Source organism: Rhinolophus sinicus, linkage group LG01, assembly GCF_036562045.2.
Source record: "Rhinolophus sinicus isolate RSC01 linkage group LG01, ASM3656204v1, whole genome shotgun sequence".
Lineage (NCBI taxonomy): Eukaryota > Metazoa > Chordata > Mammalia > Chiroptera > Rhinolophidae > Rhinolophus > Rhinolophus sinicus.
In genome coordinates this window covers 1,709,177-1,775,112 of record NC_133751.1, presented here as the reverse complement: position 1 = coordinate 1,775,112, position 65,936 = coordinate 1,709,177, and the positions used below count along the sequence as shown (strand labels likewise).

The 65,936-nt window shown below is 56.7% G+C and overlaps 2 protein-coding genes across 4 annotated transcripts; both read right to left on the bottom strand.

Moving 5' to 3' along the window:
* Positions 1 to 38,290: 38,290 nt before the first annotated feature.
* Positions 38,291 to 47,879, bottom strand: ICOSLG (inducible T cell costimulator ligand). 3 transcript variants are annotated; one of them, XM_019745771.2, is made up of 7 exons: positions 47,727 to 47,879; positions 45,694 to 45,743; positions 44,488 to 44,835; positions 43,520 to 43,819; positions 41,906 to 42,073; positions 41,033 to 41,067; positions 38,291 to 40,172 (listed from the first exon to the last, which is right to left on the bottom strand). In XM_019745771.2, exons 1-7 carry the CDS (start codon positions 47,738 to 47,740, stop codon positions 40,152 to 40,154), a joined length of 936 nt encoding a protein of 311 aa, XP_019601330.2. In that variant the 5' UTR covers positions 47,741 to 47,879; the 3' UTR covers positions 38,291 to 40,151. The 3 variants fall into 3 exon arrangements, with proteins under 3 accessions (XP_019601330.2, XP_019601331.2, XP_019601329.2); XM_019745770.2 differs by having other exon boundaries at positions 40,010 to 40,172; positions 41,033 to 41,070; XM_019745772.2 differs by lacking the exon at positions 41,033 to 41,067.
* Positions 47,880 to 52,079: 4,200 nt separating this feature from the next.
* Positions 52,080 to 63,854, bottom strand: DNMT3L (DNA methyltransferase 3 like). The gene is made up of 12 exons (XM_019745692.2): positions 63,692 to 63,854; positions 63,136 to 63,225; positions 62,824 to 62,868; positions 62,093 to 62,172; positions 61,900 to 62,012; positions 60,896 to 61,067; positions 58,755 to 58,842; positions 57,514 to 57,602; positions 55,927 to 56,002; positions 55,466 to 55,605; positions 55,074 to 55,135; positions 52,080 to 53,351 (listed from the first exon to the last, which is right to left on the bottom strand). Exons 1-12 carry the CDS (start codon positions 63,798 to 63,800, stop codon positions 53,183 to 53,185), a joined length of 1,233 nt encoding a protein of 410 aa, XP_019601251.2. The 5' UTR covers positions 63,801 to 63,854; the 3' UTR covers positions 52,080 to 53,182.
* Positions 63,855 to 65,936: the final 2,082 nt, after the last annotated feature.

Sequence of the window (65,936 nt, the reverse complement as noted above, 5' to 3'; positions counted from 1 at the left end):
GCGATGCCCTGAGAGTGTCACCCTGCTGACCACACTCCCCTCGCTGGGCACCAGGCTGGCGCTGACTCAAGCCAGGTTGTCCTCGTCCCGCACCCCCTGCCCGGCCCCACAAGCCCCTCCAGGTTTGGGATGAGCCTGCATGGGCCACGGGATGCGCGAGGAGCCTGCCCCGGACAGAAGTGGAGGGAGCGCCCAGAGCAGGGCGGCTGCGTGTGCCCTGGGCCACCTGTCGTCCCTCTCGGAGCTGAAGGCCACTGTCTCAGGAGGCGCTGGGACACGGGTGGCCGGTGGGGCCTGAGTTTCAGGATGTCTGAGGGGGCAGCTTTCAGCCTCAAGAACAGAGCGGAAGCTGGTCCCCTCCGTGGTGGCCCAGTGACAGGAGCAGCCAGGCAGCAGTTCCCCTTCCCTCTGCCCCACCCGCAGGCACCTCGGGCCACACCTGCAGGGGTGACGTGGTGGGAGCTCTCCTGGGGTCTGAGAGCAGCTCTGCTGCCGGAGCTGTGCTTCAGAGCCCTGGCAGCTTCCCAGCCTTCTGTTGTGAGAACTTCTGAACCAATATCACCTTTTAAAAAATTGTGGTAAAGTACACATCACACGAAATTCACCATCTTTTTTTTTTTTTTTTTTAAAGATTTTATTGGGGAAGGGGAATAGGACTTTATTGGGGAAGAGTGTGTATTTCCAGGGCTTTTTCTAAGTCAAGTTGTTGTCCTTTCAGTCTTAGTTGTGGAGGGCGCAGCTCAGCTCCAGGTCCAGTTGCCATTGTTAGTTGCAGGGGGCGCTGCCCACCTTCCCTTGCGGGACTCGAGGAATCGAACTGGCCACCTTGTGGTTGAGAGCCCACTGGTACATGTGGGATTCGAACCGGCAGCCTTCGGAGTTAGAAGCATGGAGCTCCAACTGCCTGAACGACCGGGCCGGCCCACGAAATCCACCATCTTAACCATGTTTTTGTGTATGGCTCAGTGCCATTAGGCGTATTCACACTATTGGACAACCGTCACCTCCATCATCTCCAGAACTTTCTATCTTCCCAAATGGAAACTGCTTCCCTCCACTCGCCCCCCCACCCCCCACCAATCCTACTTTCTGTCTGAATGTGAGGACTCTGGGGACCTCCTATAAGTGGAATCGCAGTATTTGTCCTTTTGTGACTAGCTTCTTTCAGCATGAGGTCCATCCGTGCTGCGGTGCGTGCCAGCTGCCCTTCTTTTTAAGGCTGAGTGATGTCCCCTTGCATGATGGACCAGAGTCGCTTGTCCACCTACCCACCGGTGGCCCCTCAGGCTGCTTCCACCTGGTAGCTCTTGTCACAGTGCTGTGTGAACGTGGCTGTGCAGACATCTCAGGACCCTGCTTTCACTTCTTTGGGTGTCTATTCAAAAATGGAATTGCTGGGTCATATGATACTTCTATTTTTAATATTTTGAGGAACCTCCATCCTGTTTTCCATGGCAGCTGCACCATTTTACATCCCCTCCAACACTGCGTGAGGGTTTTGATGCCCCCTCCTCACCACGCTTGTTTCTGCGCTTGTTTTGATGTAATAGCCATCCTAACTGGGGGTGTGTTTGGGAACTGGCAAGTGTATAAAAAGGTCAAGGCGTAAGAGAGAACGCCCACCCACACCCTCTCCCCCACGCCCACAGCATGTCCACTTTATCTCAGTGTCGACACGGATGATTTTTCATGTGCCATTTTGTAGGCGTTGGACACTAAATACTAGCAAACTTGTGTGGGGAGGACAGTGTGAGCACGGCGCCCTCAGCAGCCTCAGAACATTCCGTAGCATGCGAAGTGTTGCAGCGAGTTGCAGCCGTGACTGTTTGAAGCTCAGAGGGGCTCCTTCCAGCGGGAGCCAGGCCGCGGCCTCCCCCCGTGTGCCCATCGTGCCTCCTGCTTCCACGTAGCAGGGGATGACGTTTCAAAACCAGACCCAGGCAAGAGCGGAAGCTGCTGGTGCCGTGGTTTCTATCCTGCTCCATTGGCCTGGCCCGGAGACGGTGCAGAATGTATAGTAAATATATACAAGTAGGTGAAAGTGTGTATTGACTCCCCATGTCAGACGAACGTCACGGTATGAGGACGGTTAACCTCGTTCGTTGCACAGCCACGTCCCCCGTTACTTATACTGAAACTCTCGGTTTCTAAGAACATCACCTTATTACTCAGTGGTGCCCACAATCTCAGTGTGACTCTCAGGTCTTTTCGAGGCAGAGATTGTCCTGAGGTGCAGCCAGAAACCCACATTCAGAAGGTGCTAGCAAATCCTCTTCTCTGAGTGGGTGTGTTAACAGTTTGAAGAATATTTGAAATTTAACAGTTTCCTCAAAGTACCGAAAACAATGCTTTGCACATAGACTTTTTCCTTTCAAATCTTGGAAATATTTTGAGAATGTCTTTTAAGGTGCCATAGCTCACCCAGCCCCCACCCCCGATGAGGAGAGGGGCTCCCGAGGGCCCAGAGGCCCAGCACCTGCTCCACCTGCTCCTGTCACCAGCTCCCATGCAGGGTCACATGGTGACAGTGACCACTCGCCACTAGAGTCTCCGCCACCTCCCCAGGCCAGGGGGCTGTCCAGGTGCCTGCAGCCAGGCTCCAGCCAAAGGAGCAGTCGGTGGCCCCGTGGGTCACTGCCGGGCGGTCTGCATGGCGCATCTGGCCCGAGCAGGGCCTGAGCTTTCTTGTGTCCTGCTCTCCTGCCCACTGGGGCTGGCGCTCCACATCCCCGAGCTGCCGGTCCAGCGCCAGCCACCTGCATCTGGGGGCCCCATCTTCCGGTTTAGTGTCAGCAGAAACACGCCCATGGCTCCGGCTTTCTCCTCCCAAGCTGTATGCGTCCCTTTGGGGGCATCCCCACTGGTTGGGCAGCTGGGCCCGAAGGACAGGGGGGCTGGCAGGGCCATTCTTCACCCTGAGTGGTCACCACCCTCTGTCTGTGTGGCCCGGAGCAAGATGCCCACCTCTGTGGGCCTCGCTCACCCGTGAAATGGGGAGAGCAAGGAGCTCCTTGGTGGGGTGAGGGAGTGGGGGCAGGACAGGTGAGGGCTGCAGGTGAGGGGCACGGCGGTGTCCACGTGAGGACGTGGCCAGGCTATGCAGAGTGGACGCCGCAGAACAGGATGGGGTTTGCTCACGTGCAAATGACAGGAGTCCATCACCACTGCCCACGAGACGATGCCACTCTCCGCCCAGGGCTCGCCGACTGGGTCAAGATGGAATGAAGGGCACGGGTGGGAGGTGGACACCAGGGAGGGGCCGTCCTGGGCTGGAGTCTGTGTTGGGGTGGGAGCACAGCAAGGTCTTGAATGGGGGTGTTTTGATGGACAGAGCAGGGCTGGGAGGCAGCTCCAGGGCGTCAACAAAGGGGCACAGTAAAGGTGATGCCCCCAACGTAGAGGGCAATGCCCTGAGGCCAACAGGGAGAGCGTGGCCAGTTGGGGTCGTGTTGGGGCCCCTGCAAAGGGCACACACTGCACAGCGTCCCGTGTACGTCTCACAGTTGTGTTCTTGTCCTTGTGAATTGGGCCTGCCTGGGCTAGAGGTCACCATCGTGAGGGGAGGAAAAAGGTGGGGACACCTGGGCCCGCAGGACACCCCACTTTCTCTTGCGGCACCCACCGAGGGCCCATGAGAGCGGAGAGCTCTGGGGCTGGGGAGGGAGCGGGGCTCACCAGCACCCTGGGAGGGCCGTGGCCAGTGGGGCTCACTTAACACCTCCACAGGCTGCCCTGGTCCACCCTCACCTAGTACTTCCGGGCTCCGTGGAGAGCACATTACTCTGAGCTCCTTGCTGGCCCAGGCTGCCCACTACACAACGCCCACCTCTGGCAGGTGGGGGCAGTCCGCTGTCCCCGCCTCGGTCCCTGGACCACACCCACCGCCTTGAATATCACTGCGTAATTGAGGGCTGGGCAGCACAGAGGCAGGGAGATCAGTGGGAGGCCAGGTGATCTTCAGGTCCTTGGGTCCCAGCGCCAGAGCTGAAACCAGATGTCTAGGGGCCTTGGGAGCCCCTGCAGAGGGGGCACTGTGGCCTGGCCTTGCTTAGCCTGCCCTGGAGCGAGGTTTTCCTCCTTGTCTGTGGTCTGGGACTTTCCTGGTCAGGCTCCTTGCCACAGAGACAGCTCCCGGGGAAATCCCAGGTGAAAGTGGAGTCACCCAGGTCAGCCAGCAGCAAGGGAGACCCATCCTTATCAGAGGAGCTGGGGGAGGCGCGGCACCTCCTAGAGCCTGAGTCAGGTCTCACTCTGCCAGCCTCAAAGTGCCCGTGTCGCCAGGCCACAGCCACCCCGCCTTGACACCTGATCTCTCTGAGCTCAGCCACTCTGCCCTGTCCGAGTCCCTGTGCCCCAGGGCCTTTGCACTGGCTGTTCCCCCTGCCTGGAGGGCTCGTTCCCAGGACATGCTCAGCCCAGGGCCAAGGGGACCTGACTCAGGATGCACTTTACGGGCTTGTTGGATGCAGGTCGGTGATCAGTACAGACTTGTTCAGAGTTGCAGACAGAGCAGAGACCAAAGGGAAATATCCCAGATGAGAGACCTGTGTCTTGGAAGGCTGAAATTAGGGGCTGGGACCAGGGAGCCTTAAAGACCCCATGGGGAAGCTGAGGCCCTGGGGACACCGTGAGGATGCACCTTGCTTCTGGGGTCCCCAAGGCCCCCACACTGGCCAGAGCTCAGGACACCCTCCTGTTCTGTCATCTCCCTGTCACCCCAAACATCGCTGCTTCTAGTCCCCTTTTCTGTAGCGGCCCCTGGTTCCTGGGAGAGGGTCTCCAGTCTCGCTCACATGGCTGCACTGCTCTCCTATGCGAGGGGGTGCAGACTGGTGTGAAGACACCGTCCCGAGAAAGGCCTGGAGAGGCATAGCACATGCTGCAGTGTTTCGGTGCCCCCAGTCATGGGGGTGGGGGTCCCCTCACGTCCTCCAGGTACAGTGAGGCTATAGGACAAGCTGGTGACAGCCAGCATTAGGGCCGGGTTAGGACACGTGTCAGGCAGGTAAGGCCTGTGAGACTGTCAGGAGGAAGAAACCCCCATTCCAACGTGGGCTAAAAGGAGCCTGGTGGAACTTTCTGCAGACAGTGGAACTCGGCTGGGACTTTCCTGGGAAGCTCCCGGGACTTGCCCTGACTTTCGCTTCTCCACGTGGGAGCCAAACCCAGTGGCAGGCGGGGTGGGAGGAAGTGAGCTGTTCTTGCACAAACATACGGTGGCACCAAGCTGGGTGGAGGGCGGCGTCCCTGCCAATCAAAGCACTTGGCACAGAGAACAGCCCTATACGAGGGGCCCGCTTTGCAGCCCCAGGTCTAGCCACGAGCAGAGTGTCCTCAGTGGTGTCCGGGCAAGTTTGGGACCCAGCCCCTGGACTGTCGATCAGTGAGGTTAGAAGGTGGCATGTCTCTGGGCTGCAGTGCTCAGAACCCAGGCCTGGCAGCCTGAGATTCCCCGTCCTGGCCATGCCTCGGTTTCCCCGTTGGAACCTGCAGCCTCAGGTTGTCATGACAGGGTTGGGGTCAGGAAACTGGTTTTCCATCCACACCAGCCACTGTGGTCCCTGCCCTAGGTCCCCGGACCTTCCCCGCTGTGGGCTGTGCCTCTGCTGTCCTGCTCACCACAGCAGCAGGGCGCACACCGCGGAGGCAAATTACAGGCAGGTTGCGTGCTCTGGTCCCGTGGGTAAGCAGGTGCCACGCTCCTGGCAGAGGACGCCGGGCAGCCAGACCACACTGGCCTCCAGTCTCAGGCAGAGAAGGCGTTCCCTCCTTGTGTTGGTCCCGAATCCAGTGGGTAAACCAGCCCCGTGCCAGGCAGCCTTCCCACTGGGCCTGCAAAGGCACGCGTCATGATTAGGGCAACATGTGCTTGATTTCTAGAAAATACCGAACATGGGGAAGAATTTGGGCGGAACGATCGGGGACCCCGTGTGCTTGGAGGGTGGCTCCCATGAGCCTGCTCAGGGTCAAGCTGTCAGCAGTGTCCACCTGCCCAGCCCTGCCCCCATGCACCTCGGGCCCTTCGCACGCTGACTCTTGTGTCCTGGGACATGTACACACAGCTTTATTGGTTCTTCCGCGTCTGCATACACACAGCCTTGGCGACATGCTGCCGTCCACCCCCATCCTGCGTTGCGGTCGCCGGCTCAGCACAGAAGGGGCCGGGCTCACTCACTTGCCCGCCCACGGAACATGTGAACCTGATGGAGTTGTCACTGTGCCCTCGCTGTCCCTGGTGAGCGACCCGTGCCCAGGCTCCGCGCCAGGCCTGACAGGCAGGGGCTTGTCCTCTGCACGAGGACCCCACACTCCGCAGAGAGCTGTAGACCGGCCAGCCTGCTGCAGCCCCTGCCGCCCGTGGCCTTTAGAGACCGAACTCAAACATGAACCCCAGCCAGGGGCCTTCTTTTTTAATTTTTAAAATTTATTTTGAAAATGATTTAAAGTTTATATTTCAATTACAGTTGACATTCAATATTATATTAGTTTCGGGTGTCACATGCTGGTTAGACATTTATGTAACTTACGAAGTGACCCCCCCCAATAAGTCTGGTCCCCACCTGGCACCACACATAATTATTACCATGTTATTGATTATATTCCCTCTGCTGTGCCTTACATCCCCATGACTATTTTTAAAAATTAAAAAGGTTATTTCAATTACCATTGACGTACAATATTATATTAGTTCTAGGTGATTAGATATTTAATTACCTTAAGAAGTGATCCCTCCGATAAGCATGCCACCCACCGGGCCCCACACACAGGTGTTTCCACATTACTGACTGTCGTCCCTGTGCTGTGCTTTGTGTCCCTGGGACTACTGTGTACCTACATTTGTACCTCTTCCTCCCTTCACCTTTTTCTGCCACCCCTCCAGCCCCGCTCCCAGCTGGCAACCGTCAGAATGTTCTCTGTGTCTCTGAGCCTGTCTCTGTTTTGTTTGCTCCTTTACTCTGTTCTTTAGGTTCCACATATAAGTGAGATCACATGGTGTTTGTCTTTCTCTGTCTCACTCATTTCACTCAGCATAATGTTGTCTGGGTCCATCCATGTTGCTGCAAATGGCGAGATTTCATTCTTCTTTATGGCTGCGTAATGCTCCACCCTACCTGTGACCACCACTTCTTTGTCCATCCATCTGTCGATGGACACCCAGGCTGCTCCCATGTCTTCAGCCAGGTAACTTCTCAATTGTGTGATTCGAGAATTGAGACACCGGCTCCTGAGAGCAGGGTGTGCTCACGGTGCGGCTGTCACATGAGGTGAAGCGTCAGCCTCCGTTTGGGCTCCTTCCCAAATCAGACACGTAGGAGTCGGAGGGCGCCGCGGCTGTGCTCTCTCGGCGCACACTTGCCGACACAGGTGAAGTACGCGATGGATTTGTTGGCAAGAGGAGGTGCTCCTTCGTCTTGTCTGTATTTAGTATAAATGTTATTGAATAAATCTGGAATGAGATGCAGGTAGAAAATCAACCTCTTTTTAAAACCTAAACTCACGTTTTTATTGTGTGTTGTTTAAAAATAGCAAAATGCTGAAGTGGTCTGTGAGCCAGAAGAGCTGGGGTCTGGGGTCTGAATGACGGGGCGCTGGTGGGGCCGCGAGTGTGTGTGTGGGGGGGCTGCCCCCTGGGGACACACTGACGCCAGGCTCGGTGCCCGCGCTGGGGAGGCAGAGGGTTTGGCTGGGGCAGCACCGTCTGCGGGTCTGCATCCTGGCAGGTGCCTGGCGCTAAGTGAGGGTGGGTGGGCACGTGCCCTCCCATCCTGGTGCAGGGGCAGCAAGGAAGGGCATCTGCCCACAGGGGACTGGTGAGCCGCGTTTGCTGACATGACCCACCCGAGGGTCCAAAGGTCCATCCTAGGGTCAGAAGGTGCTCTCGGGGCAGCAGGGCCGGCCCTGGGGTGAGGATGGGGAGAGCTGGAACTTGGGTCGGGGCTGCCCTGTAGTCTGGGCACCCGAACCCTCAGCCACTACCACCACCTGCAGCCTGCCCCCACCCTCAACCAGGGACACAGCACAGACCGGGCCACGGAACCGCCAGCCACGACCTACACCTGTCCCCACCCACCGGGACCCTTGGCCTGCCCTGTTCCTTAGTCAAAGATCCCCCCAGCCCTCCCTGCCCTGTCCCCAGCTTGTGCTGCTAGAGTGACATCCCCAGGGACCAAAAATGAGTGTGGATTCCCGCTACTGTATTTCATAGGACTGGCACACATCTAATGTCATTTATCACAGTTGGTTCTGTTTTAATTCATTCGTCTTGTTAAAGACCGGGAGGGAACACAAACACGCTGGCAGTTGCTGGCCACAGACTGGGTGATTTTTAGATCATGGCCTGTGTTCTTCAGTACTTCCCAAGTTCCCCTCAAAGTGCATAGATGGAGATAGGACCAGAGAGAATGTCATTTGTTTTCGCAGCAGCCACTCACACCTGTATTTGTGACATAATCTTGCGGTACAAGCATTTCCTAACAGGGACACGGGCCTTGTGCCAGCACTCACAGCCTTCCCCCAGCACCGCCATGCCAGGTGTGAGGATGGCACGTGAGGTTTCCTGAGCCGTGATGGAAGGGCCAGGGGTTGGGCCCTGGGATCCTCTGTAGAACCTTATAAAGCAAGCGCCATTACACCCCACGTTACAGATGAGACAGACTGAGAGAAGGGAACCAGGGCCGGGTGCCAGCTTACACTCAGCCACCCTCCAGGCCCAGGCCCCCTACGGAGACTCGACCTTTGTTTTCATTTCCTACAAAAATGGGAACTTTTTAAGTGAGGAAGCTAAGGCTGGCAGATGTGACGGTGGGTGGGGGAGAGGAGGGAATTGGCTAACTGCGTTCCCAATTGGTTCGATGGGAGAAAGAAGAGTCTGGGACAGAGTCTCGGTGTGGTCAGAGGAGGACCCAAAGCCCCCCACGGCACCCCACCTCAGGCCCATGTGGTTGTGGGAGGGGACAGGCGGGGGGGGCCGCGTGTGGGGCCGTGCTCTCACGTGTTTTCATTACAGCCTACACACTTGCGCTTGGACAGACGGGCGGGTCCACGTCTGGTCAGAGAGGCTGTGTTTTGCAGGAACTCCTCATGGAGGAGTATGTGGACCCTGTCACGGGGCCCACAGATCAGAAGCACCCCAGGTGACAGGTGTGGGGAAGACGTGGGGACCCCAGGAACCAGCACTGCAGCCGAGGTGGTGCCTGGGGCCTGTCAGCCCACCCCCCTCCAAAGACAGGCCCAGTGCAGGCCAGCCCCTCCCTCCCCCTCCCCCCCCCCAGACGTTCCTGGGCACAGGGGCCGGCCTGAATGTCAGGGACGCAGGAGAAGGTGACCTGTGGCCCTCAGTACCCAGGTCAGGAGCAGGGCTGACCCATCACCCTTCCCCACCAGGTAGCATGCACTTGCCTGGGGACCTTTGAGACAAGAGAAAGGTCATGCTCACTTCCTCGCTGTGCCTGAATGTCCCCCTGAAATCCAGTCGCACTGGGCTGGGAGCGGAGTTTCCCTGGGCACTGGTGGGCGAGGAGAAAGTGAGCCCAGGAGGGGCTTGCCCTGAGGAAGCAGACCCCCCCTGCCCACCTGAAATATCCTGCAGGGACTTCCCAGGGCTCCCATGGCCTCTGGCAGAGACAAACCTACTTTCTCCGACTGTGTCCTCAAAGACCTTAGTTTGGGGGCGCTGTTTATGCAGCGAGTTGGGGCGGCTGGAAGGTCCTAGAGCTGCGTAGAGGTGGGGATGGCTGCACAACACTGCGAATGTACTTAGTGCCACTGAAATGCGCACTTGAAAATCGCTTAAGTGGTACATTTTATGTTATGTATATTTTACCACCATAAAAATAAATCGGTCAATGGAAAGAGGCCCCCATTTATTGCTCTGTCAACCTTGGGCACCTGTGCAGCATGGTTGGGGCCACCAGGTTGAAACCAAGGGACGCCCAGCGTGGGGCCGCCCAGGCTCACCCAGCTTGTTGGCAGAACTCAGTGCCTGGGTGCAGGACTGGGGGCCTCTTCCTGCTGCCTTTGGGCAGGGACTGTGCTCAGCTCCTACAGGCCACCCTCCGTCCTTACTTGGTGGCCCCTCTGTCTCCAGGTTAGCACCACACATCCAGTCCTGACTTTCCCTCCTGCTGCAGCCAGAGAAACTGTGCTCTCCAAAGCATGTGTGGTGAGGCCAGGCCACGGGTCATGTCACCAGTGGCAGGTCAGCTGGTGACAACCATGCCGCCAGGATCCACGGTCACGGGGGCGGCATCCTGGAGGTCTGTCCCATAAGCCCCCTTGCTGACCAAGTTGCTGAGGTTGTCTTGTCCCTTCAACCAGAGTCGTGTCCACTCCTGGGCATCTCAGAAGTGATTGCGCACAAGTCACCTGAGGTTCTGTCCAACACAGGGTCGGGGTCACACTCCGTGAGGCTGCTGTCCGAGGTCCACACTGTGGGCAGCTCATCCAGAGCTCACGCCCAGGCTAGCCCTCCTCCAGCAGGCACTGCCCACCGCGACCCTGGCCTGGGGCTCCCGGGTCCCCCCTCCTCTCCCAGGCTGTGCTTCATGCTGGGCCTGTCAGAATGAAGCCCCCTCCTCACTGCCGTGCTCAGTGCCGCGTATGTGCGTGCACGTGCGTGTGCCTCTGTGTGTGTGCTGTGGCCTGTATGGTCTCTCACAGACTGCCCTGGGTCCAGGGAGGGTGGCCTAGTGAGGAGGCCACAGCTGGCACTGCCCACTGGGCTCTTGCCACTGCACTGCCCAGACTGCCCTGCATCTGGGTCATTTGCTCCAGAATCAGAGTCCAGCACAGAAGCATCTGACAGCCATACTCAGGCTGGGCACACAGTGGACCTTTTCAGTGACCCCTTGAGCCATGTTTGCAGAATGCTAATAGATTAGTTCACAGCAAATATGCCCGTCCAATCGACTATACATCCCAGTTACACACTGCGTTTAGGGGTGGGCACCCCCAGGATGTGGACAGAAAGACCAAGGACCCTGGGTCCCTGATGGGGTCATGGGGCTCTGTGCCAGCATGGGTGTCCAGCTGGCTCCTGATGCACGAGGGAAAGTCCCCCCCCCCCCCATACTGGTCCAAGTCCCTGGTTCTCGGAGGTCCAGCGCAGCCTTACATGCATGGTCACCCACCTTCACGGGTTTGAGTGCAGCCTGCAGGGGATTTGGCCCCGGCCCTTCGGAGGAGGGATGGCTGGCCCTGCTGAGCCAAGTCACAGCCACTGAGCTAAATAGATCACTGTTTTTGTTTTAGCCAATAAGTTTGGGGGTGTTGGTTACAGAGCAATCAGTAAGCAGAACGCAGCCAAAAATCAGTCGTGAAGATGGAAGGTCAGGTTCCAGGGGCTGTGCCCCATCTCCTTGGCTCTGGTCTCTGCTTTTGTCCTCACGGAACTCATAGGTCCCTTGGGGCCTTGGACCTGCCGATGCTGGTCACGCCCCCTCGCACCCACCCTGCCTGAGCTGCAGCCTCCACTGCTCAGCTGGACCCGGCGGGCAGCTCCCCAGCCCATGTCGGTGACGTCACGTGTGAGTGTATTCACACCACGGAAATGGGCAAATGCAACAAAGCAGGGCTTTCCCCCAGGAGAGCTGGCTAGCTGCTCCCTGTGGTGCAGCCTGGCTCACAGAGACTGGTGCCGCTCCCTGGCCACCCCTGGTGACGCGGCTGGCCTGTCTCTGTCCCCCCTCCCCAGCCTGGGTGCACGGGGGTGAGTTGTGCTGGCCTCGGGGGCTGCCTCGTCTTGGGTGGAGTTTGGAGCTCCTGGCTCTGTGACCCAGGGTGGGATTTATGGAGTGACATGAAGACAGTCATGTGGGGGACCTGAGAGGTGGGGCAGCTGCCTGGAGAAATGGTGGCACGCATTGAAGCCAGTGGTGGCAGCGGTGCGGTGCCAAGCCTTCATGTCCCTGCTCTGTTATCATTTAGCCAACGGGAAGAGGCCCTGTGGTGATGTGACATCCCCAAGTGTGGGCGTGGGATCCCGTGAGGTCATAGGAGGGCAGTGGTAAGGCTGCTGCCCATGGACGTGATTAGCTAAAGTGCCCCGCTTCGTCATGTTGTCACCCCTCTCATGGTGAGGGGACAGGCCCAGCAGCAGCAGAGCCCATGTGGGACTCAGCAGCCAGCTCCAGAGCCGGAGGCTACGAAGGTGACGCTGACAGTGGTGAAGGTGACAGCAGGGCCTGGCTGGTGTTTGCATGTGCCTGCCTCTCCATTCAATGTGGCACTTGGGTTTCTTTACCAATGGTTGCAAGCTGCCTGTTATGACATGCGCAGGCCAGGCTGGCCTGGGGCGGTGGGACCTTGAGAGGAACAGGGACAGACCAAAGGGTCCAGGTCTGGGCCTCCCAGGAATGAGGGTGGGACCCCAGGCAAGGTGGCCATCAGAGTGGGGACGAGCGGGGTGACAAAGCCTGGGTGGGCCTCTGGGCCCGTGGGAAGGTCTCTCAGCATCCACGGGGTAGCATGCGAGTCCCGTGACTGAAGTCCCTACTGATTTTCTCTGACGTGATACCCAAACCGACTTTCTTCAAGATGGGCTGAGAAATGGGAAGTTTCAGAAGGTTGCCGAGACACGTTACTGTAGATTTACGTGTCTGGTTATTGGATTATGTAAGTTTTCCTTTGGAAAGAAGTGGTCTGATTTGGGGGTTCTTTAAGTCACCCAGCCAATTCCAGTGTCCTAATTTGAAACCACTGGCAGAGGCTTGACCCTTGCCACACTTCAAGGCGACAACTGGATTTCATGTCTCATCCTGTGATACGGTGATGCTGAAAATTCACATCGGCCACGGGGCACTCTTGCCAGAAATATTTCACTTGAATCTATCAAGCCCTTAGAGCAAACCTCCAGCTGCAGGAACAACTGGAAAACCAGTGACCGAGCAAACCAGACACTACACGTTCTACAGGACAGCTGGCCCACGTCCAGCTGGCCAGTGTCGTGGGGAAAGTGTGTGGCCAGGGGCTGGATGCCCTGGGCAGTACCGCCTACACCCGTGGCCCAGTCGGGTGTTCCTCGGGAGATGCAGCTAGAGAAGAGATTTTTGGCAGTTAGGGGAGATCAGACATTCTGAAAGAATTCTTCTTGATTTTGTGAAGTGTGAAGATGTCATTTGGTTGTGGGGAAATAGTTGTATTTTTTAGACCTGCATGCAGAAATATTTCCGTGAGGTATAGCATGGTGTCTGCAATTTGCTATCAAATCTTCAGCGTAAGAAAGTAGAATGGAAATATGACAGTATTAGGATCAAATGAATACGGTTGTGGTCCCGCTCCCTCCCCCTGACTGTGTAACTGAGAATGAAACTTTACATGTGTGAAATGTAATAATAAATATACACACAAGTGGTAGCAATAACCCATGTTGTGTGAGGTAAGGTTAGGCGGTTCTCTGGAAAGGGAAATATTTACCTGTCCTTATGTTTTCTTAGAAACTTAATTTTTAAAGGCTTGACAAGGCATGATAGTTAATTTTATGTATCAATTTGGGTGGGCCATGGTACTCACATATCTGGTCAAAGAAATCTGGCTGTTGCCATGGAGATAGTTTTCAGACGCGATTAACATGAAATCAGTAGTTTGAGGAAAGCAAATGATCCTCCGTAGTGTGGTGGGCCTCACCAAATCAGTTGAAGGTCCCAGGAGCAGCCAGAATGAGGCTCCCTGGGGAGGAGGGCCCTCTGACTCCAGAGAGTCTTCAGACCAGAGCTGCAGCACGGCCCCGCCCTGGGTCTCAGACCTGCCCTGCAGTGTTCAGCCTTGCCAGGCTCCACAATCCGCATGAGCCAGTTCCTTAAAATAAACCCCTGTGTGGCTACACGTCTAGGTCTCGTCTCAGGAGAGAGCGATCCCCCTGGGTTCTGCTTCTCTGGAGAACCCTACCTGCCACACGAGGGAAAGGAGGAGACTGGACGTTACGAAGCTGCAAATTACAAGAAGGTGGGGCCAGGCCAGGCCAGAGACAGGCGGCCCAGCTGAGGGTGCAGGCGGTGGGGCCAGGTGGTGGCTGGTGTTCTTACTGGAGCTGTGTCAGAAGGGCCCTGGCGTGGGCAGGGGACCCTGAGACGTGCCAGCTGCGGGCAGGACGGCATCCAGCCCTCTCCCAGGTTCTGCCCACCGTGTACATGTTTGTGTCCTTGGCAATGACCCCCAAAGAGCCATTGGTCCTAATAAGGTGAAGAAGCCTTCAGCTCTAGCGATAGTTCTTTTGTCATTTTCAGGTTTTATTCACAAACTCTACTTGGATTTCACTCCAGCATCAGTCATCTCCACCCCCTGTCCGCCTTTTCTTGCCTGCCCTTCCATATTTGTGGATCTTGATTTTAAGTCTCTCCTGTTTGCCTGGATAATTTTTTGAGTTGGTTTTTCAGGAAAGGAATGTTCTTTGTACAGTTTCTGAGCCCGCAGGGAGCTGATATGCAGCAGGGCACCGCAGTGACCTGGCCTGACTGGTACAGAGCCTGGGTTTGCAGTGTGACACTGGCTGTCCTCACTGTCTTCTGCTGTTCCAGCAGAGTTTGTGGGCCATCGTGCTTGTCGGCTAGTTTATATTTTAATATAAAATACTCATTAATTCTGCTTGATACTCAGTGAGCCCTTCTGTTAAAGAGATTGAGATCTGTCTTCGGTTCAAGAAAGTTTATTCTATCGTATCTTTGGTTATTGTCTCTGTTCCAGTTATTCACGTCTCCTCATTTGCAAAATCAGTCATCCACCTGGCGAGCCTCCAGCTTTCGTCTGCGAATGTCCCTTAATCATCACTGCACCTTTTCCTTAGTGCCGCGTGATTTCCTTAGTTCGCCTGCTCTGTTCTCACTTACCTCGGCCTGCCTCAAACTCACACCCCACCTCAGTCTAGCCCATCTACTCCTCAGCCCTTAATTTCCTACAAGTAAGAATTTCTTAAATTTTATTGACTGAAAAGAGCAGCCTGCATGAATTATGTGTTCTTCCTTCAGAAATTTTTTTCACAAGTAGGCGCTGTGTTTTCCTGGGTTTATGGAAAAGAATACTGAACGGCTCTGTGCTGGTTTCATTTTTCCTTCTACTCCTCTTGGACAGTTAGGGTTTTGTAGAGGCTGGCATTTCCCCCACACGGGGACAGCGGTTCTTCCTGACCCCTCGTCCTTTGCTTCTGTTCCTGCCATTCAGTTCCTTGGTGGACGGTGTTTGCCAGTTTGGTTTGCAGCTGCTCAGGTTGGGGGCAGGGGTGCAGGGAGGGGCCTGGGAATGTCCCTGGGGGACTTCTCATGCTTGTGGTTTTTCCCCCTGGCCTGAAGCCCAGTGCGGGCCGGCCCTGCGGCTGCCTCTTCCACCCTCCCCGTGTGCCAGCCTGGACCCTGACCCCTGGGGCAGCCCGTGCCGCTCAGACTCGGCCACCCCAGCCACTCAGCCCCTGTGGCCCCGTGTGCCCCCTGTGTCACGGTGCTGAGGTCCCCTGTCTGGTCCCTGGCTGCCCTCGTGGCTCACCCTCCACACCGGGATTCCCGTGTCCCAGGGCTCCTGGCCCCTCCTTGGTGCTGTCACCTTCCTTTGAAAACCCCACAGACATCAGCATCCAGGAGACCCCAGGCAGGCTCTTCATCCCCAGGCCTGCCGTGCCTGGGTTACAGTGACAGTGTGCTTGGGGACACTTTGGCTCGCAGGCCCATGTGGTTGTGTCTATACTTTGGGGAGCCTTTGGACGAAGTGTTCTAGTCTGTGTGGAACCAGAGCAGGGGTCACTGTCAACACCCACCACCCAGATGTGCCCCTTGTGGAACCAATTTACCTCTGTACAGGGCCCCTTGTCCCAACTTTGAAGCCTGATGGCCTAGGGGAGGGCAGGTGGCCTGTAGACACCAGACCCTCACCCATCCAGCTCTAAAATCCAACACCCGGCTCCTCCTCCCTCTGCTCCTGGGGCCTGGACAGCCCTACCCACAAAGGTGCACACGGGAATCTGGTGGTGGGGAGCTGGGGTCCAGGCGCGGGGCCTCTCCCAAACTCCCTGTGCTCTTCTTACCTGTCGCAGGTGAGCAGGCAGGTGAGGGGTCAGGAACCCAAACCACAGCCTGGTTCCCTGGGTGGCTAGTTGTCTGAGTGTGGACAAGCTCTGCCTCAGTTTCCCATCTGAAATAGAGGCACTTCCTCCATCAGGTGGGCAGGAAGATTCAAATCACTGTAAAACGGAAGTTGGACTAGTCAGATGTGCCCGTTCTTCCAGGGCTGGTTTCAGTAATTTCTCTTTTGCGGGAAAAGCACCCATTTTCTTCCTGCGTTCACGGGCTCGCCCTGACCCTCCAGCACCCTCCCGAAAGCCCCAGAGCAGGCCTGCTGCCAGCCTGGGCCGCCTACCACCCTCGGCATGTCTCTGGCAGGGCCGCAGTTTCCCTTTGGCCGGGCTCTAGCTTCTCCTGTGACCGGTTGCCGAAAGAACCTCTCACTGTGGAAGCAAACAGTGGGATGTGTTGTCACAGCAGTGACGATCGAGACATTTAGGGAGACGTGATGGTGGACAGCTTGGAGGCCGTTGAGATTTCCTACACATTTGTTCCCAATATTACGTCTCAATCAGCACAGCTCACCTCACCACTCTGGAATATCCCTCACTAGACTTTATCTTACTGTTTGAAAACTAGTTCAGCTGGTTAGTCAAGTTCAGAAAGCAACCCTGGGTCCTGCCAGCCTCCCCAGGTGATCGGCGCCTTCACGTTGATCGCTGTTGATCAACTTTTTATGAAAGTTAAATTCCCTCAGTGTTTCAAGTTCAATTATAATCTAATGTATTCGTTTTTCTTTCTCAGCATTTCAACACAAACCAAATTTCGCAAACATGAAATTATTTTTATTTATCTAATAAAGTAAGCTTATAACACACCAAGTCCACTTACAAATTCCAATACTGTTTTTCAAATTTAAATTATTTAACGTCTCCCAGCTTAAAATCACAGTCTAATGGAAATAGCGGTTATTCCTAAACTTCACTTACACAGCTAACGGGAAGCCGCTGAGTGGTGCGTTGTTTCTGTTTTCTGTTGTTTCTATGCAGTGCAGTGTAATGCTGATTTTGATCGCTGTAAAGAACTTAATGAGCAGTAAAACTTAGTGTTTTTATTATGAAAACACATTTAGTTATGTTTGGGCTCTTAATTTTTTTAACTGTTGTAAAATACATATAACACGAAATTTACCATTTTACCAGTTTTAAGTGCGCAGCCCAATAGCGCCTGGTCCACTCACATTCTTGTGCGGCCGTCACCACCGTCCGCCTCCAGGACTTTCTCATCGTCGCCAACTGAAACTGTCCCCATTCAGCAGTGTCCCTTCCCTCAGCCACTGGCAACCAGCATTCTGCTTTTTGTATCCATAAATTTGACATAAATTGGCACCTGGCCAGAGTGGAATATACAGGGTTTGTCCTTTGTGACTGGCTTGTCTCACAGGGTGCAGTGTCCCCCAGGTCCGTCCGTGCTGCAGCAGGTGCCGGAATGTCCTGTCTTTTTCAGACTGAGTGATACTCCGTTATGTGCATGGATCACGTTTTGTTTATCTGTTCATCCGTTGATGGACATTTGGGTTGTTTCCTTCCATCCGATGGCTCTTCCGATAGAGCTGCTGTGAACATGGGTGTGCAAATGTCTGTTCAAGTCTCTGCTTTCACTTCTTTGGGTTGGGTGCCCAGGCGTGGAATTGCTAGGTGATACGATAATTCTATGTTAACTTTTGCAGGACCTTCCACACTGCTTTCCACAGGGGCTGCTCCATTTTCCATTCCCCACAACTGGCCACAAGGGTTCCCTTTTCTTCACATCCTCGCCAGCACTTCCTGTAGTTTTGTTTTGTTTGTTTGTTATTGTTGTTGTTTTCATGACAGCGTCCTAGTGGGTGTGAGGTGCCGTCCCACCGTGGTTTGAGTTGTGTTTCCCTGACAGTTAGTGATGCTGAGCATTTCTTCATGTGTTTATTGCCCATTTTTACATCTTCTTTGCAAAAATTCCTGCTCAAGTTTTCCGCCCATTTTAAGATCAAGATTGTTTTGTTGTTGTTGAATTTTAGGGATTCTTTGTATAATTCTGACATTAGCCCCTTATCAGATATGTGACTTGCAAATATTTTCTCTCATTCTGTGGGTTGTCTTTTCATTTCACTCTGTTGATTGTATACTTTGGTGCACAAGAGTTTTTAATTTTGCTGCAATCTCATTTAATCTAGTGTTTCTTTTGTTGCTTGTACTTTTGGGGTCATATCCAAGAAATCATTGCCCAATCAAGGTCGTGAAGCTTTTCCCCTACATTTTTTATTAAGAGGTTTCTAGTCTTAGCTCTTATATCAAGGACGTGGGTATAGTTTGTGTTAATGTTCACGTGTGGTGTCAGGTGAGTGTCCAGCGTCATTCTCCTGCATGTGGACATGTTGGGGGCTTTTTAAAGGAAGACTTCAGCATGTTTTTCGCTGGAGATTTTCCTGTGCTCTTGTCTTGCTTTGCATCTGGCAGCGCTTCTGGCAGGCCGTGGGGCTGAAGCAGAGTGAATGTTTAATTCAGATCATTTATTTAACCTTGGCTTGGATTTGCAAGTAAACACACTTAGAGACAGACCCAGGCATCCAAAACCACATGATGAATCTCAGCTGAAGACAATAAAAATCCCGATTGGAATCCGACACCGTAAACATGATGTTGTCTGTCGCTGTCGCTGTCGCTGTCGCTGTCGCTGAGCTCCCAGCGAGCTCGACGGCCCTGTGCATGTGGATGAGTGTGTGACTTCGGGCTTGTTTTCACTGTGGAGTCACCAGTCTCAGCAGTGTGATGGCAGCCCTGCGGCCCCTCATGCCGTCTGTCCATGGTCACCATCTGGGATGGGGTCTCAGTGCTGCTGGCCTTGGGTCCTGGCTGTACACCCCCCTCCGTGGCCTCCCCATGTCAGCTTATCCCTGGTTCTCACATGTGTGAGGGTGTCTGTGCCCACGTGTGCCTGTGTGTGGACTTGCTGAGAGGCCACTCCCGGCTGCCCTCCCATCTCCTGTCCCTCCTGGCCAGAGAGTCCCTCAGCCATGTCAGGGTGTCAGGCCCTCCTTTCCCAGCTGGGGCGGACACCCCTTGAGGTTAAGGGCTCCGCCTGCCATCATGTTTATCCCTGTCAGCGGCTGGTGACAGCCGGTGCACACGGGACCCTCAGGTGTGGGCCGGAGTGGACCGCGCATTGTCATTCGTCTCTGCCCAGTGAGCCCCTCCCGGTGTATTTTTATGCCTTTTCTTGCTCTGCTTTTCATTTGTCAACAACTAAACATGCAAATTAGTGGGAATTCGAAGTCACTTTTATTGGCTGTGACCATAGGCTGTAAGTGCTCAAACGTGTCTCTGGGCTGTGAGCCTTGCAGCAGTTCCTGGGCATTGGGTGAGCACGACCAGCACGTGCTGCCGTTTAGAGGCGTGGTTACCACACAGCAGAGTCGGATCCGATTGGGGGAGCGTCTCCCCACGAGGGCTGAGGCCCCTCGTCACCCATCCTACGGTTGTGTCCCCAGAGATGAGCTGTCTCGGGGCGAGAACCACCCCAGCTCGGCGCCAGTTCTGTCCCCGCCTTCATTTTCTACAAGGAAAGGGTTTTCTAGCAGCAACAGTTTACAAATTACCCGCCTCTTGCCCTGGGTTCTTCCCTAGGTAAGTGCCCAAAGGCACAGAACAAATGGCGTGTGAGGTTCTGCCAGGTGCCGACTTAGGAAGGGTGTCCGTTCTCGTCTGGTTTACAAAGGATTGGCTCAGACACTTGCCTAACTGTCTTCTTGATTTCTGGGGCACCAACCAAGGCTTTCCCCTTGTTTCCAGGTCACTGTAACACGTAGAGGCTCCGAGTGTAACCCTGCCTGTTCACAAGAGGCTGGGAAATTTTGAAAGTCTGTTCATTTCATTGCTCAGTACTTTTGCTCAGTACTTCTGACTTTTATGTGCTTCCCATGTATTTTTGTCAAAAAACACAGAGCTGCAGAGTTTGTGCCCCGATGAATGGAGAAGGTCTGCTATGTCGCTTCCCTCTCGTCACACCAATTGACAAAGGGAACTTTCTGTCCCAGAAACAGCTGGGTTTCATTTGTCAATTCGGGGACACGTGCTGGGGTGTAATTCGTGGAGCATATGCTGTCCAAGCCCTGCAGCCACCGAGGCGGGAGTGACAGACATCACATGTCATTAACTGATGCGCCCAGAAGAGACCGTGGGCATGCCGAGCCAGCACGGGCACGCTTGGTCCCCACTTTGTTTGTAGCGAGGTAGAGTGAGGCATAGATGTGCAGATAAGCTCTGTAAACAGAGGGACATGCAAGGCCTGGAATTCTTTAGTGAACTGTGTGAGTGTGAGTGTGTGTGTGTAGGTGTGAGTGTGTGGATTGTGTGACTGTGTATGAGCGTGTGCGTGTGTAAGCGTATGTGCATTGTAGGTGTGTGAGGGGGTGTGTAGGTGTATGCATTGTAAGTGTGTGTGTGCATTGTGAGGATGGGCGTGAATGTGTGAGAGTGTAGGTGTGTGTGCATTATGAGTGGGTATGAGTGTGTGATTGTGGACGTGTGTGAATGTGTGTGCATGTGTGTGAGTGTGTGTGCATGTGTGTGTGTGCATTGTGAGTAGGTGTGAGTATGAGTATGTAGATGTGTGTGGGTATGTGTGAGAGTGTGAGTGTGTGTGGATGTGTGAGTGAGTGTGCACTGTGAGTGAACTGAACTCTGGGGTTCAGCTCTGGGACATTATTACAGAAGAATCAAGTGCACAGTCAGGTGAATGCGCTTGGTTCCGGTCACGGCGAAGGTCAGGCTTGCCCTGGGCCTTCAGTAGAGTAACTGGGTCCATGAGGCGCCTGCCCTGCTGGCCCGGAGCCCAGGCTGGGACGACAGGTGCATTTTGTTGGAAGGATGCGTAAAATGTGACTTTTGCCCAGGACAGCGAAGCCATGGCCCTGCCAGAAATCTGTGCCCACGCGCTCGTGGTGTCAGGGGCCCTGGCCCAAGTCACACCCTCAGGGGGCATTGAGAGCAGCTGAGAAGCTTGGGGGCTCTGTCTGTGGAGTTGGTGTTTGCTGTGCTCTCTGTGCTGTGACTTGGGGTCTCCCCTGCGCCTGGCTCTCCGACCACAGTACCAGCTTGGGCCCAAGGACAGGGACCAGAGACTGCTCTGACAGTCATCTCCGGAAAAGAGCCTATGGGGGTTGAAGCTCTGCCACCTGTCTGCTACCTGTGCCGCAGTGTGAAGGCCACCAGCCCCGCCGTCCTGCCCCCCCACTACATGATCAGGCATCGCGGTGCATTAAGTATAGGTGTGTCTCCACCGACTGCCAGCACCCAGGGACAGGGGACATAGCCTTTGCTTTTTGGGTTTTTTAATAATTGAAGAAGTGTTATTAAGTAATAACTGCCCTTAGTTAAAAAAGAAAGAAAAAGGAGTGATGGAATGGAATGGAATGGAATGGAATGGAATGGAATGGAATGGAATGGAATGGAATGGAATGGAATGGAATGGAATGGGAAATCGGAAGCGCTCATAAAAACACATTTTGCTCTGTGTCCTCACACCTCCCACCTGCGCCGCCCGGGAGACACCACTTCCAACTCTTCCATGTGTCGTCGCTGCTGTTCTTTACATTTTTCATCTTCAAGTAGTTTCCGATTGAACTGGGAAACTTGGCTACAAAATCTAGTTGTACTCGCTGAATAATGGCCCCCAGGGGGCTGTGTCCTGGCCCGGACCCTGTGAGGGTCTTATGTTGTCCTTCCAGGGTAACAGGGACTGTGGCAGTGGATAGGGGTCTTGAGATGGCAGATGACCCTTATAAGGAGGAGGCAGGCAGGTCAGAGATGGGAGAGTGTTGCCTGTTGGCTTTGAGGATGGGGCAGAGGCCAGGGGTCACGGACTGCGGGAGCCTCTAGAAACTGGAGATGGGCCCCCCCACCGGCTGCCCCCCTGCAGGAACCGGACCTGCTGACCCACACCTTTGGGTTGTAAATCTGTGTTGTTTTATTCGAACAAATACACTGTGTTATCCAAATTCCCATCAAATACACTTCAGCAGCGTGAGAACAAGAACATTGTAAGCAAGTATAAAAACACACATAACGAGACCACATGTAAGAAAAGCCAAATCCGAACAAGAGGTAAGTGCTGAAGTCGCAGCCCAGCAACAGCGGCCGATACGTCTGAACAAATGCAGTGGCCTCGGTCCAGAACTTAACACCTAAAACAAACACGACTTTCATTGCAATTGTGTAGTAAGGATGTTTCAGCATTGAGTTCTGGCATCAGCATAAATCACTTCCCTCTGCCCGGGCAGCTGGGTTCAAAGTAGCCCAGAAAAGTAGCCTGCAGCCGGCTTTCCGGATGCGGAGTGGCCACTCCAGGAAGTGACTGAGACCTGGGACGGGGGCCAGGAAGGCCTTTGCACGGGTGGGAGCCGGTGGGGGGGAGGCAGGAGAAGTCCCGTTCTCCTTCCCATCACTGGGGTTCCCGGGGGCCCCCGAAAATGAGGCCGCCACAATGCAGGGTGCTTTGCACTCCAAATCAGGACCATGAGGAGCTGATGGGGAGCTCTTAACACCTCGAGGAAGCACCCCAACCCCAAAGCAGCCAGCCAGCGTCTGCGAACAGCTGGGAGAGCTGAGGTTGTACACAGGGTGCAGTGAAGTGAAGCAAAGATCCACTTTTTTTTCCAGAATGTGAAAGTCCAGAGGAATTCTGTTCTTTGTGGTGGCGTTTGGGATCATTGTTAGCATTCCTGCTGCTGCTTACAAGAAAACAAAGCTTATCCACCCTGGCCTGTGAAGCAAATACGAATCTCACACACGAATAAACCCATGAGAAAGGAAATGGCTTCTATTTATCTATGTTACTTTAGTCTAACGGTGGTCATCAGTCACGGAACTGGCTTGTCTTCTCTGTCATGTCTCTGCCACGGAGCTTCCATGACTGGGCTTTCACGGCACTGATTCTCTTTCTGGCCAAACAGAAATAAAACTTTGCCACGGGCTCCCGATCAATTCATCGCAGAAGCGGCGAAACACTTTACTTATTTTAGTCTGAGACGTTTCATGTCATCTGTTTTTCATGCTGTGATGTTTTATCCCTCCCCCCCATCTATTGGGCTCTAATGGACATATGATACTGTATGTTTCAGCCGTACAGCATGTTGGTTTGATACGTTTACATAGCATCAGCTGACACCGCCATCACCTCACATAGTTACCATTTCTTCTTTGTGCTAAGCCACTGAAGATCTACTCCCTTGGGGCAGTTGGATGGCTCAGTTGATTAGAGCGCGAGCTCTCAACAAGGTTGCCGGTTCAATTCCCACGTGAGATGGTGGGCTGCACCCCCTGCAACTAAAGATTGAAAACAGCGACTGGACTTGGAGCTGAGCAGCACCCTCCACAACTAGATTGAAGGACAACAGCTGGGAGCTGATGGGCCCTGGAGAAACACACTGTCCCCCAATATTCCCCAATAAAATAAAATAAAATAAATCTACTCCCTTTGCACTTTGACTTTCTCATGTACAATGCGATCTTAGTAACTACTGTCGCCATGCTTTGCATTCGATTCCAGTACTTATTCATCTTATAACTGGAAGTTTGTCCCATGTCCCCCACCCAGCCCTTGGTAATGACCTTTTTACTCTTGGTGTCATTTTTTAGCATATTTGGACAACACAAGTTTTCCCTCAAAGACTCAGAAGAGCAAATTTTCTAAAAATAGATGCAAGAATGACCCACCTCCTGGGATGAAATTTTAGAGCCGACATCAGTTAACACGGAGAGGTCATCCCTGGAAACGCACCCTGAGCTCCATTCAGACCGGGCTCTCGCCTGTAAAGCAGGCCCCTGCCAGGCCCCTACGGCCTCTTCAAACAGAGGCACCAGGGCTCTGCCCTGCTGGTGTGCCCCTGCTTTCTTTCCGGGGCCCTGCACTGTGAGGGGCTCCCCTGAAGAGAGGGCCCAGGGGCACCTGAGAACAGAGGCTTTGTCTCACCCTCCCCGTAAGTCCGCAGCATGGAACGGACACCCAGGAGTGCCCACAGAGGCTGACCAGAGCTCAGCCAGGCAGGTGCTGGCCACCATGCGGCCTGTGGCTCGGCCTGGCTTCGGGGGATGTGACCGTTGCTTGTGGTCAGAGTTCAGGCTTGCAGTGTGTTTCTCTGAAACAAATCCCAGTGGCCCCAATCTTGGGGGCTTTCTGAGTTTCCTGTGCACGTTTGGGGAAGAGAAACGTTCGTGGGTCTCCTGAAAAATCCCTGGAATTCTTCAGAGACCCCAGTCCACATCTGTCCATGGTCCTTGGGGAGGCTGCCCAGCGCGGCTTCTCTGTGGGAGCCCCCAACCCCTCGACCACAGGAGAGGCTCTCAGGATGGGAGGGGCAGGCAGCTGGAGGCGGTCTCCAGGGGACAGTCCGAGACCCGAGGCACTGCCCGCTGTGCCCCCAGCTGTCGGCCCCGGGCCATTAGCACTCCTGGTGTCCTGCCCGGGGATCTGGCACAAACCTGAGCCCACAGGACAGAAGGTGCCCCAGGCAGAGGGGACCCAGGGACACACCCAGGCCAGCAGGTCTGCACTTGAGACAGACCGATGGGTGGCTGTAGCAGCAAGGAGGGAGGCGGGCTCGTCACTCGTCCGTCCACAGCCACTGTTTGCTGGGCACCTGCCGTGGTGACTGTGATGGTTCCGGGCGGGGCGTTCTGGGCCCTGGACATGTAGGGTGGAGACACAGAGCCCCTGAGGTGAATGCAGTGGGCTGTGAGTGCTGTGGGGAAGGGGGATGAGTCGGGGAGCCAGGCCTCTCAGAGCAGAGACCAGCTGGAGGGAGGAGGTGTATGCGAGGGTTCCTGGGAGGAGGTTAGGAGAGGGAGTAGTGAGTGCAAAGGCCCTGAGGCAGACGAACCCTCTGCAAGTGAAGGGACTGTGGGAGGGGACGATGACAGGGCAAGGTTGGGCTTTGCTGGTGGGAATAACACCTGAGAGGAGAGATTAGGAAAGAGGGAGGGTGAAGGCCGAACGAGCGAGGAAAGACTATAGGGAAAGGCGGGCCCTCAGTGCAGGTCTTTCCCAAGGTTCCATCCCCACGCTCCATCCCACCCCACCCCATACCCTGAGGCTGCCCAAGTGTCAGCCCCAGGCCCGTGGTTCCTGCAGACACCTCTCCCGGGGTCCCACAGACCCACAGATCCCATGTCCACTACACAGTTTACCAGGTCCCCCAGTCTCGCGTCTGTGGCCCTGATGACCAGGGGCACAAAGACACGGCTGTCATCTGGGGCCTGGAAACGGTTTTTGAGACCTGAGTGTGAGGAAATTTGGAAGAAGCAACAAGAATTCAGAGATGACACGTCTCCAGTGGGAGTGGTGACTCGTAGTGGGGTTGGGATCCAGCCTGTTCTGCTTTGGAATGCTTCCACACTCTGAATCGTGATAACACTAGCAACACGGGGAATGCTCATTTGTAGACAGTGGGTTGAAGAGTGGCCCCCAAGGAGACGTGTCTATGCCCTCAGCCCTCACACCTATGGGTGTGACCTCATTAGGGAAACCAGTCTTTGCAGATGGAATTAATTTAAGGCTCTTGGCAAACCATCCCAGATCTAGTGACCTTACAAAAGAAAGGAAAGGACTTCTGAGCCACATGGCACAGAGGAAAAAGCCACGGGGAGGTGGAGGCAAGAGTGATGTGCTCAGGAGCCAAGGACGCCACCAGGAGCTGGGAGAGGTGGGAAGGACCCTCCCTCAGCACCTCTGGATGGATCCTGCCCTGCGGACACTGACCAGGGCTTGTGGCCTCCACGTGAACCGTCCTTTCTGTGGCACTTTGTTACAGCAGCCCCAGGAAACACTAGCGCCCACAGGTCACTTCTGTCCGGTGGTGACCACCACCTTTGCTCTGGAGACGCATCCCAGCAGGGCCAGCTCCGGCACCGCATGGAAACCCACCCTCGTGCCCTCGTGCCCTCGTGCCCTCGTGCCTGTGAGTGCGGGCTCCTGACACTCCTCCTTTGAACCACCTGGGACATCTGACCATCGCCTCTCTGAAACCAAGCTGAATAAAACTGTTGGCATGCATTCATTTTATATGTGTATTTCTGAAGATTATCTCAACATGAATAGTTTAGGGATTGCAAAGTGGAAACTTCCGGACATAAAATCAATCTTTTGGCTGCCAGTCCAAGCATTTGCTCCAACCATTTCCTCATGATTTAGGAAAGAGAAAGTCACAGTGCTTGCAGGGAAATAGCTTCCATTCCATGAGGCGTATCAGCGTGAACCCTGAAGGAAGTGACCCCGTGAGCAGTTCTGTTCAGGTCTGCTGGGGCCCCGGATATGGGCCTGAGGAGGAGACACACACGGGGGCCTCAGGAAATGGCGGGACGGGTGCATCCGGGGTGCTGGTGCTGGGGGGCTGGGCGCTTTCTGACTGTGGCAGCCCCCAGGGTGTCACTGCAGGCCCCTCATACCAGGGCAATGCCAGGACCAATGGCGGGTATGTGTCCCCTGCCCAGACCTGGTGGGCAGGTCCCTGCACCCCGGGCTCCCTCAGTGGTGTGGCAGGGAACCAGATGGCTGCGGCGCTGCAGCTGGTCAGCCCAGCAGGTCTCCTGGCCATGGCCCTCTTGCTCTCCTGCATCTCATTGGCTCTGCCCCTCCCCCCCACTCGCTGGCAGCTGTCCCCCAGGCTGCTGAAATCAGGGATGACACTGATAAAGGCAGCAGTAGTGACTCCAGAGACTGGTGGGATGTAGTACCACCCCCATCTGTGCAGAGAGGGTCCCGTTTCACAGCTGTTTGCAGGTGGCTGCCCGAGCATTAATGCGTCACCACTGTTTGCTATTTCCTCCCCTAGATGAACCGTACACCTGCTCTTTTTCTAGACTTTTTTGAAGGGGTTTTCCAAAGTTAGGCAGCAAATTCAGCTCCAGGGTACGGGTGGGAGACCTGTGGTGAAGAACAGCAAACAGACAGCGTTTGTCACCTGTCTCCCTGTCTCCACCTGTCACCTGGAGATGTTTACTCCTCTCTCCCTCCCTCATTAGTTTTTGTGCTGGTTGGTCGTTCGTTCGTTCATTCATTCATTCATTCATTCATTCATTCGTTCGTTCATTCACTGATGTGTTTGTACCCAAGACTGTCTCAAGCATCAGGAAGACAGAAAACCCACCAGTGGCCTGGCTGGGGACCAGACAGCTTAGACACTGTCGTTATCTGGGGGTGCAGCTTGGGCTACACGAGGATCTCACCTGGGATGATTCTCAGACATTTGGGATGTCACTGCTGGGGCGCGTGCTGCTGGCACGCAGAGGGTGAGGCCAGCATGCTGCTCCTGGTGCCAGGGCAGAGTGACGTGGCCAAATGTCCCTGGTGCTAAGCAAGAAGCCCTGCTCTAGACAAAACCTGTGCTGAATTGCTTAGACTATGTTTAGCTGGTGGATGTCATGCTGTCACCACCCTGTCTGTGCAGTGACCTCCGCTGCCGTGCGTGACAACCCTCTCCAGGACATCCCCCGTGAACCCACTTTTCTCCCTTTCCAGCCCAGCTCAGTGGGCCCTGCATCCCCGTCTGTGTCTCCCTTCCCTGGTCACTCTCCTTCCCTAAGAAGCTGCTCTCGGCCCCACCCGGTCCTGCCGGCCCCTCTGGTGAGCTTCCTGCCCTCTTTCCTGGGACGTGCAGGGGCAGAGTGAACGTCGGGTTCCACTGAGGCCACGCTGGGCTCAGTCAGTACCTCACCTGCTCCTCACACCACCCCACAGCCCAGGAAGGATGCCAGGCCTGGGTGACCTGCTGGGGCCCAAATTGTCACTCTCCGCCTCCTGTCACATCAGTCACCATTGGGGTGTGGAGAAGGCTTGGATGGGGAGATAGGGCTTCCAGGGGGGTCCTGAGGCACGGGGGGTCCTGAGGCGCCTAGGAGCTGGGTAGACATCGGAGGAGAGGCAGGACAGGGGAGGGGACAGCTTGGTAGGAAGTCGTGGTGGGTGAGAGCAGGCCCCTCGGAGGGTCAGGGGTGGCCTGAGACAATGGAGCAGGGTGGATGGAGCAGTGGGCACTCAGGCCTTGTGGGCCTGAGACCCGGGCTTGTTCTGCAGGAGGTGAGGAACCTGTAAGTTTAGGGGGGCCCGGAACACCCCGTGTAGCTGGACAGTGCGTGAAACTGGACCAGGGAGGCAGAGCCGAGGCTCAACCTTGGGAGGCCGACCTGGATGCTGTCTCCTCATGCGTCCTCCTGCACGTACGTCCTGGGCCGTCCTGCGCACACAGGGCCAAACCCTAAGCCCCCAGCAGTGCTGTTCTCAAGGGCTTCTCCAGGGCATGCTGTGCAAGTCTTGTGTTTTAAATGTCTCCAGGTCAAAAGACGTAAATCTAGTCTGTTCCATTACCACAGAGCAGGGCCGGTGGGGGGCTCAGGACCACAGAGCAGGGCTGGTGAGTGGGGGGTGGGCAGGACCACAGAACAGGGCTGGTGTAGGGCGGGTCAGGACCACAGAGCAGGACCAGTGGGGGGAGGGCAGGGCCACAAAGCAGGGCGCATGGGGGTAGGGAGGACAGGCCTTCTGTGGCTGGAGAATAGGGGCGCTGGCCATGTCAGGTCATGTCAGGAGCTGTCTGGGAGCAGATTCTGGAAGAACGTTCCCCAAGGCCCTGTTCACCCTGAGAGAGAGGCTCAGGCTTCCTCCTCCCGCCATCCTCCCCCCACGTGGGAATTCTAACCCCTGACTCAGAGCCGGGCAAGCCACCAATCCCCAACAGCAGTTAACCCAGCTCTTCCAGGGCTGAGAACCTGATATTCTGGACCTTTCCAGCAGCTGGTGGCGGGGGCGCCAGGAGAGGGTGGGCACCTCTCAGCCACCTCGTTCCCGGTAGCGCCCTTCCCGACACACATGCCTGCTCTCGGCCCCACCCTGCCAGCACCAGACACCCAAGGGAGCCCGTGCAGACAGGTCATGCTTCGGGGGGCGAACCCCACAGGGAGTTGTCAGGCACCCATCACGCACCCCACCTGGTGCCCAGATAACCTGGGACTCCTGTAGCAGGAAGAGCCTCCTTGGACAGTGGGCTGCAGATTTGGGCAAAACGACACATGACCGGAACTGGGAACAAGGAGCGGGAAAACGAGGAACACCCATTGTCGATGGAGAGACGTCCTTATCAATGTACTAAATGTTCTACTTTTCCAAAGAAACCCACCAGTCTCAAGATCAGCCTAACCACTGCTCTTCCTGGGGAATGGGCCAGGCGGGCCCCAGGCCTGCTCCCCACCGACAAGACCAGCCACAGAGGGGCCTCACCAAAGCCCCTCCTCTGCAGACCTCCCCCAGCCATAGCGGGAAGGATATTTCAGTTTCTCCGTCAGCACGTTCCTTGGCCCAGGTCCACTTCTTGGGAGACAATTGACGTCTGACTATGTGTCATCTCTCCAGCGGGTCACTGCTCTTCAGCGGGAGGCGTGGAGTCACGGTGCCCAGAATGAATGAATGAGTGAATGAATGATATAGGGGATAGGTTTGGACACACACCGCCTCCTGAGAAACCTCTGCAGAAAGCAAAGGAAAGGCCCCCTCTGTCCCATCCCCCATTTTTATGGAGCCCTGGTGTCTGAGTTATCACGTGTCTCTGACTCTGGGAAGCTCACTGACATCCCAACGCCTAGAGCAGTTCCAGCCAGGTCCACGTCCCTCAGAGAACGTTTTGGGGGACCGGGGAGGGGGTGCGTGTTGAAGGAAGGGACACTGGATGAATCAGTGCATGAACAGAAAGCCACCCCGAGCACTGTGACAGGACTGTTTTGTGAGGAGGCACCGCTCTTAGATCCAGGACCTCAGAAGGACAAACTTGGGGCCTCAGCTGAGTGTTAAAAATAGAAGCTGTTAAAAAAATTTTTAACACAGATGGAAATTCCCTTTATCAAAAGGAGCGGCTGTAAATCAAGCCACAAAAGTGATGTGTCCAGGAGCGAGGCCTGTTTCTGGAGCAAACAATGCACCTCGGGGGTTTCCTGGGGCCAGCCTGTGAGAGAGCCCACCGCCCCAGAAGGGGTCTGCGTCAGGCGTGGTCCTGTGGGAAGCAGCCGTCCAAAAAGAAAAAAAAAACACAGTTGATTCCTGGATCTTGCATGTAAACACGGTCCCGTGTAAAGGGCTGTCATTTAGGGAAAATGCGTGTTTTGCACAGAACAGCATTGCAGCAGTTGGGAAGTTTGGACAGGAAATGCAGAGATCCAGGTGAACCATTCGCAGGCGGTCCTGAGCTAAGAGTGGGGTGTCAGTCAGAGAGCAGGGCGGATTATGTGTGTAGGCTACCGCGGCTCTTCAGGACAGAAGGGCACCGTGTGCCCAGCCTCATGTGTGTGTGCATGCCAGTTTCTGCCATATGGACACCTTACTTCCACCGCAGACATGGGCAAGCCACCAGCCCTTCACAACTGGTTGCAAAATCCCCGAATTTTTTACAAATATATTTTAATTATGGTAGATATACAATGTTGTATTAGTTTCAGGTGTATAGCATAGTGATTAGATATTTATGTAACATATGAAGTGATCCTCCTATTAGCCCAGCCCCCACCTGACATCACACAGAATCATTACCAAATTACTGACTGTATTTCTGGACTGTACCCAGCATCCCGTGACTTCGTCTGTAACTGGAAGTTTGTACTTTTTACTTCCTTTCTGCTTTTATGCCCCCTACCTGCCTCCCGTCTGACAATCATCAGTTTGTTCTGTATCTGAGTTTGATTCTGTTTTGTTTTGTTTGCTCACTTATTTTGTTCTTTAGATTCCACACATAAGTGAGATCATACGGTATTTGTCCTTCTTTGTCTGACTTATTTCATGTAGCATGATACATTCCTCCAAAGAAGACACACAGATGGTCAATAGATGTATGAAAAGATGCTCAGTGTCACTAATCATCAGGGAAATGCAATCAGAGCCACACTGAGATACCACCTCACTCTGGTCAGAACAACATCATCAATAAATCAACAAACAACAAGTGCTGGCGAGGACGTGGAGAAAAGGGAACCCTCATGCACTGTTGGTGGGACTGCAAATTGGTGCAGCCACTATGGAAAACAGTATGGAGGTGTCTCAAAAACTTAAAAATAGAACTACCTTATGACCCAGCAATGCTTCTTCTAGGTATTTATCCGAAGAAATTCAAAACATTAATTTGAAGCGATATCTGCACCCCTATGTTCATTGCAGCATTACTTGCAATAGCCAGATATGGAGGCAGCCTGGGTGTCCATCAATAGACGACTGGATAAAGAAGAGGTGGTCATAGGTATGAAGGAATATTACCCTTAGAAAAGAAGGCGGTGTGTCCATTTGCGACACCGTGGATGGACGTTGAGGACACTATGTGAGATCCCTGACTATTTCATCACAGCCCCCCACCCCCACCTGCTCCACCGGCCGGACCCAGGGGCAGGCGGAGCCTGGGAGCAGCTGAGGAGGAAGGCCCTGGCAGGTCCCAGCACAGGCTCGGTCCCGGGGGTGAGCACCCCCCAGGCCTTGGCTCACAATGCCCTGGACCTCCTCTTCTTTCAGTAAACCAGGGCCAGGCCCCCATTCTGCTGCGGGATGAGTCGCCATCCCTGGGCCCCGTGATGTCCTCAACCTGGGGAGCTTTGAAAACCCGGCACCTGGGGCCCACCCAGACCTTCCAACACCCGGGCCTGGAATGGAACTTTGCTGAAAGCTCCCAGGCAGTGCTCATGTGATGTCAGGGTGCAGACCAGAAATTTAACCCTGGGACGGGGGGGGGGGGCACCCAGGGGTGCTGCGGGGGGCATTATGGGCACAGTGCACAGACAGAGGCCAGTATGTGGAATCAGGAGATTCTGCCCTTAGCAACGGGGGCAGGGGGGTGCGGGCAGGTTGGTCCCCCTCAGCTTCCTAGCCACTGGGGGGGCGGTCGTGCCTGTCCTATGTGCATGACAGTGTTATTGTGAAAGTGCAGTGAGCTGTGACAGCCTGCCATGCAAATGCTCACCATTTGTGGTGTGGCTTTAGGAAGACACAACAGACTAAGTGCAGGAGGTTTGCTTTCAAGGCTGGGGGTGTTGATGCCCACAAGTGACAGAGCGTGACCGGTTCAACCCAGTGGGTGAGCACCTGCAGCGATCCAGGCCTTCAGCAGGGCAGGCCTCGCCTCCCAGAGGGAGCTGGGAGAGGCGCTGTTGGCTGGGCCCAGCGGGGAAGGGGAGGGCTGGGGGTGGCCTGTGACACAGGCCCTGGGTTTGGGTACAATCTCTAAGATGTTCTTTTTCGTGGGGTGACACCAGGAGAGCCTAAGAGCAGCTAGTCTGGTTGTTGTGGAATTTTTCCAGGAAAAAAAAATTGCCGGTTTTTCGGAATTTGCTACAATTTAAAAACTAGCTTGTGTATTTATCTAACCATGCCGTTGGGTTGGCCGTGCTTTCCCCTCTAAACCGAACCAACGTGGCTGCTTCGTCCCTGCCTGTCCTCCCTGATCCACCCCCTGACAAGCACAGGCTCACGGCACCCCTGTGGCCCGACGGGGACAGACCCTGGAGTGTGGCTGCTCATAGGGACTGGCTGGTGGCCCTGGACAGACCGTCCCTTGGGCCACTCACAGTGGGCAGTCCCGGCACCCTTTTCTGCAGGAGCACAGCAGGGTCCCCTGCCTCCATGGTCTCAGCTCTGTACCCCACACCTGCAGCCACTCTGAAAGTCCCAGAGTCAGAGAGGAAGTCAGTGGCTCAGAGCAGAAACTTGCAAATCTCTGGGAAGGTCATTGCCATATTTCTCCTGAGCCACACGCATGGAGTTGGTCCCAGCTGGCAGAGGGGCACAGTCCCCAGCTCGGACCACGGGCTGCCTTCCAGGTCCTCCCCCCACCAGCCCCCTGCCCCAGGGTGGGGGTTCTCACAGCCCAGCCCAAGCAGAGCGGGGCTGTGGGCTGGACAGTGTCTGGCTCTCCCCCCCCCAAGCACATTCCAGCATCTGAAAATTCTGCCCCCACTCACAGATGGCAGGCCCCCACGCCCACGGAGGAAGCTGGTCCAGGAGGGACAGGGTGGTGGTGATGAACCATACCTAACGTCCTGTAGCATTGTCATTTTCCAACACACCACACACCCTTCACATTTGTCCTCACGGAGACCCCCGCTGGGCACCACCTGCGTTTTGAAAAGGGGCTGAGTCCCCTGGCCCCACAGCGAGGTGCAGGAGCCTGGCTGGCCCCTCTGTCTCTGGCCCTGGCCCAGCCATGGCCATCAAGCTGCCTTCATACCTTGGTTCTGGAAGGAAAGCAGGGCCAGATTTGGGGAACCTACATGCTTAAGAGTCTTTTCCGACTTTGCTTCTTGGGCTACAAAAGAGTCACTTCCTCTTTTGTGCCCTGAAGGCAGAGAGGACATTTGGGAGGTAATTTTAACTAACAGTCTGTTGCTTTTTCCTCTAAGGGGGTGGGTTTTATTGCCGTTTCCCCTGAGGCTATTGGCTGAAGCTCTCTCCAGAGACGCCTCAGGCCACACGGACTGGACCATGCAAGACAGTTGGAGGGCTGTGGAGCAGCCCCCACGCCCCCACATCTGTCCTGAGGCTCAGCACAGTGGTTGCCCAAGCCTGGAACCCTGGCCTGGAAGCAAATGCTCACACAGAACTTAGTTCCGTGTGGGCAGCCTCAGCTCTCTCCGAGGATGAGGGAAGCCACTTCCAGGCAGGACGCCGGCTATAAATCTGTGACCTCAAGGAAGCCTTGAACCGGAACACTGAGGCTGAGGCCACTAGTTCTGCCTTGTGTGTGTCAGGATTTATGATGAAAACCCTCCAGAACAACCCTTCCTCAGGGTATGAATGGTTCCCCTCTCCCCCTGGGCCCCTCCCACTGTGGGTGCCTCTTGCCAGGGGCCCCCCTTTCCCAAGGGCACACCCTCACCATGGGCCCCTCTCGCCCTGGGCCCCTCTCACTGTGGGTGCCCCAGATCTGGGCCCTGGAATTCAGGATCCTTTTGCTGTGCCCCTGACTGTTGCACGTTATAGTACTTTGTCTGGATGCTTTATTGTAGAGGGTGAGGGAGTCCTGGGTTTGTTCCACCAATAAGTAATGTTTACAAACAAGCCCCCCCCCCCCCCCACCAAGTTGCGAGATGTCACTATCCTTTGAAACACAAAATGCAGGCCTTCTGTCGCCATCCTGACCCCAGCCCCTGACCCCGCCAGCCTGGCTCCTTCCCTTCCTTGACTGTCCCATCCCTGCCTGGCCCCGCCGAGGATGCGTTAAACTCAGACGGTGACATGAACTCCCCTCCTTCACAAACGGGTCTGCTGAGGCTCACAGAAGTTTCTCCTTTTTCACGAGGGTAGGTTTTATTGGAAGATAACAGAGAACCCGGTCAGTTATTGTGGGGAGCCATGGTTACAGGAAACTCTGAGCTTTACAGAATGGCTCGGTTTATGCTACCTGTTTCCTCCCCCTGAGGCAATTGTCTCTGCCTACACCTGAGGGGAGCTTGAGCTTGTAAGCTGCTGAGGAATTTGGTGGGAGCGGCCCATTCCCAGACACAGAAGGCTGATGCCTATCAGGGCAATTGATAAGATAATTACTTGTGAGAGTTTCGGTGAATTTTGTATCCTCTATGTGAAAACTAAAGAATTTACATTTGTTATGTTAATACATACTTGCACGTGCTCAAACTGCTTATATGGGAGCAGTAAAATAAACTTAGTGTCTTCAGGATCACTGAAGTCCACGATCGCCATCATATGTGAGAGTGTCTTTTATTCATTCCCACTCCCCCATTCGGGAACCCATCGACTCGTGGCGGCTGGCCCGTCACAGTTATAAAAATGAAAATTTGATAACTGTGGCGGCTGGCCCGTCACAGTTATAAAAATGAAAATTTTGCAGGATTCTGATGTGGCTGTAGGGATAAATGGCCTTTTCCAGAAGTCAGATGCTGGATAAGTCTGTGCAAACAGCCCTGCACGACCAGCGCTGAGAGCAGCGTGCAAGTTCCTGACGGGCTCCCGTGCACACTGGGCAGCTGGGAGCGGGATCAGAGCCCACAGGCCCCTACGTGGTGGTGGCAGGCCACCCTCCAGTGTGTGTGTCGCCCTGGCCTGACAGCCTTGCAGGGGAGACCCCTCAAGCTCTTCTCAGGTGTTGCCCAGTTATGGGGCCCCCTACACAGATTGCACCACTTTTAGGGCACAAATCGCTGTATCTTCAAAGTTTAGACATCCTAGACCCAAATGCACTCTTCATGGCTGGCCAGGCCTGTCCCCCAAGACGTGTGACAGTTCTGGCCCCCCTCAGATTGCTATGCTCCACTCACAGTTCAATGAAAGAAACTGGTCAGGTTCAAGGCTCTACAACGTATCCACACTCCTCCCCGCTTCTTTTCAGGAAGTGATCTTTTTAAAACCTGATTTCCCCTCCCCCTAAGAACTAAAGTGTGGCTCGAAACTCTCGTGACTTTGGAGTCTGAAGGGTATCCGATCAGTGACTCTTCTGTCTGGGCCAAGGTCGGCCGCTGGCCCCGGGCCTTACAAGAAGGGTTTGCTGTGATGGCGGTGGGGAGGGTGGGCTGGCACCAAGGGCAGTGCCAGTGTTTAGGGTTAAATGGGACGACGTGCTGGCTCTCGGCTCTGGCAGTTCCTGGGCCTGAACCGGCCTCTCATCACCCCTCACTGGGGGTCTGGGCCACACATTGTGTCTTCCCCGTCACATGTCCAGGGTTGGCCGCTGAGTCCCCTGTCCGCCAGCCTGGTCCTCCATCCACAGCTTCCTCCGGCCCCCCCGAGATCTTGCCACAGAGTGCCCGTCCTGTCAAGCTGCCCGTGCACCTAAAGGGGCCTGACTTAGCGGGGAGGGGGCGTGGGCCCCAAGGAGGGCCCAGAGGAGGGGGTTCTGGGCTGGCTGGGGCTGCCCCTTTGCAGGCTGCTGTGCTGGCTTGCCGAGACAAGCCTGCTTCCTCCCGGCCACCCTCACAGGCTCAGATGTTGCCTGCACCCGACCTGAGTCCCCACTGTTAGAGACTGGCTGAACCAGATCACGGTGAGATGACACGGGCCAGAGCCCTGTGCAGTGGAAATCGTGGACTCCTGCCACGGGGTGGGGCTGGGCCACAGGCGGGCCTGGCATGGGGCACACAGTCCCCGCAGCAGGTGTGAATGGGGCCGTCCGTCTGTGCAGTCGTCACGTGGAGCAGAGAACCCAAAGGTCGGCACAGAGCTGGGAGTGTGTCCGAGTGAGGTCTGGACGTCAGCCAGGCTGCAGGCCTGTGTCCGGGTCCCTGGCCTCCCTTCTGCCAACCATCCCCATCTCTCCGTCTTCCTCTCCTCTTCTTAGGGCTGTAGTGGGTTCAACAGGGTCCCCAGAATTCATGTCCTGGAGACTCCGAATATGGCCTTATTAGATATAGGGTCTCCGCAGATGGAACTAGTTAAGCTGAGGTCACCCTGGGTTAGGCCGGGCCCTAAATGCAATGACTGGTGTCCTTATCAGCGGAGGACAGAAGCCCCACACCAAGGGTCACCTCAAGTCTCGCACGGCTGGAGGAGACATCGAAAGGCCCTGCCTCAGCCCCCGAGGGAACCAGCCCTGCCCACACCTGGGTCTGGACCTCCGGCCTGCAGAGTGGGGGACAATGGACTTCTGTTGTTCTGAGCCGCCCAGGACCCTCTCAGCAGCGTGGTGTGCCCCCATCCTCTGCAGACCCCCACACAGAGGCCCTCCCTGTCGCAGTCCTGGGGTCCTGGGCCTGGCAGCGCCCTCAGGTTGCATTTTGCCAAATCACGGTGTTTGTTCCTGTCATCTCCTGGTCACTTCCTGGGGTCAGGGAGACGGTGAGCGGGGGACTCACGCTGGACGTGCTGAGAGCAGGAGTCCTGGCTGTCCCCTGGTCCCTGTCAGTTCATTTGGGACATTAGAAACGTGACAAACCGGCTCCCTCACGTAGGCGAGCAGGTGCCTCTCAGCATACAGACCCCCACTGCCTCCTGGCAGACCACTCTCCCTTCACAGCTAGTCCCTGCCTGGGGAATGCGGAACCCCCACTCCCCTTTCCTGGTCAGCTGCTCCTAGTGGCTCTGGCACCTGTTGTAGAAAGACAGACACAGGGTCAGGGACTGAGTGACTTAGAGACATGAGTCACACTCCCAGGGGAGGGCAGGGCCCTATGCTCAGACCAGGGTGGGGGCAGGGAGGGCATGGGGGCCACGGAGCTGAGGGAGGAAGGAAGTGACGACCTTGGCCAGCTCCTGGCCCAGACCCAGTCCTCAGGAGCCTTTGACCGTGGGGTGGTGCAGGGGGACAGGGTAGGCAGAGGCTGCTGTGAGCCAGGAAGACCACAGGGGAGGGGCTAAGACTGCCCCCCTTCAGCCACTGATGACCTCTGGGCTGTGTGTGTATGGGGGGAGGGGGTGGTCAGTCACCAAGGATAGAATCTCCCAGGTCAGATAAGATGGCTGCCGTCTCGGGGGCAGTTGTGCTCTCTGTAAGGAAATAAAGCTGAGATGCACTGCCGTGGGGCCAGGGGACCCAGAGCAGCCGGCTGCTGCCCTGACCAGCGTCTTGGACCCAGGCCAGGGCTGTGTTGTAAAGCCCCAGCTGCCTGCCCGGGTGGGGCAGAACGGACTGGCTGTAGTGGCCACGGCCACAGTAAGTGTCCAAGCTGCAGAATTTGGTTGCAGCCACCTTGCCTTACAGGAGAGGAAACAGGCGCAGGGAGCAGTGAGGGCTCAGGTCACTCAGGCAGCTGCTTCCTTCCTGTCCTCCTGCCCCCGGGATCAGTCACCCTGTCACTAGCCTTGGTCTCACCTACTATGTGCAGGAGCTACGGGCACCAACAGCACTGACCCCCACAGTAGGGCCAGGTTCTTGTGCCCACCCGGCCGACTCTGAGCGCAATGAGATGGGCAGACCCCAGCCTGGAGGGAGGGCGTCAAGCCCCAGCGACTGTGCTGGGTGAGGAGGTTGACAGCCCCAACCTGGAACCCCTGGGATTTGCTGTGAATCTGTGTCTCCTCCTGAGACCAGTGCAGATGGGGGTGGGAGGCGAGAGTGACCTGGGAGGGCAAGGACCCACCCTCACACTGGACACTTTTCTGCAGTGGCCCTGGTGCCTTTGGAGTTTAGCAGTGTCCCCGCCTTCTGCCCATCGAAGGCCAATAGCAACCCACAGGGCAACTCAAATGTCTCCAGGTCTCGCTCAGTGTCCCCTGGGGGACAGAGATCCCCCCGGGGGAGAACTGACAGGGCGAGGCAGGGGCCCCAGACCTGCTATGAGGACGAGCTGAGCTGACCAAGCACTGGACAAAGCTTGCATCGTGTATTCTCTCACATCGAGTTTGCAGGACCCGAGGTCAAACAGAGGCATTCAGCCAGTCCACAGTCGGACTGCAGGGGGTGGGTGGTACCAGTGCAAGCTGAGGATGGGGATGCGTGCTGCCTCCCGGAGGCCAGGGAGGGGCTGCCACGCTGTGGCTGAGGGTCTGAGGGCCCAGCAGGCACCGCGCCTGGAGAGCATGGCCTCGGCCCTCGGCCCTCCCCTCGGGAGCCCCAGCTCCAGGTCAGCACAGTGGGAGGAGGGGCTGTGGGACGGCCTCCCCCAGCCCAGGGCGAATGCTAGACACAGGAGAGCCAGCCCCGGCCACCTCCCTGAGGACACTGGCGCCTGGTAGGAAAAGCTGCAACCAGACTCAGCCCCCACGTGGCTGCCCCATCCTGCCTGGGTGTGGCTGGGGGGCGGGAGGGGACCCTGAGCCCAGGCTCTCGGGCTCAGAGGATGGGCACTGCACCCCTCTCCCGCACCCCAGTGCTGCTTGGCTCCAGGTACCAGTTAGTGAGCCTTCTGTCCTTGTAGGGACGACCGATATGCGTCTTCTAATGCTTTCATGTTAAAAGTCTGTGTGGGCCCCTCATCACACTCAGCTGAAAGCCATCTGAGGGCTTTTGGCCGCAAAGACAAACGAACGATTTCTTGTACGAAGTGTGAACGTGCTTCACCATGGAGCCTGGTGGTCACTTCTGCTCCAAGTCAGGGTCTGGGGCCCATCAGTGCCGAGTGACCATGGTGGAACCACAGGCCTGTTTTCCTGGGTGTGCACATCTGGGTTACCTGGCAGACTCCTTGGCAGAACCTTCTGAAAACACTGAACTACTCAATTCATCCCAGGCAACACCATGGAAACCGCCCAGGGAGGGCCAGGGCCACTGTCCATCTCCCATCACCGGGGGGTGGGGGGGCTGGAGGGCTCTGAGGAACCCGGCGTTTGAGTTGAGGTCTCCATCGGACTCTTCATCACACCATGCAGGTCCCCGGGGTGGCCAGGCAGGAGGTGCCATGCAGGGTGGCAAGGAGCTGCCCACCCTACACTCCAGGGAATCGCTGCGCCACGCCCCCGGAATGCCCTCTCCATCCACACCACGGCCCCATTTGAAGGACTTGGGTGCTCGCCTCTCCAAGCCCGTGTCCACTGGAAACGCGTGTTCTCCATTCCCAGCAGCACGCCTTCTCTCGAAACTCCACTGTGCTTCTGCAGGAGGGAAACCTAGCTTTTCACCACAACAGACAAGGCTGGGCTTCCTTCCCAGCCTTGTGAATGTGCCGGAGGAAAGCCAATCCTGGAGTCTTCCAGTGGTAACCATTTCCTGCATTTGGGTGCGTGCGCACACAGACCCGTGCACAATCACGGGGACCCTCCAAAACCCGCGATGGACCTCCACCCAGCAGAGGTCGTGTCCGAAGAGTGTGGCCACCTTCACTCTGTGGCCAGCGCCCGCCCTCGGCTCTCAGAACACCTCGCCACAGCTGGTCTGGGTGCTGAGAAGAGCTGGGGGTGCTGGGGGAGGAGCCGTCTCCAGGCCCCTTTCTGCTGCGTGACTGGCAGCGAAGGTGGCACTCCCGCTCAGTTGGAGGCAGATGTGTCCCAGAACTGCTGGCCCTTTCAGGGCTTCACTCCAGGACCAGGGCAGCACCTGGCACATTCACCCGGGGGGAAGCCCTTGCATGTCCCCTACAGCCAGAGGCACATGTCCGTGAACACCTTGGTAATGTTGCAGGTGGGGACCGAGGGCCTCCCTTTGCTACCAGTCTGCCCAAGTCAGTTTTCAAGCTGCCGTGTGATGTCCCTGTTGGTGGCATCTTGCGGAAGCCCTGTCCACATCCTGGGTGGTCAGTTCTCGTCACGCATGGCCTTGGGAGGAAAGAAGGGAGGGGGATGTGAAACACTGTACCTGCACATCTCATTTTGGAGGCAAAGAGACTGATTTTCTCAAGACTCAGGATGGTGAAACAAAGGGTTTGAAGACAGCTGCCTGCAAACAGCTTCGTTTGGCTGAGACGAGGCAGGCCCAGGTTTTGGGGCCCCCGGAGTGCATCTCCTGCAGCCAGTCAAGCGACCTGTTACTCAGGTGGGCCCACTCACGGTGGCTGCTCTGGGCACCAGGGTACACCCTCCCCCGGATGACCCCTTCCCATCAGTGGGGAAATGAGGCTTGGAGAGGTGCGGTCATTTGCCTAAAGTGTCACGTGAGGGCTGGCCTGACTGCAAAGCCCCTCACAGCCAGAGGCACGTGTCGGTGGGAAACTCGAGACTGTGGGGGAATGTTTTTCCCAAATTGAGAGGGGAATCACATGAAGCTTTGCTCACGAACCTGTGGGGTACTCCCCTTCCCCAGGGAACCCAGGGCGCTATTCTATTACGCAGGACTCAGTGTGAGGGGCCCCTGTGTGGGGGAGGCAGTGATGGACAGTGGGGGCTCGGTGGGGCCACAGTCATTGTCCTAGTCTCTCTGCTTCTGTGTGTGTTTGGAAAATTCCGTGAGCCAATGTCAGCAAGTATCCACACGGACAGAGCTACATGCCAGAGGTAGCCAATGGGAAGTGCCTTCACTGGGGGTTTCAGTGTCTCGGAAAATGGAAGCATTTCCGTCCTGGTCACCAAGTACAGCTCGTGCCAGATGGCAAGCACAGAGGAAGTGGCTGCCAAGCCGCCCAGGCCCAGGTGACCGACACACTTTGTCCCCGAGCCTCCTGCCCTCTTGGCAAACTCACCAGTGAGCTCCAGCTCCGGCCTTGCAGCTGGGCACCTGCTGGAACAAACCAGAAGCGCTCAGGGCAGGCGGCAAAGCGTGGGGAGGGGCCGCTGTAAAGACCCCAGTGGCCTGAGTGCTCGGGGCGGGAACGCACTCATGGCGAGGGGCTCCCAGGCCGCCCTGCTTCTGGGAAGACACTTTCTGGGAGGAAGTGTGGGGAGCGTGTGAGACGCCCTGTGCCCCCGACTCAGGCGCCCTCCGCAGCCTGGCCGACGGGCAGCAGGGCGTGGGGTTGGGCAGTGCTTCTGAGATGATGGACAACACACCGGAAACGCCAGGTGGCACGTGGGCACTTCTGCCAGGAAAGGCCCTGCCATGGGCACACTCCCTACCCTGGCTCACCTGGGGTGGGCACGTACCTTGCCCCCACCCTCTTGGGGGCCCAGGAAGACCCCCAGCTTCGTGGTTAGGTCCTGTGCCGACACCTGCCCACCTGGGGAAACTGCCTTGTGCCCAGGCTCTGGGCTTTTCTGCCCCCATGTGAGTTCTGCTACTTGTCAGTACTCGCTCAAAATCCAGGCTTTCGGGGTCCATCTATGAGTTGGGCAGGAATTCAACAGACAGCCTTGTTAGGACTGAAGGCAGTTTAGCTTCCCCAGAAATGAACTCCATCTGATTTGGAGTCTGTCCTTCCCGCCCCAGACCTGGGAGCCGGTATCGGGAAAGTGGAGCCCCAGCAGCCACACCGGGAGCTTCGGCAGAGCTGCAAGGCTATTAAAACCACACTTCAAACGAAACCAACTCTGCGCCGAGCATTTCAATATTTTGAGAAAGGCAAGAACACTCACTCCCACCAAGCAAACGCCGCCCACCCGCCCACACCGCCCGGTACCTGCGTACGTCCCGTGGCGTGGACACCTGCTCCTGCACACCCAGCCTGCGGCCGCCGCCGCCACAGCCACGCCCAGCACCGCAAGCCCGGCCACCACGGCTCGGGTCCGCCCCTCGGGGTTGTCACCTAAACCCTTGGTGATGCTGTCTTTGGTTCCCGATAATGTTTCTACGAGAAAGAGGAAAATAACCTGAGACTTACAGGGTAGGGAACAAAGGGGCCTTTTCGTCCTGAACAAGAAAGCACTACAGGGAGTATTACTTCCAAAGAGCTTCCCTGACGGCATTTTGTGATTTTTAAAATACAAGGCTGACGGAGAGGAAGGCTTTCTTCCAGGTGTCACTCCTCCCACCGCCTGTGACACGTGTGACACGCAGCCCGCCCTTTCTAAGGCCGCACCTGCAGAGGGGCGCAGCGGGAAGCACAGCTTCTTCCTGGCTTTTCACATCTAACTTAAAATAATTCTTTTCTAGCTTTTTTGCTGACTTTTAAAAAAAGATCGAGGCTAAATTCACATAACATGAAATTCACCATTTTAAAGTGGACAGTCCAGTGGCCTTCAGCACCGCCTCTGAGTGGTGCTGCCACACCAGGACCTCATCCAGGACTTGTCTGTCAGCACATAGGAAAGCCGTCCCCATGAGCAGCCCCCCCTGCCCCCCACATGCTGATCCAAAGGCTCTGAGCACCGGGGCTTTTGAGGCTCCCAGCTCATCCCACAGCACAGCTGGGGTGACAGCACCACCCTGGGAGAACCTTCCGGTCTCCGCCATCTGCTGCCCAGGCTGCTTGCCAGGGAGGTCGCTGGCCGGGAGGCAGTGGTCAGAGGCGGGCTTTTCGGTACAGTCCTGTCCTGGTCTGTTCAGGCTCAGGGACCGTGACCACTGAGTCACATGGCTGCACCCTGATTTGGGGAAGGAGGGTGTCCAGTCATCCAGCAGGAGTCCCTGGCAGTCAGGGCCAGCGTCATGGCCTGTGACTGGGGCCTGTGCTTGGCATCATGGTGTGCTGTCACCGTCCTGGTCTCTTCCAGGTCCTGAACAAGGAGCCCTGCACTTCTGTCCATTGTGCCCTGGGTCCCGTAGATTATGTCGTGGGCAGCCGTTTCCTGCAGCTGGCAGGGCCCACAGACCCCACATCTCAACACTGGTGACAGGGACACAGATAGCCCGTGGCCTCGCAAAGGAGTCACTAGTCTGTGCCCCTTCCACAGGGAGGCCCCCTATCGTGGGGGGCCCGGTCTTCTGAAGGGGCACATGCCCAAAGTGGGGGCCGTGCAGGCATGGGCTTCGACCCTGACGTTGTCGCGGCCTAGTCCTGGGGCTTCTGAAATGTCACACAACTTTTCAGAGCCTCAGTCCCTTGTGTGTGAAATGGGCCACCAAACTGACCCGTGAGTGAAGGTTAAGTCAGGTGGTGTGCTGAGCACCCAGCCCCCTGCCTGCCCCACAGAGGCAGTGATGTCATCGTCACACACCGGACTGTCCTCTCCTCTCCCTTCTAGCAACCATTCTGATGCTGCTGACAGGTCACCTTGTAGGGACTGTCTTCTGCCTGAGAGGCTCTGCCAAGTCACCCCAGGCCCACAGCCTTGGGTCGGGGCAGCGGCCTTACCCGGCTCCGCCTGGCTGCTGACAGTCAGGTTCTGAAGCAGGAGCACGTTCTCGATGCAGCAGTCGATGTTCACGTTGGGCGCCCAGCGGATCCTCAGGACGCTGACCACGTCGTACAGGCCCCGCGCGTTCCGAGACACCGTGCTGTTCTGCAGCGCCTTGTCCAGCAGACTGTTATCCGTCTTGTTGATCCAGTACACGTTGGGCCAGGGGTAGCCGTCCGTGGATGTGCACGTGATGGTGAGCTCCTCGCCCTGGGGGCCGCTGCTGGGGGCGCTGACCACCGGCATGCTGTAGTTTGCTGCAAGGGAGGGGAAGGGCGGTGAGTGGCACGTGGTGCCCAGGGCCAGGCGACAGGAGGTCGTCCGTCGTGCCCCTGCCCTGGTAGGGAGGTTGGACTGGCGCTGCGGTCTGGGCAGCGGGCACTGGCCCTGTTCTGCCTAAGAGTTGCCCCCCACTCACCCCCAATTGTGGGGGTTACTGAGCCCGGGGGCAGTGAGTGGCCCCACTCCCTGCTCCAAGGAGGCCGGCCTCATTTGAATCTAGTGACATGGAGAGCTTGCAATTCACCCCAAAGGGACACAGCATATCGCTGCACTAAACTGTGCCCTGAGCTACTTGGTTGACTTTGATTTTCTTCCTAAACTCTGATCTCTTTTAGTGCCTCATGGCATTCCCTCCTAATTTTATTTTTAAAACGTAATCTGAGTTGAGTCGGACAGTTCAAGGCAAAGAGCAAGATTAAAAGTGCTTCTGTGAACCTGGTGGTCAGCGTACGGGAACCTCGCTTATGAGTCGAATGGCTTTTCCACCAGTTCAGCTTCTTGCAGTTAAGCAGAAGCCCGCTAAATTGAGGCTGGGATTTCCTTCACGGGGAAAAACAGGTGAATGAGCCAGAAACCGTCTTGTTAATGCTTCCTCCAACCATAAGGCTGGGCTGAGGTCAGCTGTCAGGGTCACCGCGCTTACCTGCCACGTGCAGCGTCACCACAACATGCAAAATCTTAATAAGTTTCAAAAACACCAGGCAGTCGTACTTTGCTTCGTCTTGGGGGGTGACGTTGTACAGACGCAGAGAGAAGTCTCCCCGTTGCATGCTGTCCAGTGACACCTTGGCCCGGTCCTTGTACTGGTTATCATGATGGCCCGTGGAGTTGTTCGTAGACAGGTAGTAAGTCACGATTGTTGGTTTGTCAGCAGCACTGATTTGCCAATAAACATAAAGGTCCTTTAAATCAAGACTATCTTCTTTGGTGTAAATGCATTTGAGTGTGACGTCACTGCCCACCATTGCTCTGACTTCTTCTTGCTGAATATCTGCAATGATCCAAAAAGTACAAAATTTGCCTCCTAGCCTGCAAAGTTCTTCTGGGAAGGTTGGGGGCAGCTTCTTGGTGGCAAGACTCAAACACCAGTTCTGACTCATTTCAGTAGAAGACTAATGTCTCCATACGATCCGTGCAGGAACGCAGTATTTTAACAATTCGGACATGTGCGGTAAGCTCCTATGATGTATTGTCTAGTGCTGGTTTCCTGTTAATATGTCAGGGGCTAACGCTGGGAGAAGTAGGGCCCGGGACACGGGACGCCCAGGACGCACTGCACTCTTTCTGCTACTTCTTGGGAGTTTATATTTAAATTGAAAAAGGTGTTTTGTTTTTTTTAAATGCAGACATTTACAAGAAAACATCAGTTTCTCAACAGCGTTATCCTGTGTCATGTGTCCAGAGTGGCTTTACCATCGGTACGCCCTCTCAGATGCCTGCAGTGAAAGTGGCCGTGGCCCCTGACCTGCCACCCTTGGGGCTGCAAGGCTCAGCTGGCCTCGGTCTCGGCTGTAGTATGCATCGCTGTTGCTTGCTCTTCTGGAAGCTGGTGGCTTTGGGGGCTCCCCAGGGCTGACTGGGGCAAAGGGACTGGAGAACAGCAAGCTCCCAGCTCATCTGGGACAGACGACTGGGAGGAAGTGTACGCCAGCTATCTTAACCCACGATCAAACAAGGATTACGGCCTCTGGTCAAGTGTCCCCTTTGTGACCTTCAGTTCCAACATGACCCAGGCTTGGGGGCTCAGCTCTGTCAGAGGGGCCCCTGGAAAAGGAAGAAGGGCTGTGGCGAGGACCCTGCTGATGCTGGCCTTTCACAGTGGCCCTCCCACAGCCCCCCTGGAGCTTACCAAGAGTATCGGCCAGCAGGCCACTGAACAGCAGGAGGAACGGTGCAGGGCTGGAAAGAAACCAGAAAGGCAGATGAGACCTGCTTCCTGCAGCCTTTCAGCTGGCACAGCGCAGGCTGCTTCCATGGGCAGGAGCCGGATAGGGTTACAACCAACACAGAAATGTGATTAGTCCCCAGCCAGCCATGCCCAGGGCTCCTGTGCTGATTCAGGGAGAGGAGCCAGGACCAGCCCCCCCGGCCCACACACACACACAGCAAGTCCCGAGGGGCCTGCAGCCCCAGCACCCAGCCAGCTCCCAAGCCTGACAGGGTAGTGAGAGACACGCCAAGGCCACAGCCTGCGACCCTCAGTGGCCTAGCCATGCAGGGGATGGATTCCAAGAAATGGCATGAAATCAGAAAAAACACTTTCAGGGTATTTACAGCAAGAGCTTCATTTATATTTTGGGGAGACAGATCTAAGATGCCCAGCGGCAGTCGGGGCTGCAGGACTACCCTCTGTATGAATCTGCTCGTTCTGAAACCAAATCCGGTGAATTCTCCCAGCCGGCGCGTGAAGCCCCCCTGTGCCCAAGACTCGGCTGGAGGCCTTTGCACCCTGCATGCTTCAGCCTAGCTAACCTCTCCTGCAGCCCTCCCAGAATGCCGTGTCCCTGAGCTCTGGACCCACAGAGACCCCTGCCTGGCCCGACAGCTGTCATCTGACTGCATGGAGGCACATTCCTTGCCACCAGGGACTCCCCCTCACCCCCCAGAGGCCACAGCCTGCAGGTAGGCCTGTCCTCTCCCACTGTCCCTGTTGGGGCCACATTCCTGTTTGTGGGGACAGCTGTGATAACCTGTCTCCAGTCCTGACCCCTCCAGCCAATCCCAAGCCACAGCAAGCTTCTAAAACACAAAGCTGCACAAACCGCTCTGTGGCCCCCATTTGTCTCCCATGGAGCCCACCCTGCTCAGGGCCCAGGGAACAAGTGCCTGTCAGGGCCTCCCCAAGGCCTCTAGGCACACTCTGGGCTTTCGCAGGGGCTACAGTTTGCTCCCTCCTGGGGGCTGCCTGCCTGTGGGCCTCTCGGTACGCTCCCCCTTGCTCCTCCAACCCTGCTGTCAGACATTCCCCCGCCCACCCCCAGGCCCACAACCCCTGCCTGGGCCCCAGCCCACTCTTCCTGGGGTCAGACAGGACCACGGCTGGTGGCTGTGGCATTCTTGTACTTTTTTTTTCTCTTGAGGAAACAGAACCGTCTTAACCACCCACCTATATTTCTAACTGGGAAGACTGGGCCTAGGACCCAGGTGTGGGCAGGGTCTGGGGCTGTGTGGTGGGGACCAGGTTCCTCATCAGTTTATCAAGGGAGGCAAAGTCTGTTAACCCTACAACGTCTCTGAACGTGGTATTTTGGCAAAAACCTAGGAGTAAAGTGGTCGTCCGCCCCTCAGGCTGGCGGGAGACGGGGGCGGGTGGGCTGGACCCACGCAACTCCACCTTCCCCAGTGTGGCTCTGCTGATGGGGGCGGGGGAAATCCCAGGGGTATGGGAGGGGGCGTGTCCTTAAACGGTGGGCACCAGCCAGCCTTTGAGGTACCTAAGTGTGCCCTTGGTACAGTGCCACCATATCCGTCATTCTTCCAACTCGGGGCACTCCCCTAGGGGCGGGGGCGTGGGGGCAAGTGGAGGAAGGGGTAGTGAGCGCGCTGGTCTTCTCCGCTTCCAGCTTCGCCCTTCCCTTCCCTTCGCAGGGACCCCGCCCCCAAGCACACCCACGCAGCGCCGCCCGCCCCGTCTGGCCCTCCCCGCGCCGCGCCTAGGCAGAGGCCAGCGGCCGGTAGGTGAGCGCGCCCCCGGCCCCGCCCCGAGCCGCCCCGCTTCCGGCGGCCGACCCTCCGCGCAGATCCCCGCCGCTGTGCGCGACGTGAGCAGGTCCCCGGCCGCAGCCGCCAGGGCGCACTGGGTGCCACCTAGGACCCCACTCCCGTCTGTGGCGCCTCCACTCCTCCCCTGGCTCCCTCAGGGCCAGTCCCGCCGCCTTTCACCTTCTTAGCCTCATGGTGGTGGCGCAGACCTCGGAGCGCGGGAGACCTGGGGCCGCCGGAAACCTCGGAGCGCGAGAGCCCAGCTCCAACTGCGCGCCCGCCGCCCCTCTGAGGCTTTAAGTGTGAATGGCGTCGCGGGGCTGTGAGCGGACTCCGGTTCCCGCCCACGCCCCGCCCCTGTCCCCACCCCCCACCCCCAGCCGCGGGCGGGGCGCCTCCGAAGCGCAGCCTGCAGCAGCCTCCGGAAAGGTTGGCCCTTCCTTGGCGGGTGCCAGTCGGGCCCAGACGGGCGCAGAGCCGCGGGTCTGGGTGCTGTAGGTGTGCCGGAAAGCGGGGAGGGGTGTGGTATCAGAGAGGAGGGCGGCCAGGGGCGCTGCGGGGGGGCTGGCGGGGCTGGAGTGGCCGTGGGAGGCTAATCGCACCCCAGTGTCGCCCAGAAAGTCGCTCCCCCAAAGCGCCCGGCTCCTGCCCGCTGCGCCCTCGGGCCCCTGCGGCCCAAGTGTCCCTGCCCTAGGCTCCCTCCCTCCCTCCCTCGGGACCTCCAGCTCTTCCTAGTGAAGGATCCACGGCTCTTGAGGAACGAATGAATGAATGGAAGGAAGGAGGGGAGGCAGGCAGGCTCCACTGTACAGTGCAGCCCTAGGTCTCCCCCTCCTGCCCCCCAGCTTTGCTCTCCGATACAGTGTGGATCCGATACAATGTCCGCAGCAAATTGGCGTCTTACAGGCTCCGCGAAGCCCGCCGCGTGGAAACCATTTCATTTTTGCTGGGCGGGAGAGACCTGGCATTCTCGCTTTCTGGTCTAGGAAGCGCTACGCAGAGCCGCGGAGCGCGCTTTAAGGCGCCGTTTGCTCCCTTCCTCCACCCCGCCCAGCCCTCTCCGCGGGGCGCAGCTGAGTCAGTTCTCCCCTCCCTGCCTGCACCCACCGGGGTCGTGCCGAGGAGGTGAGGGAGGTGGGGCCACAAGGGAATAGGGTGCCCTCCCTGCAGAGGCCGCCAGAAAGGGCCTTCGCTCCCAGGCACCCCGCTCAGGACGGGAGGCTTTTGTCCCCCTGGAGCAGGCAGGGGTGTGTGTCCTGCTGCCTGGGCTGATGTGGGGGCAGGAGGGACAAGGTGTTGGTGAGGGCGGAGCCAAGGGGGTTCTGACAGTCCTGCCACCTCCCTCCGGCTGGCATCGCTGGCCAGGTCCTCCGTGCAGCCCAGTTAAAACCTTTTGAAAGGCAGAACCTCTGCCCCGCGGAAGTTTCCATTCTTGTGGGGACGAGCAAACAAGACAAGGTAGCGAAAGAGACGGGCTGGGAGAGGGGACACATGCTGCTGAGGAGGGCGGGGGCTTGCGGTTCTCAAGCCCGGGCTTCACCCCTCCCCGTCACGCTGGGGGACTGGGGTGGGGCATTCAAAGAGGCCAAGCGGGGTTCACCCTCCCTTTTAACCGGGGCGGGCAGGGCCAGGGACCTGGCTCCGTTCAAGTGTCCAGTGAGGGAACAGACACTCTGAACTTGGGGGAGAGGGGCGTCGCTAAGCGGACAGGAGACGGGGGTCGGGATGAAAGGTAAGATCTGGCTAGGAAAGCAGTGGGGGGGCATAAATCAAATCAGAGGGTGGTCTGAGGATGCACTCCATTTTCGGAACCAGAAAACCAGTGCAGTCCAGTGCCGCAGCTTGAAGAAATGTAGCCGGGTACACTGGAGGGGGGGGGGGGCCACCTTATCAGGCCCCGCGGGGCTGGAGGGGACATGATGTCGGTGGCTTTGGTTCGTCTCCCCATGCGTTGGCAGCAGCTGGCCAAGAACCGCGTTTGGAGAGGGCCAGCCTCCGCATTACCCGCAGATGAGGAGGGAGGCCGGGCTAGGTGCGCCCCACCTCCCCCACCTGCCCACGTCCAGCCCCGCCCTCAAGTCCGAGATTCGCTCTGATTGGACAGAGAAAGGCCGTGCTCCACACTAATGGGTTGCCGCTTTACTCCGATTCCCACGGGAATCCCCACTCTGCGGGGATTCGGGGTGGGGGGTGGTGGACCCCACATGCAATCTCAAGGACTGTTGGAGAGGAATGGGTGCTGGGGAATGGAGAGCCCCCCCTTGGTAAAAGTCTCCCTCAGAGGGTATCCGCTCTTGTAGAGTTGGGAAGGTGCCCAGTCAGGTGCGTCCAGTAGCACAGCCTTTCAATGCAACCTGGGCACTGCTCATGGCAGGGGGGCGCAGGGCAGGCAGGGGGCTTGAAGGGGCCGACACCGAAGAGCTGGCGGGTGCTGTGGCTGGTGGGGAAGGGGCCAGGCTCTTCTTCCTGGGCAGCCCCCGCCCCGGACCCCACAAGGACAAGTGCTGCTTCCAGGCCCACCCAAGAGTGGGGACTCTGGGCCCAGGTCATTGAGCAGGCAGTGCATCTGGCCGGGAAGGGGACATCCAGGCGGGACTGGGGTCATGGGTGAAGGGGCACCGCCAGGAGTGACGCCAAGACCAACCCCAGGAAGTTCGGCCGGAGACATGTGTGCTGGTTTCCAATCCCAGCTCTGATCCTCAGGAGGTGTGTGACCTCGGGCACGTTATATGACCCCCTCTGTGCCTGCATTTTCCCATTTGTGAGGTGGTGAGAGTTATGTGTCTTCCTCATAACACAGCTGAGTGAGTGCATGGTTCTTGTGACTTAACACACATAAAGCACTCACACTAGTGCCGGCACGTGTGTTAGAAACACGGAGAGCTCTAAGACAAATGGAAAAACAGACCAACACACTCCACACGCTTCCTGCAGGGACGTTTCTCAGGCAGTGGAAGGTGCGGAGGGAGCAGCCCCCTCCAGGAATGTCTGGGCTGAGCAGGGAACCAAGTAGGAGTTGTATTCGTGCCGGGCACTCGGAGCTCTGAGTGCAAACGTGGAAGCAAGAGGGTGCACCGTGGTGCTGGAAACCTGGGCTCTCCCACGGCTATCCTGCAGCAGCTCCCTGAGGTCCCCACAGCCATGTGCCTGTGACAGGCATCAGTGGCTGATCCCTGGTCCCAGGAGCCCATCTTTTCTCTCAGGGCACCTGTGGGTGCTGTAACTAATGACCACAAACTTGGTGGCGTAAAACAACAGAAATGCATTTTTTGCAAGTTCTGCAGGCTGGGAGTCTGAAATCCACACTCCTCCAGGGCTCTAGGAGAGGACCTTCCTGCCTCTTCCACCCCTGGAGTCCCCCCTCCCCGATGTCCCCTGGCTCGAAGCTGCTCACTCCATCTCCATGGTCACGGCCTCCTCTGTATGAGGCCACAGCTCCCTCTGCCCCTCCCATAAGGACCCTGGTGATCACATTTAGGACCCACCTGGATAATCCAGGGCCATGTTCCATCTTGATTCCATCACATCGGCCAAGTTCTTTTTTGCCATATGCGGTGACATTCACAGGTTCCAGGAATTAAGACAGGGACATCCTTTGGAGGTGATTATTATTCAGCCAACCACAGGGAGTCCCAGACAGGGTGGAGGGGGCTCTGTGGCTGGCATGTAAGTACTTAGAGGAGGAATCTGCAGGTATTTGGGAGAGAACTGAAAGCAGAAAGCTGTTCTGAGTGGCTCTGGGCCCTGTTTGGGACCAGCCTGGTGGGAGGGGACACTTATTAGGCTGGGCCCCACAGCATGGGTTACCTTGGGTGGAAGCAGCCTGCAGTCAGCCTGCCAATGCACAGCCGTCAGCACGCCTTGTGCCGTCAATTGCTGCCATGAGCGCACGTCTTTGTGGTCAGCTTGGATCCAGAGCTTGGCCTCCCAACGAGGTCTTGCCTACCTGGATGTGCTGTGCCCATGTCCCTCCATGTTTCTGGGGCTCCCAGGGCCTCGGTTTCATTACCGATCTTGCTAACCTAGTCCCTGGACATGGGACCTGTGGCATCAGAGGGGAAAGTTCACATCGCTTTGATGAGGATGCCTGCCTCAGCCGGGGCTCTCCAGAGAAACAACCAACAGGACGTATATAGAGAGAATTTACTTCACAAAAGTGGCTCATGCAGTTATAGGGGCTGATATACCCCAAAGCTGCAGGTGCAGGGCTGGAGACCCAGGAAAGCACTGAAGGGGAGCCCACACACGGTCTGGAGCCGGGCAGCCTCCACTCCAGTCAGGCCTCAGGGGCTTGGACGAGGCCCACTGTCGGTCCCATTGGGCTGCTATAGCAACACCGCACACGGGGCTTATAAACAACAGAAGTGTATTTCCCACAGCTCTGGGGGCCAGAGTGAGATCAGGGTGCCAGCCCAGTCAGGTGGGGCCCTCTTCCTGCTGGCACACTTTTCATGTGCCCTCACATGTCAGAAGGGGCAGGGAGCTCGCAGGGGTCTCTCATTCGGGCACTGATCCCGTTCTGGAGTCACCTCCCAAAGGCCCTGCCTCCTCACACCATCACCCTGGGGGTTAGATTAGAACATATGAATGGGGGAGGGGGCACAGACATTCAGATGATAGCACCCGCCCACATTATGGAGGGCAATCTACTCAAAGTCCACCGGCTTAAGTGTTAATCTCATTCAAAAAACACCTTCACAGAAACATCCAGAATAACGTTTGGGACCCTGGCCCACCCTAGTTGATACATGAAATTAACCATCAAACTTCTATTCTACTTGAGAACATTTTTTAACAAACCTTCAAAAGGTGCAATTTTAGCCCCACCTTTCTTCCACAAAGCATCTTACATAGCACTAATGGCACCAGCGCTGGACCTGAGGGTCCCCAGGTCCCGCTGTCATGCCCAGGACAAGTTGAGTGTTTCATGCTCTAAGTCTAGATCCCTTTGGGGGTTTCTGGCTAATCTGGAAAAATCCCTCTGGGATTCAGTCCCTGTGTGTGGAAGGCGGCTCCGTCGACGCTCTAGCCCAGCGTAAACAGGAAGGTCACACACTTTGGAAGTGGGGCGACCTTGGCCTCTGCACCTCTTCTCGTTCCGTTCTTCCTGTACTCACACCCAAAATTCTATGCTGTGCAGAGGTTTGAGGTGCCCCGTGTGGCTGTCATGAGGGTGACTGGTTTTAACTATCACAGCTATTGTGTGACGGCTTCACTCCGTGCACATACGGAGCTCGTGGGACACGTGCTTGTAAAAATGTTTCTTGCTCGTCTGTCTCACCCACACCCCCGAGTCCCACAGAATATAGGCTGTGCTTATACATCAAAACACCAAAAACGACCAACAACTCTCATCAAAAATGTATTTTTAACTTCTCAGCCGGCACACAAACGTTTCAGCAGCACACTACACACCGTGACATCAGGGCTTTGTCCATGGTTTGACGCCAGGCACTTCACCCCCTCCCTTGGAAGGACGTGGGTGGGTCAGACCCAAAGGGAGGGTGGGGCTGTAGCAACCATGGGAAGTCCTGTCATGCAACTAAAATAATAATTTGAAGAGGAAAAAAGAGACATCAGGAATGTTGTTTTTGTTCTAAGAAAAGTCTTTTTTTTTTCTTTCATAGTATAATGACTCATTTATAAAGGGGAAGTGAGTTCACTGAAAAATACTTGAAATATTCTCTCAGGGGGAGAAAACAATTCTTCACCAGCTTGGCTGGCCCTGGGGTGGGGGACTTTGCTCTTTGCCTGTCCCAGGCCAGCAGGGACAATTCCTCTTGAGGCACCAGGGCCGAATGCCTGCTGCAAAGGAGAGAGGAAGCAGTGACCAGTGGTGCACCACGTGTCCCCAGGCCAGGGAGGATGGCGGGCGCGGAGGGCCGAAGGCTGTCTGGTGCATCTCGCCAGACAGTGCGGAGGTCTCTGTTAAACACCCTTTGAAGAGCCCGGAGCATCCGTGTCCAGGGCAGTAGGGGACAAAATGGTCCCCACACCTCCCGCCTCCCCCAGGGAGGAGCTGGTCCTGCAATAAGCAGGCAGAGAGAGACCTCAAGGACAGACCCTTGGCCCAGCTGGATGAGCCCCCTTTTCAGTGAGAAGCAGCCATCACGGAGCAAACCCACAGAGAAGGGGCAGGACTTAGGGCAAAGGCTGGACAAACCACATCGCGCGTCATCCCCAAGGAATTCTGATACCCCCAAGACCCAGAACAGTCAGAGCACATCCCCAAGGGTCCTGTGGTGGCCCATGCTTCAGGCCCTACATGTGGCGCGGGTGGATGAGGAGACCATGGGACCCCAACTTGCAATTTGATGGGACTCAAGGGACTCAAGGCCCCGCGGACATGGCACCCGGCAGCCCCATCTCATGCTCCCAGGTACCCAATGAGTCAGGGGACATTCCTGGACTTCCTTTGAGAGGCAAAGACCACACATGAGACAGCAGAAACAAGCAGGGTCCCTCACTGGCACCGCCTGCACCACCTGGGGTAGCTGCCCAGCATCTCAGCAGGAAGGCTGCCTCCCATAAGCCTGGGTCTCTGTCCTCACTAGTAAGACAGCAGGCGCCTGAAGGGCAACCGCCCTTCATTTCTGGGAGCCAAGTGGAGGTGGTGGGGGGGTTGGTGGGCAGGGGAGGATGGCAAACGTATGGGGCTGTCCACAGAAGAACCATCCAGGCCTCCATGGAGATAGCGTCCTGGAAAGCTGCCTCACCTCAGCCCCACCTGTCACAGATCCCAGGTGTGGACCTGGCAAGGGGGCCTGTGGGTGGGTGGGAAGAGGCTCCAGAAGGTCACTGTGGGGAGGAGACAGGACCCAGCTGTCCATGGTTCACACAGGATCATGCTGGGTGGGGGTACAAGGGGAGAAGCCGGCCAGCCCCTCAAGGCCGGGGTGACAGGGACAGGGACAGTGAGACAGAGCCAGGGCAGATTTCTCAGAGCAGAAAGGCTGCCTGAGGCGTGGGGTTGGCCGAACCCAGAGGCTGAGGGTGTGGGGGCAGTCTGTTCATGAGAACGGACAGTCAGAGAATGTCCAAGGAGGGGGCCACAGGAAGGCCGAGGCCAGGCGTCCAGACAGAGAAGTACTGTGCAGCCACAGTGCACTGTGGGTGTGAGCGAGTGTGAGGGCTTGTGCGTGGCTTGTGTGAGCATGTGATTGTGTGTCATTGAGTATGGATGAGTGTCAGCGGGCTGTGCTCCACGAAGCTGGGAGGGGTACCAGGCCCAGGGACCAGGGGGTGGGGCTTTCTTGTCAGGATGCAGGGAAGCCTGCAGAGTCCTGAGGTGAGGAGCTCATGACATCCGTGCGGCCCCTGGGAGAAGGGCCCTGGAGTGCAGGGGCCCTCCTCCCCTGAGCGAGCCTGGAATTTGGGGGGTTGTCTTGTAGGCCCACCAGACACAGCCCCTGACCTGGGCACAGAGGCCACTGGGCATGGCTGGGCTCCCCGTCCCCTCAGACTCCCTTTTCCTCACTGGGCCAATGTCCCTGCGCCCGCCCAAGGACTGGAGGGCACGGGAAGTACCTCCTCACCGCCGGGATGTTGCTCCACACGAGCACGGCGTCCTGGATGGTCACCGGGTCTGTCTGAGGGTGGGGACAGCGGTTGGGGGTCAGGGCGGCCTGATGGTGACCTCTGCCCCCACAGTGCCACGGGCCTCAGCCACTGTGTGTGGTGTGTCGCGTGCAGGTGTGTGCATGTGAGCAGATGGGGAGCCCAGTGGCGGAGTATCCTGAGTGTAGCGTGAAGGAAACACTCTCCAAGGCCCTCGTGGCACAGAATGAACCTCACGGGCCCTGCAAACTGAACTCTGAGGCCTCAGGGGTCGGTAAGTGAATTGCCGCCCCCCGAAAAGGCCCAAGTGTCCCCGGGGAGGCCTGGCCGGGCCAGCACCCCGAGACTGCGCCTGCACGCACCTCCAGGAAGCGCGTGGCAACCGAGCGGTCGTCCTTGCTCAACAGCAGGTTGTCCACAAACATCCAGAAGAAGGGCTGTGGGCGGCCCTGCCGGGGCCTTGCGTACTGCAGGATGCGGTGGAACTGGAGCAGGTGCCAGCCTGGGGACCAAGCAGCCAGTGCGCTGGTCTGCCCGGCGGGTGCAGCGATGCGGGGCACAGGGTGGGCGGGGCTGGGGCCCGGGCTGGGGTGACTTGGGAAGGGCAGGCCCTATCTGGCTGCCAAGGTGTTTCTGCGTCATGGGGAGACATGTCAGAACCCACCATGCTGTACTCACTGAACATGGACAGTGCACGCCAGTTATCCACAAAAAAGCTGCTCTTTAAAAGTGCAGGCAATTTGCAATTTCCGCTGTCCCTGAGGAGGCTGGGGTGGGGGTGGGGGGAAGAGGGGGCCTGTGATGAGGGAGATGGTGCTCTTACCGGGTGGGCGGTCACAGGCCTGGCCCGGGTGCGGTGTGCAGCCATACACAAGGTCGAATGGGCCCCAGTGCTCCACCTGCAGGACACGGGGCGGGGGGGGGCACTGGGGGCCACGCAGGATGTGGGCGGCCTGTCCCAGCAGCAGGCTCTGCGTGCCGAGCGGTGGCACCTTGTACCTCTAACCCCTGATTCACACCAAGGCTGACCCAGTCGGCTCGCAGGACCCCGGCAACATGGGCAGGCAGTGCGGCCCACTGGGTCAGACCCACCAGTGTCCTCGATCACCACCGGCCTCAGGGAGCTCGTAGCTGGCTATCACTGTCTGAGGCGAGTCCGGCCGCCTCAGAGCTGGGAACCGAGGTGACTTCTTTGCGGCAGACATGACCCTACAGAACCACTCCTGGGAAGGGGGGCACACTGACTCCCCAGGATCCATGCGGACTTTGTGTATCGCAGGAAAATACAGAATGTGTCCCATGACGTGACAGCCAGCAGCTCACAGCTGGACGCCGACTGTGAGGTTGCACGCCCCCTTTAGGAGCATGAGCAGTGGCCACACAGCGGCCACGGTCAGCGGTCACTCCATGGCCGAGCTGGAGGTCGATGAGACACGACCACTCAGTCGCCTGAGCAGAAGCTGGAAAGGGAGGTCTCCAGTCACAGAAGTGGTCCAATGCCCCTCTCCTGGGCGATGGACGTGAGGGACTCTGGTTAATGACACGTCTCACCTGTGGCATTCTTCTTAAAAATGCAATTAGTGGAAAAACCTAAATACTGGCTTCTGAGTGGACCCGTGCTGCTCCAAGTCACAACAAGTGCCTGCATCCCGAGTTCAACCCCCAACCTCCCACGCCCCCTGCAGCATGTTCTCCATGTCACAGCAGCTCCTCGTGGCATCTGGGCCCCCGTCTGTCACAGCTTCCTGACGGCAGCAAAGGTACCGACAGGGAAGGAGGTGAGCATTGGCTGGGATCCAAGACACAAAATACGGTAAAATAAGACCGGGTCTTATATGAATTTTTGCTCCAAAAGACGCATTAGAGCTGATGGCCTGGCTCAGTCTTATCTTCTGGGAACCATGGTACTTGCTGTGAAAGCCCAAGCTGGGTGCTGGGGAGCCATTTTAGGCACTTTCTCCAAGGCCACAATCCAGAACTAGCCTTCAAGGGAGCCAGGACATTTCATGACTGTTCAAAGGCTATTTTCAGTCAGCGCTTATTGAGCTCAAGATGCAACACTTTTACATTGGGGGAGGGAGGGCCTAAGCCCGTCTGGGCAGCACCCTCACAGGTGGTGGCACTGGCACCTGGGATCCACCAGATCGGACAGCAGGCTGGGCTGACCGCTCTGCTCTGGGCTGTGGGCAGCATGGGGGCCACGAAAATGCCCTTATCGTCTCTCCCACTGCGCGGTGAACAGCCAGCGACGGTGCCAGCGGGCGCCAAGTCCTGCAAGACCCCCAGTCCACCCTCGCTGGGGCCAGAGCTGTGCAGCGTCCGGCTGCCCCACCCCCATCGCACAGCAGCCCCCAGGACTGCCTGCACATCTGCTCTTATCTTGGCGTCTGGACAAACAGGCTGTACTTACGTCCCTCCGCACTATGTTGGTGACATCATCGAGATGTTTTAGTCTTCCTGTGCCAGAACCATCTTCCAAAAAGCCCAAACTCGTCAGCTCTGGGTCAGGAGAAATAAGGACACAGAAGGCCTAGTGTTGACTTTGACCCCAAATGGAATCAAAAGGCCAATGACTGATCAGCAGACCCATCTGTCATTAAGGAGCAAACTTTGTCCTTACATGTCGGGGGACCGAGGATGAAGGCATTTGCTGTGTTAGAAGCCGAGTGAGCAAACTCCTTGAATATAGATTTGAGAAAGGCAAGCAATTTGTTGTGAACCCAGCCTTCTGGGGCTGACGTCACCCTCTGGGTTAGGGAATCTGCGGGGCGGGCGGTAGATCCCATGTTGATGTCACCCAGCCAGGCTGTGTGACACAGCGGGTGGGCTGCTGGAGCTCCGTATGGCCTTGAGAGTCTGTGGCCTGGGGACGGGAAGCCGAGCCCAGGAACGACCTTACAAATCGGACTCAGAGATGTGTCCTTGGCTGGAGATGAAGGCAGGGCAGCTGCGGCCTGACTCCGGGTCCCTTCAGCTCAAGAAGTGCCCACTCTGTGTGAGTCTCAGGCCCTCGTCCGTCTGTGACATGGTGTCTGAGGCTGCTGTGACCGCACTGCACGGGCACACAGCACAGTGCCAGAAGTGGGGCAGGTCCCTGATTCCATCTGGTACCAGACTAAGGGGTATTTTCATAGATTTTCCTCAAGTCTGCTGGGCCCAGAAGAATCCATGGTTTCCAAAGGCACCGGCAGGTGGGATGTGCCTGGGCTCCCGAGTGGGCAGGACGCCTGAGCCGGGCTGGAGTGCCGCAGGTAGCAGCCAGGGCCCGCTAGGAGTGAGGGTGCCGGGAGCCCCAGCGAGAGGGGCAGCCCTGAAGGTGGCCAGGTGAGCAGAGGAGTCTGAAGTAGGCTTGGTGCTCAGTGGCCATGGGCAGAAAGCCTGGCCACACGCCCTCAGGAACAGCATTTCGTATCTGCCATGTGCATGTTCTTTCCAAGGCCCGTCTTCTGAAGAAGTGATCTCCAGGGCTCCTGCACGCCCGCCCCCGCCCCCACCCCCCTGGAAATGACCCTCCGCCCCAGCTGCCTGGAGCTGCCCCACTCATCGAGTGTGGTGCTGGGAACATTGTAGACCCCACACACCCAGGGCCCCTGTGGGTCTCGCTCTCGGCAGGTGCAATCAGTGTGTGCCCTCTGGCGTCACCGCACTCACCTTTCCTGATATCCCCAAAAAGGGACAACACCCGGACTGGCTCTCTCTTCCACACAGGCACAATTTTATACATCTCAAGGGGACTCTCCTATTTAAAAAAAAAAAAAAAAAAAGACAAGACATTCTGAGGATGACTTGGTTATGGAGCCCCCTTCTGGCCAGCAGAGGATTCTGTCTCTCTGATGAACAGACACACCTGGGACCCCACCTGCCCTCAGCACCACAAGAAGACCCCGCCTGCCCCCAGCAGGTCATCTCAGTAAAGGGCAGGCAGACCCAGGGGCTTTTCCTGAGCGTGGGGGAAGACAGTCCCATTCTGGGAGGAAACCTCATGTTTCTTGGGGAGAGCCCCACTTCTGGGGACACTGAAAGCAAGCAGCAGCAGGGTTCACCCCTTCATCTTTTTCCTGGGGGCTCTGAATGTGGCCAAGCCGCCTGGCACCTCTGAAAGCTGCCAGCAGGAGGCCCTTCTCAGGCTGCGGACTGAGACCTACTGCGCCAAGAACCTGTGCCCGGCACTCAGCCGTGAAGGAGCCACACTGAGGACCGAGGCCCCAGGGAGGCCTGTGGGTGATGCCCGCCAACCCCGCCCCCCAGGACACGCAAGAAGAGACTGGGTCGATCTACTTGGGAAACAGGTCCCCCGAGCCCATGCCCCCAGGAGGGAGCACTTTGGGGTGCCTGGCCTCCAGCAAACAAGACATTCAACTGCCGATTACCAGAGACCAGGCCTGAGCCAGGGGCTGCCTGCCTGGGAGACTTGCAGGGGACCCCAGTGTGCCTGGGGCTCGAGAGATGGGACAGTGAGTGAATGATCAGGGGAGTCTGGGGGTCAGGGGACAGGTGGCCCTGGCTGACTGGAGAAGGTGGGAAGGGATGGCGGGCAGGGCCGCCCTGGCACAGCTCTGATGACACAGGGACACACGTTCTTGTCCCCTGCTGCAGCTGCAGGAGCTGAGCGGAGCCCTCTGTGCCTGGCACTGGGCCGGCATCACCACCATATCTGAATGTCAACTTCATTTTCTTTCGAGGTGAAACTCCTGCACTGTGCAAGCACTGGTCCCTCCACACTGAGACAGTCGGTTTCTGCTACTAAATGGCCCCAGGAGAAGGCTCTCTAAGGAGCACATATGCCTCTTTTCCAAAAATCACCATCAAGATGCCTGCAAAAGTTGTCATGAACATGTCCACACTCCCAGCCTGTGTCAGGGAGGCTGGACAGCACACACGCCCGTGTGCCCCAAGGGGGGCCCCCGGCAGTGCCGTGCTCCAGTCCTCAGAACCGGTCCTGGCCCTGGGGCCCTGCTCTCCTCTGCTTGCTCTCCGAGCGCTCTCACCTTCTGTCTTAGTTTCCTGGGGCAACCACAACAAATGGAAATAAACAGTGTGGCTTAAAACCACAAGTTTATTTAGAAGGCCTGACACGTCGGCAGGGCTGGCTCCGTCTGGAGGCTAGCGAGGCTCTGTCCCAGGCCTCTGGCCAGCTTCTCCAGGTGAGGTGCCCGCACTCCCTGGGCTCCAACCTCTCCCCCATCGTCACCTGGCCGTCCTCTCTCTGTCTGTCTCTGTCTCCCAATCTCCTGTTCTCTCTCTTATATGTCACGAGTCACAGCACTTCAGGCCCCCTAGTCCAGGATGACCACATAGCAAGACCTTTAATGCAACTGCATCTGCAAAGACCCTCTTTCCAAAACAGGTCACGTTCGCGGGCACCAGAGGTGAGGACTTGGGCAGATCTTTTGGGGGACACAGTCCATCCCACGTCGATGAGCCTGAAGCTCCTGCCTGGCTCCCGGCTCCTGGCCTTGATCTTTGCGAGGCCCCATATCCATGCTGGCCGCCCAGGTGTCCACTCCTACTTGCTGAATTGACGGCACACCTCTGCCAAGTCCCTCTCCTCCCTGCTACAAACGCCTCAGTCCCAGGCTTGGAATGAACAAAACCGCCATGTGCAAGTAATTCAAAACAGAGACCACGTGGTGGGACCTGCTATCAAAGAGGAAAGCGAGAAACCGTTTTTTGCCTCACAGCCCCGTCTTTGTCGTGTACCAGGGCAGGTGGGCATTTTGCAGCTAGTGCGCAGAGGAAAGCAGTGAAGCTGGGCCCGCGGGCAGCTGTCCGTCCTCTGAGCGGCCCCTTACCGACTCCTGGTCGTACAAGGCCTTCAGCCGCCCGCGCCACTTGGGCCTCTGCCGCAGCAGCCCGCAGCAGGAGAAGGGCAGGCAAAGAAAGCACACCCAGTGACTCATGGCTTGGACCGTTCCCGCCGTCCCTGGGCCTGCCAGGGCGTCCACACAGTCGAAGCAGTAGCACCTGCAGTGAGGCAGAAAACCAGTGACTGAGCCAACATGGCCTCAGCCAGCCACCAGGGACACCGCTGGCTGTCCGCTGGCAGAGGGAGCCTGCCCCTTGCTTTGGCACAGGCGATCGAAGCCACACCCAGGCTCGTGTGAAAAGACAAAGTTGGCCCTGTCCGTCAGCATCCCACAGGTGGGAAGGTGAGGCTGCGGACCAGGGAAGGGGGACCAGTCCCTCTTGGGGACCTAGAGAGACAGACACCAAGTGATGTGCGGAAGACAGCAGGCTGTTTATGATAAATTTCAAAGAACCCCCTCAGCCACCTGTCTTCCCCCAACCCTGCAGCCTGTGGAAACAGTAAAGGTCTCCCAGCAAATTGAAATGCAGGATCGCGGGGAGGAGGGAGGAGCTACAAATAGAAGGCTGGCCCCTGAGGACAGAAGGGGAGGGGCCACGAATGGTGCTCACACTGGGGACCAGGGAATGAATGTGCCTGCCAACCTGTTGCACCCCCACCCCAACCCCTGGCCGTGACCCGCAGCCCCACGGGTGCAGGGCTTCCCTCACACCCTACATCCTGATGGACGGAGCAGCTACGTCTCGGCATAACAATCACAGGAGGAAAAACTGAAAACACAAACCTTTAGACACCCCACCTACCTTTGTCAAAGCTCTACACCAAGTGAAGTTTTTGAGATGGGAACTGAAAGCTTTGGAGAAAGCCCTCCTTTTGGGGGGAAGTCCCTCGTACTCCGGGATGGGATGCGGGATGTGTGGCTGAGCAGGAGGGAAACATCCTGGGCTCCTGGGCCCTCCCCCAACCCCACCTGTGCGCTCCTGGCCTCACCGGGTGCAGTCAGGGTTCTCGCAGACGAGCAGCGTCTCTCCGGCACAGCAGATGGAGCAGTAGGACTGGTACCCGTCCTCGTCGTACAAGAAGAAGCCGTCCAGGAACTTGTCCTTGGTGAGGGGCAAACACCACTGCTGCCCCCTCTGCTCCAAGAGAGGCCTCCACGCGCACCCTTCACCTCCCTGCTTACCTTGCACGGGGCACACATCCCTCCCTCAAACAGAGGGTGCTGGGTATGCACCTGGAAACTTCCACAGCAGATGCACAGGTCTACGGGGGACAGAGTGCAACGTGAGTCATGACACCCTCAGAGCGACAAGCTTGGGAATGAATTTAACAAAGGAAGCGCAAGACCCATACACTGAAAACCTCAAAACACCAATGAAAGAAATTAAAGATACAAGTAAATAAGGAGTCCCGTGTTCATGGCTCAGAAGGCTGTGAATTGCTAAACTGGCACACCTCCCCACTGGCCCAGACAGTGGGTTTTTTGTTTGTTTGTTTGTTTGCAGAAATTGACAAAACACACATCCTAAAATGCACATGGGAAGGCCAGGAATCCAGAACAGGCAAGCCCATAGAGAAAGAAAGTGGATCCATGGCTGCCTGATGTTGAAAGAAAGAGGGGGGTAAGGAATGGCGAGTGACACGGCTGTGGTTTTTCTGGGGGGTAGTGATGAAAATGTCCTCAAATTAGATTGTGGGGATGGTGGCACAACTCTGTGAACATTCTGAAAACCACTGAACTGCACACCTTAAGTGACGCCTCGGGGCTGGGTGGTGGAGGGGACATGAGCAGGGCAGCCGCAGTGTTGCTGTCCCCTTCCGGGGATGGACGCCTGGGTGAGGCTGCAGCAAGCCTTTCCTGAGCTGGCTGTCATCCCCCTTTACCTAGGCGTGGGCAGGTGTGCGACCGCTCACCTTCTATGTCTCGCTGGTTAACCTTGACTTCATATGCAATAAGATCTGGAAAAGAAAATTAAGAAGTGGACCCTTTCTTCTGCCAATCTGCCATTTGACGGCTGACAAGTCCGTCACAGTTGATTTTCTGAAGTCACAGGAGCCGGAGGACCCCCACCCCCCCTCTGCCTTTCCTGGCATGTTCAACTTCCGAGCTTGGTGGGGGGGGCTCTGAGTGGGGCCCTCCTGGCCCTGCCAGGTGTCTGAATGATGTTGCCCAGGCCTGCGGTTGGCATCCTAAGTGATGGGTCCAGTACCTGAGTGAGCCCTCACCTCTGCGGAGCCCTGGAGAAGGGGGGCACGACAGCTCGCTGGAGCCCACCAGGATGACGTCCGTGCTGCACTCTGCATCTGGGTCCAGGACTGACGCAGCCACCATGGGGACGCCGCCCAGGAAACAGGACACCCATAAGCAGAGGGAGAAAATGGCCCCTCGGCCTCGCCTGAGAGCCCCTGGCCCACAGCATGGGGGACGAAGCCCACCACCCAGCTTGGCCCCACCCGCCTTCTACACTGACACCCACTCCTCCCCATGTGGCAGGAAGGCTGGTGGTCAGTGCCAACCTGGCGAGGGATCTCGGTGTGGCCCCTGTCTTGTCCCTCCCACCGAGGACCCTGTCACAGTTTAAGCTCAGATAGTCTTCTTTCCACAAAGGGGGGGGCTGAGGACCTGAGGCCCTCTGCAGCCCCTGCCTCCATCTGCGCCCACCCACAGCAGGGGGCCCCTCAGCCACCCCCACGCTCCCGCCTCCCACAGTGTCCCCCAGACCCTAGCCTGCGGTGCCTCCTGCTGGAGCAGAAGCCTGGGGAGAAGCAGAAGGGGCCTCACTGATCTCACAGGGCGGCTGCCATGACTCCTCGTCCAGGGCCCTGGCCCGGTCAGGGTCCGAGCTGTCCAGGGGCTCCAGGCTCAGGGTCCCGGGGGAGGAGATGGCCATGGAACCAGGGGAAGGAGCCTCCCAGAAACCAGCAGGAAACACGTCAGATGGAAGGACTGGGGGCCACCGGGGTGTGGGCGGCTGAGCAGCACTGCAGGAGGGGGCGCACGGTTCCCCCAGACGTGCGGGGGCGGGCAGGGGTGGGGCAGAGCGTGCAGCCCTGCATGTGAGGGGGCGCTGGGTGGAAGGTGAAGGGGGTCAGCAGAGGGCTGCTGAGTGGGGTGTGGAGTCGGGTGGGGGAGGGGCAGAGCACTCAGGGGCGGGGCTGAGAGGGCTGTGTCGGGGTGGGGGTGGGGCTCAAGGAGGCGGGGGCGGGGGCCGGGAGGGGGAGTTCATCAGGGGTTCAGGGAGCTGAGGGGGCGTCCACGGTGGGGGTGGAAGTGAGGGGTGAGGGAAGAGGCGCAAGGGGGTGTTTACTTCAGTGGAATGGGCCAAAGGGCATCAGTGGGGGGGTGGAGGGAGGGCTTGGGAAGGGACTCAGGGCCGGGCCCCTGGGCAGGGGCTGTACCCCAGGGCCTGGGCCAGATCCAGTGCTGAGCACGGTGGGGGAGACCCCGGGGGCATGAGCGCCTCCTTCCCCACCTGGGTGTGGGTTGGACCGCGACTTCCCTGTGGAAAGTGCAGTGTGAGGTGAGGGGAGTCACTGGGCAGTGAGACACCTGCTGGTCGCCTCCTCCAGGTGCTCAAGGCCAGTATCAACAGTGATAAGTCAGGTGGACGGTAAGTGCCCTGTGTGGGATGCGATGGGGTTTTCCCCAACAAACTGACCTCTACCGCTAACCAGGAGAAAAGCACCGGAAAATTCCAGGACTCCTTAACTGTCAAGGTCATGAAAAGCAAAGAAAATCTGAAGAACTCATGGCCAAGAGGAGCCCAAGGAGACACGATGATAAATGTGCAGTGGAACCTGGGAGAGGAAAAGGACGTTAGGGGACAGTGAAGGAAATCTCAACCAACTGGGGCTTATTTGCTTAGTTAATAATGTGTCGGCACTGGTTCATTAGTTGTAATAAACGTGTCAGACCAACAGATTTTATTAACAGGAAACTGTGTGGGGCTCTTGGAAACTCTGTACTAGCTTTGTAAATTTTCTGTAAATACAAAGCTGCTCTGAAACAGTTTTCTTGCACTATAGTGCCATTAAGTGTAGTCATGATGCTGCACATTACACCCCCAGGACTTATCTATTTTACAGCTGGAGGTTTGTAGCCTTTGGCCGCCTTCTCCCATTCTGCCCACCCCTCCACCCCACCTCTGGGAACCACGTATCTGTTCTCTGTATCTATGAGCGCAGGTTTGGGGTATTTTTAGATTCCACAAATAAGTGAGATCATATGGTATTTGTCTCTCTCGGTCTGACTTATTTTACATAACATAATATTCTCTAATCCATCAACGTCGCAAATGGTAATATTTGATTCCTTCCATGGCTGAGTAATATTCCATTGTATCCATGTACCACCTGTTCTTCATTCATCTATTGATGGACACTTAGGTTGCTTCCTTATCTTGGGTATTGTAAATAATGCTGCAATGAACATAGAGATGAGAATATCTTTTCAAATTAGTGTTTTCATTTTCTTCAGATAACTGCCCTGAAGTGGCATTGCTGGCTCGTAAGGTAGTTCTAGTTCTAATTTTTTGAGGACCCTCCATACTGTTTTCCACAGCGGCCGCACCAATTTGCAATCCCACCAACAGTGCACGAGGGGTCCCTTTTCTCCACGTCCTCACCAGCCCTTGTTATCTCTTGTGTTTTTGATAAGAGCCGTTCTGATAGGTGTGGTGATGCCTCATTGTGGTTTTGACTTGCATTTCCCTGATGATTAGTGACATTGAGCATGTTTTCATGTGTCCGTTGGCCGTCTGTATGTCCTCTTTGGAAAAATGTCCATTCAGGTCTTCTGCCCATTTTTAAATTGGATTGTTTGGGTTTTTTCCTATTGAGTTGTATGAGTTCTTTATATGTTTTGGGTATCAGCTTCTCATCAGATAGTGATTTGCAAATCTCTTCCTTTTAGGAGGTTGCCTTTTCATTTTGTTGACGGTTTCTTTACTGTGAGAAGCTTTTTAGTTTAATGTAGTCCCACTTGTATATTTTTGCTTTTGTTGCTTTTGCTTTTGGAGTCAGATTTT

Coding starts and splice junctions, on each gene's coding strand:
- ICOSLG (XM_019745770.2), bottom strand. Junction 43,820..44,487: donor GGTGACGCTGCACGTGGCAG/GTAAGCGCGGTG, acceptor CCTCCCTTGCAG/CAAACTACAGCATGCCGGTG. Junction 40,173..41,032: donor GCCGGAGCTGGAGCTCACTG/GTGAGTTTGCCA, acceptor TTTCCTCCCAAG/GCCATGCGTGACGAGAACTG.
- DNMT3L (XM_019745692.2), bottom strand. CDS start 63,800: ATGGCCATCTCCTCCCCCGGGACCCTGAGCCTGGAGCCCCTGGACAGC. Junction 62,869..63,135: donor TTCTCCAGGGCTCCGCAGAG/GTGAGGGCTCAC, acceptor TTTCTTTTCCAG/ATCTTATTGCATATGAAGTC. Junction 58,843..60,895: donor CCTTGTACGACCAGGAGTCG/GTAAGGGGCCGC, acceptor TTTTTTAAATAG/GAGAGTCCCCTTGAGATGTA.